The sequence below is a fragment of the Populus alba genome, chromosome 1 (genome assembly GCF_005239225.2).
Source record: "Populus alba chromosome 1, ASM523922v2, whole genome shotgun sequence".
NCBI lineage: Eukaryota > Viridiplantae > Streptophyta > Magnoliopsida > Malpighiales > Salicaceae > Populus > Populus alba.
This window is the reverse complement of record NC_133284.1, coordinates 13,556,730-13,627,884: the sequence shown is the minus strand read 5'-3', so window position 1 is coordinate 13,627,884 and position 71,155 is coordinate 13,556,730. Positions and strand designations below refer to the sequence as shown.

The 71,155-nt window shown below is 34.3% G+C and overlaps 6 protein-coding genes across 14 annotated transcripts; 3 read left to right on the top strand and 3 right to left on the bottom strand.

The window, feature by feature from the left end:
• Positions 1–3,390: 3,390 nt before the first annotated feature.
• Positions 3,391–5,786, top strand: LOC118039184 (uncharacterized). Its single transcript, XM_035045802.1, has 2 exons — positions 3,391–3,402; positions 5,274–5,786. Exons 1-2 carry the CDS (start codon positions 3,391–3,393, stop codon positions 5,784–5,786), a joined length of 525 nt encoding a protein of 174 aa, XP_034901693.1.
• A 1,978-nt stretch (positions 5,787–7,764) lies between these two features.
• On the bottom strand, positions 7,765–20,631 carry LOC118039041 (regulator of nonsense transcripts 1 homolog). 4 transcript variants are annotated; one of them, XM_035045605.2, is made up of 30 exons: positions 19,811–20,631; positions 18,644–18,895; positions 18,401–18,571; positions 18,246–18,296; positions 18,054–18,146; positions 17,699–17,794; positions 17,498–17,548; positions 17,288–17,406; positions 16,818–16,926; positions 15,813–15,935; positions 15,660–15,731; positions 14,282–14,353; positions 14,106–14,172; positions 13,515–13,657; positions 13,334–13,405; positions 13,132–13,260; positions 12,753–12,908; positions 12,349–12,462; positions 12,167–12,265; positions 12,005–12,082; positions 11,065–11,199; positions 10,791–10,865; positions 10,512–10,629; positions 9,940–10,310; positions 9,783–9,845; positions 9,609–9,680; positions 9,084–9,215; positions 8,812–8,997; positions 8,695–8,711; positions 7,765–8,615 (listed from the first exon to the last, which is right to left on the bottom strand). In XM_035045605.2, exons 1-30 carry the CDS (start codon positions 20,336–20,338, stop codon positions 8,585–8,587), a joined length of 3,795 nt encoding a protein of 1,264 aa, XP_034901496.1. In that variant the 5' UTR covers positions 20,339–20,631; the 3' UTR covers positions 7,765–8,584. The 4 variants fall into 4 exon arrangements, with proteins under 4 accessions (XP_034901496.1, XP_034901498.1, XP_034901497.1 ...); XM_035045607.2 differs by having other exon boundaries at positions 8,878–8,997; positions 19,811–20,630; XM_035045606.2 differs by lacking the exon at positions 8,695–8,711 and having other exon boundaries at positions 8,878–8,997; positions 19,811–20,630.
• A 20,186-nt stretch (positions 20,632–40,817) lies between these two features.
• Positions 40,818–43,433, bottom strand: LOC118039052 (CAX-interacting protein 4). 2 transcript variants are annotated; one of them, XM_035045620.2, is made up of 3 exons: positions 43,274–43,433; positions 42,085–43,076; positions 40,818–41,087 (listed from the first exon to the last, which is right to left on the bottom strand). In XM_035045620.2, the coding sequence occupies exon 2, from the start codon at positions 43,054–43,056 to the stop codon at positions 42,094–42,096; it is 963 nt and encodes a 320-aa protein (XP_034901511.1). In that variant the 5' UTR covers positions 43,057–43,076; positions 43,274–43,433; the 3' UTR covers positions 40,818–41,087; positions 42,085–42,093. The 2 variants fall into 2 exon arrangements, with proteins under 2 accessions (XP_034901511.1, XP_034901512.1); XM_035045621.2 differs by having other exon boundaries at positions 40,818–41,022.
• A 2,208-nt stretch (positions 43,434–45,641) lies between these two features.
• Positions 45,642–49,743, bottom strand: LOC118039088 (ras-related protein RABH1b). Of its 3 annotated transcripts, XM_073408124.1 has the most exons (7): positions 49,398–49,743; positions 48,843–48,913; positions 48,086–48,174; positions 47,668–47,779; positions 47,262–47,352; positions 46,329–46,414; positions 45,991–46,130 (listed from the first exon to the last, which is right to left on the bottom strand). In XM_073408124.1, the coding sequence occupies exons 1-6, from the start codon at positions 49,512–49,514 to the stop codon at positions 46,331–46,333; spliced, it is 564 nt and encodes a 187-aa protein (XP_073264225.1). In that variant the 5' UTR covers positions 49,515–49,743; the 3' UTR covers positions 45,991–46,130; positions 46,329–46,330. The 3 variants fall into 3 exon arrangements, with proteins under 3 accessions (XP_034901572.1, XP_073264225.1, XP_073264221.1); XM_035045681.2 differs by lacking the exon at positions 46,329–46,414 and having other exon boundaries at positions 45,642–46,130; positions 49,398–49,738; XM_073408120.1 differs by lacking the exon at positions 45,991–46,130 and having other exon boundaries at positions 46,245–46,414; positions 49,398–49,742.
• Positions 49,744–52,728: 2,985 nt separating this feature from the next.
• LOC118039049 (nuclear intron maturase 2, mitochondrial) lies at positions 52,729–57,229 on the top strand. 3 transcript variants are annotated; one of them, XR_004685873.2, is made up of 3 exons: positions 52,729–55,320; positions 55,493–56,043; positions 56,143–57,229. XR_004685873.2 is itself a non-coding variant. In XM_035045617.2 (2 exons), the coding sequence occupies exon 1, from the start codon at positions 53,112–53,114 to the stop codon at positions 55,317–55,319; it is 2,208 nt and encodes a 735-aa protein (XP_034901508.1). In that variant the 5' UTR covers positions 52,729–53,111; the 3' UTR covers position 55,320; positions 56,143–57,222. The 3 variants fall into 3 exon arrangements, 1 of the variants encoding a protein (XP_034901508.1); XR_012168976.1 differs by having other exon boundaries at positions 52,729–56,043; positions 56,143–57,228; XM_035045617.2 differs by lacking the exon at positions 55,493–56,043 and having other exon boundaries at positions 56,143–57,222.
• Positions 57,230–62,148: 4,919 nt separating this feature from the next.
• On the top strand, positions 62,149–65,476 carry LOC118039132 (probable LRR receptor-like serine/threonine-protein kinase At1g14390). The gene is made up of 7 exons (XM_035045743.2): positions 62,149–63,796; positions 63,900–64,033; positions 64,140–64,383; positions 64,473–64,666; positions 64,766–64,815; positions 64,905–65,016; positions 65,143–65,476. The coding sequence occupies exons 1-7, from the start codon at positions 62,542–62,544 to the stop codon at positions 65,389–65,391; spliced, it is 2,238 nt and encodes a 745-aa protein (XP_034901634.1). The 5' UTR covers positions 62,149–62,541; the 3' UTR covers positions 65,392–65,476.
• Positions 65,477–71,155: the final 5,679 nt, after the last annotated feature.

The following is a 71,155-nucleotide window of genomic DNA, read 5'->3' as shown; positions in this document are numbered from 1 at the left end:
ATCGATGAATCTCAATAGTAAATCCCACATATTCAATGATTGAATTTTCTCTTGAGATAAATATCATAAAAGAACCTTTTTGATAAAATAAGTATTATTCATTTAAAAAAAAACACAAAAGATATTACTAGAAAATTAAAAAAAAATATATCAATAAAATATTTTGTTGGCCTATAATGAAAATTTAATTGATAATGAAAAATATTGATGGAATAGAAAATCCAACAAGATATTTTTAGATATTAATATTCAAGATATTTTTAAAGGTAGTACTATGTTGCTTATGTCATTGATATTTTTCATTATCAATGGAGTTTTAGCAACAAATTTCATTAGTAATTACATCATTATTTATTTTCTTAATAGACTTTTCCATTGCCTATTTCATTAGTAAGTTGTTGCCCATTCTATAAATTTTACCAAAAAATTTCATAAAGGTACTATATTAAAGGCAATTATGTCAACTTTATTATGAAGATTTTAATTTTTTTTTTTTGTCTTTTATGATTCACAAGCCATAAGATTTAGAAGGGAGAGGAAAAGGAAATTCATAATTGCACCTAGTTAAGCCCAATACATTATATTTTCTTGTAGGACTTGTATTCTCATATTTTGCATCTCAATAAAATAATTGTTCAAAACCTTTTTGGACAATCTCATCAAAGTCATGTGATATATAGCTTAGGTCAAAATGTGATGTATATACAATTAAAACAGTGTGGTTTATCCTCAATTCTCAAGTCAATGTAATAAGTAAACAATAACCTTGTTCATATCGGGTTCATCACTTGTATCAACCTCCAACCACATTTAAGGATGATAAAGAGAATAGATGGAAGTGTCTTCTATAAATTTCACAATCATGTTGTAGTTATATGTCTTCTATAAAACAAAACAAAAAGTTAAATATAAATTCAATTAGATTTTATATTGTTGATGTAAATAAACAATCTTAAACTAATGATAACTATTAAAACACTTGCAACGAACACTTATGCTCCTTTTGATCGAAATCTCTCTTTTTTATGAGTTTAGTTTTATAAATTCATTGGAGTTACTTCTCGTCCAAGCTATTTTTCTTACAAATTAAATAGTTTGTTTAAAGTATCACAAATAAACATATAATTAAACTTCAAGAAAATAAAAAATATATAACAACCAAAACTCTTAGTAGGTGATTTTCATGGTTGATAAACGAAATCGCTCATTCGGTGTGCTTGCTCATCAAACATGAGTTTTTTTATTTTTATTTTGCTAGATCGTGAGCGTTTTATAAGACTTTATGATACCATAAATGTTTTATACAACGCCCAATTACTCTTTGTGACATGCCTCTGTTTATAGTTTTTCCTCTTCTTTTTATCATTCAAGCTGACCTTTTTAATTTTTTATTTGTAGGTATTATACAAAAAATCATACAATCTGAAATAGAAATTAGGTAAGGAAATAAAAGAATACAAGCTTAGAATAATATAACATTAGTTTATTTAAAGTTACCTAGTTGCATTATGGTTTTCATATACTTTCCTAACACGCGTCTTGTTATTGTTGTCCCACCAAGATTTTTTCTTAATTGATTTCATACATTAATTAGTTTTTAAAATTTAAAAATCTAGTTACTTAAGTTAGAGATTATTTATCTACTATTAAAGATTCTTCACCACACATCTATCATATATATCCATTCAGGATGGTTATAAATATAACTTCATTGAAATAATGATTCTTCAAATGATCACTTCATCAAGAGGTGATAAAATGAGTAACTTTAATATCGATAAACATTAAAATCAATTTAAGTAAGCTATTTTCATGTAATTGTAAAACTTAAAATAATTTTTAATACAAATAAATAAAACATTATGTGACAAAATAATTACCATAAATTATCATCTTTCAATCATAAATAGATCACCTTTTAATTATGCTATATGATTTTACCTAAAATAGGCTCTATCAAATAAGAAGTGTTTGTTTTGTTATTCCTTAGCTATTGAACATTGGTCTATAACTTTTACATTAGATGCCTCTTCATAATCATAACCTTGATTCATGTAACCATCATTACTAACACTACTTGATGAAACAAAAAGCTTTTATTGGACTTGGACTTGTTATTTAAAAGAAAAACAATGAACACAATTCAAAATAATCATCATTATCATTATGTCATCATAACTTTTCTACATTTCACCATCAACATGTAATAATTACCACCTCATTGCCCACCGCTACCAGTCATTGTCACTATCAGCCACCATCACCATTAGTCATCATCATAACCACTTCAATATTATCATTACATAACAATCACTATCACTACCACCGATATTATTACTATCATAACTATCATTATAAATTTTTCATCATCATTAACTACCATCATCACTACTCTCTCTATCATAAACATCATAAATCTTCATACCATATCATCATCAAATAAATAATAGCACCAATTAATACCCTAATTGTTATTAATTATGCATCATTTCATCGGTTCAAACTTTTTCAACCTAAATTAATACCTTTAATTAATATAAATCAAACACATAATCAATTTTCCCCAAATTTCCAACTTAATTGACACAAAATAATTGGTTCCCGTTAAATTACTTATGATTTTTTTCAATTCTAACACACCAAAATTACAAAATCATACTCAATTTCATTAAAAGTGATAAATTAAATATATATACTCCAAATCCCTAACAAACCCAAAAATACAAATCATACATTAATGCAATAAAATTATCATTATAAAACAACCAAAACACTTACATATACAAACAATTATAAAAACTACAAACAAACTTCAATAAATTAACTTTAAACATAAATGAGTGAGTTTGCTTACTTGATGGAGGGAAGCTTAACAATAAATGAAACCAAAGGTGGGAATCTGACATTACTGAATAAAGGTTGGTCAACATCAATGAGTTAGGTAGCTGGATTTATAAGGGGGTGATGGAATTAATGAAATAAGAGTGAGAGAGAGAGAAAGATAAAGTTGTTGTGATTTTAATTAAATAGAAAAATAAAAGGGGGGACTATCAAGTTTTAATTCCTTCTAAAATCACTGATGAAATTTCAATTGGCAATTTAACATGTTAGAAGTACTAACAAAATTGCCAACATGATTTTTATCTAATTTTTTTATTTCATCATAAAAAAATTCCATGAAAACAAAAATTGTTTGTGATTTTCATCAATAAACAACAATAAAATAATTTTTGTTAGTGTTCCAGTTACTTTTTTTTTTCTAATATTCTAATAGTTTCACTCATGAAAATAATCATAGAGAAATATATGATTCACCATTAAAGACTGCGCGTTTTTGCATATTAGGAATTGTTCATATAGACACCAATCTGTTTTTTTTTTTTTTAGGACATGGCTTTTCAGGTAAGCTTTTAATTGATAATTTAAAGAGTTTGTATGGGCATCATACTGATGAGAATTTAGATGGGTATCCACACTGATAAATATTAAAATGAAGAATTTGGAATTGTGACAATAAATTAGGTGTATCTTGTGCCTTATGTCACATCTAACATAAGATTTGCCAGCATAAAAACAATCAGTGCTTGCTAATTTGGGTTGACCACCATTTCTTTCTTTTATTGTTTCTTTTTTCCCTCACTTTTCTTTGCGGGTTTGATTGGGTTAGGGTAGTTAAGCCTAGTTAGGTCATTTTTCTCTTTCTTTCCTTTTCTCATTTCTTCTTCTATACTTGATTGGGCCTTTCTAGGACTCAAATGAGTTGCTTTTAGTTACTAAATTGGGGATTGAGTTAGAAATCAAGGACTAAATCATAAAAAAAATATAAATCATGCTCGACACTTGTAATGGATGCATTAGCATGTGATCATGCTTGTTGTCTTTAAGCTACTTATGAACCTTCTCCCATTGTTTAATTGGTGTTTTTTTTTGTACGACATCAGCTTCATCTCAATGTGAGCAATCTTCTACGCCATCAAGTCGGTTGAAAGTCATTGGTGTAGCTTTGAACAAACTATTTTTTCTTTTTTTTTTCCCCTCTCGTTTTCTATGTTTGCTTTCCTTCATTTTTCATTTCTTGCCCAATCAGATCATTTCGCCCAACCAGCTATTAGTTGGTTTTTTTTGTCCAATTGAGTCATTTGGCCCAACCAACTACCCAATTATTATTTTTTGCTTTTTATCCTCCTCTCTTCCTTCGTTCTTTCTTTTCTTCAGACATGGTTGGCCCTTCTCCCTTTCATTTTCAACCCTCCTCTCCTTTTCTTTTCTCTTCTCCTCTCTTTTTTTCTTTTGTAGGGCCGGGTGGGCTTTTCTTTCCTTTGCCTCCCTTTTTCTTCTCTCCTTATTAAGTAAATTTTTTAGCCTTTAATTTTTTTTCTTTCTTTTTTCAAGTCATGCAGATTTGCAAAACTATAAAAGGTTTTTACGGTGATTGGTGCTTTTCAGCAGTGAATTAGTAATTTTTTTTTTTTGATGATTTTGTACCAAAACTTGATGCAGCATGCTATCTTTTAAGCATATAAACTAAGCAGTTAATTTTGTAAGAAAACAAATTACTATTACAAAATTTCAATTTATCTGGGCATCTTATAAGAATTTAGCACAGATACTATTCCCAGCTCTTCTTCGAGCACCCACTTTATTTTCTTTAAAGCTCAAAAGATGCCAACGCAAGGTAGCAATACCTTGTCGTGCGTGAAAACAAACGAAGGGGGAGAAATGTTGTTAGTCTGTTGCAACACTGCTTTGATGCGGAGCACTTTCTTCGTTATTTTCGCACACTTAATTTTATTGTATTACTTTTTTATTGTTATTTTTTTTAATTTATAAGGATTTTAGTAGAGAAATACACAATTTTATTTTTAAATTTAACTCTTGGATAGGTTAAGATTTGACCTCATCATTTATTCATTCTATTAATTCTTTTTTCTATGTAGATTGAGACTCTTAATAATTTAAATAGGAGAATTTTTTTATATTTAAAAGCAGCTACCTGGATGTCGCGCCATCTGGAAAGCAAGGAAAAAAAAAAGCGGGCAAGTTGAGAAATAAATTAAAAAATAAAATGAAAGGTTTGTCTCTAAAAACTGACAGTTTGTCAAAGCTTTCAAAGACTGTTAACCACGGCTGTCAGAGAGATAGACATCGCCGGTCAAACACTTAAAATCCACGAACTCGGAGACGTGTGTGACTCTTTAACGGGTCGTGCATTCACCGGGTCATGGATTTGGGACTCAGCCTTGCTACTCTCTCGGTGGCTCGCGACTTCTCAGTTTGATTTGCGAGACAAGTCCGTCATCGAGCTCGGCGCGGGAGCCGGACTGCCAGGCTTGACAGCGGCACTACTTGGCGCCAGTCGAGTAGTGCTAACGGACATCGCGCCGCTGCTCCCTGGCTTAGTAAAGAACGTTGAAGCGAACGAGTTGGAACACCGAGTCGAGGTGAGGGAACTCGTTTGGGGATCGGAGGAGTCGCTGAGTCGAATAGGAGAGTTGAGGCGATTCGACGTCGTGCTGCTGAGTGATGTGTTTTTTGACCTGGAGGAGGTGGCGGCGCTTGGGCGGACGTTGAAGAAGGTGTCTGGGAACAAGACCAGGGTTTTGGCGGCGAGCGAGGTGAGGTATTGGACAGGTGAGTGCTTGAATGAGTTGGTGAGTCAGGGTTTCAAAGTTGTAGAGGTGCCGATTGAAGAGGATGGTGGTGACGGTGGAAGGGATATCTTTGCAGTGTACAACATAATCCCGCCGGATGAAGAGGATTGCCAAAAGAACATGTCGGGCTCGTAAAAAGGTTATGGTTATTATGTGTTTTTGAATCAAAACCGGTCAGTTAAAAATGCTCATGCTTATGTTTTGCAATCCAAATAAATCTAAAATATAAAGCAAATTTCACCTTCCATATATATGTGTGTGTGTGTGTGTGTGTGTGTGTGTTTCATGTATATATGATCGCAACATCCTGTTTTTGCATTGTAAGCGTTCCAAGGTTATACTTACTTGAAGATGGCTTTTTTTACTTTTATGGCTTCTTGTTAGCCCTTCTAATTATCTTTTCTAATACATTTTGAATGTCTTATTTGTTGTATGCTAGTATTTAAGAAACAAATATTTACGTTTTACAGCTTATTTTATTTTTGACTGTCACAAAGCTCACATCAAATATCCATCAAAACATCCTCTCGGATGTATGAACTATGGTTGGTTGCCAATGTATTTAGGGTAGTTTGCCATTTAACACACTCCAGTGAAAATATTGGGAAAATAATTAAAAAAGTATTTGAAAAGTAATATTGTTTCAATACAGTTACAATTATAAATATTGATTTTGTAATAGTGATTGTTTATTCAAGAAATCAAAAATTAAAATTAATTAACATATATGTACATAAGTCAATATAAAACTTTATAAAGATTTGATGTTCAAAATATGATATTCAAGATCTAACGGTTGAGAAATAAAAAGGAAAATAAACTGACATGATATGAGAGAAATTAAAGAAGAAAAAAGAGGGGAAAAAAGATTGATCATAGAAAATATACCGAGGCTTTCTTGTTTACAAATCCAATTTTGTTAGAAAAATTTTGATGAAATAATTCTAATCACATCATAAAAAAACTACTAAATAAAATCTTAATTAGGTAATAGTTTTGTTTTGGGTTGACTAAACCCTAAAATATCTTAATCTTAAGGTAAGTTTAGAAATATTTTTATCTGGAGTAATTTTTCAAAAATCTCTTAGTTGAAATTGTTTAGGAAGTGATTTATTGAATAATCTTTTCATAAGATAAGCATTAATTATTATTAATCTATACAAAATTATGGCAATTCACAAATATAAGGACATCTCTAATGGAAAAAGCAAATGAAAAGCCAATAATAATAATAATAATTAAAAAAAAAACTGATTACCTTGATTTTGCAGCTCCAAAGAAATAGTGAATTGAAGAGCCCAAATGGTACATATATATATATATATATATATAGAAAACTAATCATTTAAATTCATAAAAACCTTGTTTTAATACTTACAAATTAATGCTATCAGTTTGTATATCTTTTTTATTTTTTATACTTTCCTTTTTTTTTTTTTATCTAAAATAAGGGTGATGCTATTTCCACTTCATAGTTTATTAATCCCACTCTTTAATAGATAAATCAAAATACTTCTTAATCACCAAATTTACTTTCTTTGCAAAAGTTTTTGGTCATGCTATAATTCTTTTTTTATTAAATATTTTTTTGCTCTTCCAAACATTATCTACCAATAATATATTATTTCAATTTTATATATTTCTTTTCTATCTGAATTGATTTTGAAGTCTAATGATTCATAAATATTTTTTTGATAAAATCTGATATATATCAAACTTAGATATTTAATAGTTATACTAAAGATGAGAGAGGGTAGTTTAGTAGTATATTAATAAATATGGATCGAAATAAACTATTTATCTGGCTAGAATTTAGTTTTAAGCTTTGTTCCTGCTGTGGTAACTTTCTTTTATTAAATAGAAGAGGCTACAGGCTCATAATCCTCTACAAAAACGTCACTTGGGGTAAAAAGCATGGAGACGACAATTTGTCAGAGCACAATGGTTTCCACAGCTTCCCTCTCGATGAACCTTGAAACCAGGTCCATTAGTGAAGTATTTAGCAAATTGTTTGCAACTGGATTGGCTATTTTTCTGGTTTTATCATTGCAGAAAACACCATTGTTTTCCCATTCATACGGTGAAAACTAACATGACCACCAATAAAAGCAAATTACAAGCAGAAACCATCGCCTCTATTCATTAGATATTTTACTCATAGTCTCCAAAGAGTACAGATCTGTGACCTTGCAGAAACCCTATGGGACCAAGAACTTAAAGCAAAACCCATTTGATGAAAAAACCAATCCCACACTTGAAACATACCAAGCTAAGTGCAAGAAATCACTGGCTGGCTGCACAGTATGAATTCCTAGGATATCATCGTCTAACCATCTAGCTGCTGATTATAAGAGTATAATTACATGTCAGGAAGAGCTGAAAGGGTCAGGCAACTTTCCCCATCGCTGTGAAAAAATCTTCAGTGGTAACTGCTTTCGTATAATTAATAGGGGTCTCCCCTGTAGGTCAAGTATTATATATACCCCTCATCGAGACGTCCACACCCTTCCAGCAAAGCATGCCATGTAATGCTCCTTCGGAACAACTTCACCTTCTCAAAACACTCTACTTTAAGCAGGCAATTGGGTTTATCCTTTACTTTCTCAGCCTCGGATGTGCAGCCCACATCTGCTCACACACCCCATAGCAGAGCTATGGCCCCCTATCTTTTATTCTTATCATCCAAGGTATTCTTTGGCTAATGAAGTATACCAAAACTGACCTCAAGAGGACGACAAACTCTTCTGCACTCTTGGCAGAGATATATTAGGGCACACGTGACGGCACAAACCAAGTTGCTGAATTCAAAGATCATAACCCATCATAGCCACACACACAAAAAAACGTTACCATGCACTCTCAACCGTTGTAATGGATTTTCTGGTTTTGGGTGCCCTGACCCTGCTGAGACTGCTGCTGTGGAGCCTGTAAGTTCACCGGCTGAGTGTTGTAGTGAGCAAAGGGCTGAGAGTAAAGAGAATTCATCAAGCCCTGCATATAATTTGACCAAACTATGTTTTATATACTGGGAAGAACCACTAACCGACTTCCAAACAAAAACTGCAAAATTATGCAACAAAAAAAGAAGAGGCAAAATTAAGAGTGCTGCAAGCATTTGATAAACATGCAAAAACATATACATGATGCCAAATTTTTCTACATGCAGTTTTGGTTGTTTTGCCTCTTGCACTTCTTTATCTCTAGAGCTTTGGGTATCAGAAAAAACCTGAGATTGAAGTTGGTTCGGATTGGTTATGCCAAAGTGGCTCTGCGATGCATCATCTTGTGAGGGATCATTAAAGCCAACCTGAGTGAATAGCCCTTGTGATCCATGAGCCATGTAATCCTGCAAACAGAAGTTCATCAGGGCTCAGATAAACAGCAGTCTATCCGTGATTAAGAAAAAATACATGGTGTTTTCAAAAGGCAAACCTGAGACATGAAATCATTTCCAGAACCAAAACGAGAAAATCCAGCTTGAGAATTCTGATTCAAGAAGTTGCCTGGAAACCCACCTTGGGCTCCTTGTGTAACATAATCCACAGCATATCCACTTTGAGATGCCTGCAGAGCATTTTGCATTACAAAAAAATCCTAAGACAGAAGTGCATTCTCTACTACCACTGCAAAAGGAAAGACCATATTTGGTTGAAGCAAGACTTCAAACACAGAAGTTAAATAACAAATTACTCTTCTCATTTTGCCTCATTTGCTGCCAAGCAATGCCTACCACTATATACTCAAGAAATTTTGCCAACCCCTGATTATCATGTATAAATTGAAAGAAAACCTAGACCAGAGTATGAAAAGCATTCGGAAATACAAAAAAATGAATATTCCACCAAAGAAAAAATCTAACCTCACACTCTTCGTCCATTTGCACCATATATGGAAAAAAGAAAAAAAAAATACTATTGGACATATAACATGATCTCTACTCTAGCAGGGCTTATATACCTGAGTGGAGAAATCAGCAACATTGTAAGGAACATGCGATCCCTGGCTTTTGAAGTCATCACCCAAGAACTCCTGATTGATAGCCCTCAGAAAAGAAATTAGAGGGGGGAAAAAAGGAGAGGCAAACCAAGTCAATAAAACATAATTTTTAAGGATGACGAGCCGGGAAAATACCTGGGACATACCCCCCATGGAAAATCCATCACGAAATGTTTGGCTCGATCCCTGAACTGGAATCTATTTATGCAACAAACATGTTCAGGACACAAGAATACTATGATAGCAATAAAATCATATAGATGAATCAAATTGTTAAGAAAAAATTGCTTACATTATTAATGTATCCAGGCTGAGATAATGCACTACCCACAGATGGCTGGCTATTTGGATTATCCAGGGAAGAAAAATTGAAAGATCCAATATTCCCAATGCCTTGCTGAGTGCCTTGCTGGTGAGGGAGATGACTTCCAATAGGTGCACCAGCATTGCCACGCCCAGCACCAAAACCTCGACTTCCTGGCTGAGGGACTTGAGGAACAGCTCCAATTGGCCCATGCACAGCTCCACGAGTTGGAATAGCATATGGTTGAGAAGGTGGATCACCATGAAATGGTGGAATGGGGACCCGAGGCATTGGAAACCCAGCAGGATGAGCACCAGGCTTGTGGGTACCATTGGGTGGGGCGGGTGGCATATAAGATCCTATATTTGGGACAACACAATCTGACAAGTCAACATAAGGACAGCAGAGTAGCTAAGCAGAGGAACTTGATTGAATAATGAGTGTGCTTCAGTCCTGTTCTACTTTTGAGTATGCATATCCTTAGGGATTCGTTGAACTTAAATGCCATCGCTGTGTAAAAATTCTAGGATTTCTAACTAGACAGGTGAAATGTAGCATACCCCTGGCACGGGAGTTTCTTCTATCAGCATTTGGGCTAGATGAGGCAACAGACCCAAAATTATCATTAGGGACAATTCCAGGTCCACCACCAAAGAAAAGCCTCCTATCGTTATAAATCTGTATGAAAACATAGCCAGCCACAATCAGTTCATATTTATTCCTGACAAGTACTTCATGATACAATGGAAAGACTCAAAAAACAACACAAAAATGGAAACTTGGACAAATTTATCCTTAGTCAATGATGCTGCCCTTTCCTAGAAAGTTGAACCCCGTACCTTTTTGGGCTTTTGAAATTGAACCATGCTCTGCTTCAAGTTATTCAAAGGTCCTTCAACCAAGCACTCATGTTCCTGGTGAAACAATTGTAGCAACCAGAAAGAGTAAAAACGTTTCAGTAATAAACCAAATTGTTATTAGCAAGCGACAAAGGATATGTAAAACTGAAATTCATCTTTCGATCTCCGCACCATACCATCGCTAACATTAGCAAAAAGTTGTGCAAATGAGAGTTTCAAAAAAAGCATAACACAACAGGTAGAGAAGACATACCTTGTAGTGAGTTAATAAGCTATTCCACAAAGGCTGCTTACTTAGAACTTTAGGGTTTCCCAAGATGACAATACCATATCGAGCACGGGTTAGAGCTACATTCAATCTCCGAGGATCATTAAGAAATCCAATGCCCTAGAGAAAGGGACAGCGGTCAAGCACGTGATCATAAAAGAAAACCTTTTTATCTACCACAAGAGACACCTTTGATGGTGAACAAAATCAGAATGGGCTGGAAATTAAGTCTAAAAACTACACCAGTATCTGTCCGCATTTGATACAGTTGAAATGGGGGAAAGAAAAAATATATAGTACAATAACCTGACACTTCCCTACACAAAAGGATATTTCACATATGTTATCAAGCAAGTTCTGACGACCACTCAAAGATATATGGTACCAAACCCATCAAACAAGTGCTTCCACGTGAGCATCTTGTTAGAACTAGGACCCTACCTTCTAGCATACATGTGATGGGGAAGAGGAAGAAGGCAACTTCGTGATGAGCACCACATAATGAAAAGGTTAAATGCTGAATGATAGGATCACACCAAAATTCTCCCTTCTACGACCACAATTTGATATAGTCCTACGACTGGACAAACCCAAATTCTCTTCTAATACCACAATTTGATAGTGTCATGTGACCAGACAATGCCTTTTTTTATTCATGTGATTACCAACAATGGATTTGACAATGGTCTCCATTACATGTCCACATGCATAAATGAGGATTGAAGCCATGATAAGATGATACAGCATGCACAAAAGAGTGCAATAAATAAATGAGCACACAACCCAAAAGGCTTGAAAAAATAGAAAACAAGATCAAGATTCAAAGCTCGGGCTCTGAGTTGAACAGCTACATTCAGCTTACCCCTTAAAATTAACCACATAAGTTTTGTGATCTATAGAATTTGGAAGGGTATAGAGAACCAACCTGATGTTCGTTGCTCCTAACACAAGACAGAATAATGTAGTCCTTTTCCCTTCCTTGAAATGAATCAACACTTGCAACCTGCAAAAAAATGCTAAATCATGTAGCAATTGCAAGTAAATATTGAACAGCATCTAGACCCATAAAAAAGAAGCTATGAATTACCTCAATTTCCTTGTATAGTTGCTGTCTGAGGGCACCGTTTCTTGACATATAATTCACAATATATGCTCTCTGTCCTTCGTAAGGTGTTATAACTCCAATCTGTAAAATGTTGTACAAATTCAAAATATTGTATCGCAAAAAAGAAATGCACCTATGAAAACAAGAAGAGAAGATACACATGCCTGGCTAGGGACTACACCGCTCCTCAAAAACGTAGTTACAATTTTTTCAACATTTGCAGCCTCGGTACGATTTAGATAGGATGTCCCACTGGCACTTATCTCTTCTTGTCCCATCTAAAGAACAGCTATTGAGTTACAAAACATAGCCTTGAAAAAATATAACAGGATATAGACAAAAGGAGACCAGGGATTTGTAGTGCATTAAAAGCACTTGCTGGAAAATTCTTTTAAGTTAGCATATTAAAATAAATATATTGTCATAATTTCTTTCTGATACTATTCAGGTGGGAATATCACACAATTCCTATAGACTGTATCAGCCCAAAAAAATGCACTAGCTAAGTAATTATCCTTTTTGTTTAAAGTAATTGTAATATAATATAACCAATATGCAAATATCATACCTGTACATAAAAGAACATTGGACGATTTGGCACAGGCCAAGGGAAATCAATGCCTGATGACTGTCTCTCATTGACAGTCACACCATTTTGCAGAGTGCCTTCATAAAAGCTGTTGGATGGAAATTCAGAAAGAGATGGGTGCATGCGATATTGAACCTGAAGTATGAAAGAAGAAAACATAAGTACCAGCTTAGCAGCATCCTATGAAAGAAATTACATCAGCCTTGATACAAAGAAAGATGAAATTTAGTGCAAAGTAACTAAATTATAATTGATAACAAGCAGTTCCTAACAACCATTTCATTCCAAGCAGGATAAATGTGCTAACCATAAATACATGAGCAGACCACACACAGAGAGATAACTGAAATAACATTACCTGCAATCTAATTGGTTTCACACCAAGTAAAACAAGGCGCTCAAAGAGAGACTGGGCTAACCCAGCACGAGCAGCTTTCTTGCACATAATGACAGGTCCAAGCTGGCAATGGTCACCAACAAAAACGACCTAGCAGATAACTACTCATCAGAAACTGAAGCACATGATAGTAAAATGGGCATGTCAAAATATTCTTGAATACCTGCTTCGCCCCAAGTACCAAAGGGATGAGACACTCTGGTTCAGTCGCCTGAGTTGACTCATCAATAAGTACCTAAAATAAGGTAAAGAGTGTAAGCTTCCAATAGTTCAGCAACAAAAGATTGAGGGCAAAAACAAACGATAAGAAGACAAAACAGAAGAAAAATAAGATGCATTTCTACCTGGCGAAACCTAAAATTTGCCAACCGAGGATCTCCAGCACCAACACAAGTGCAACAGATGACATCAGCACTTTGAGAAATTTCCCTTTCTGTTGCTCGTTTCAGAGCTTTGTATTTTTTCTCATCACTACTGGACAGCTCTCCTATTGATATAGGAACAGACAAGAGGGTAAAGAAAGAAAGAATGAGAACAGTATTAGGATAAACTCTGAAGTCCACTGTAAAACTGTATATCAAGACTGGTACATCCAACCAGAACAAAACAAAATCTACAGCACCAGGTACAAAAGAAATTATGTTGTCAGGGAAGAGTTATTTGTACAATTTCCAGTAGCACCAGCCTCAAATCCAGAAGCCAAATATAGTTTCTCCTACGACTAGCAAGAATACAATAAACTTCTAAAGATTGAGTGACAAATCAACAAGGTCCCAAATCATATAATCCCACATGCTTTGAATGCATATGAAAGTGTAGGGTGTGCAACTCTATGCAGAAGTTGAGGTAATCAAATTCACAAATGAGCATCTCATTTGCGGCTTGTAATTAATAACGAAGAATTCCATTTTAAATAATTAAGAGGAAGGTCACACCTTGTTCATCTTTCAACTGTTGCAACTTGTGAAGTTCACTTTTCTCTGAAGTGTCTAGATGTCTAACCTGTACCAGTCACTAGTAATTAGAATCTATAACAGGAAAGCTAAAATTGAGAAGTGCACACATGAAAAGAAAAGGAAAATGAAAGGCAGGACTCTACTAATTGACAAACCTGATAGTGAAGGGTGAGATGCTCAACAGGAGAACTAACAGCTTCCCTTGATTTTGCACATAGCCTAACAACCTTAGTTGAGGAAATACAATCCATGAAAAACAAAATTAAGTCAAAATACATTTACCTGTTAGTTTAAATGACCAGCATTACAAAAGATTTAATTTGAGCACCCAGATAGTATAGCATACTATCAGCAAATAAGTGTTTTATGTTACTCCATAGAAATATGAAAAAATCAGCAAATAATTCCTAGGACTAGTTTTCTTCTTCAAAATATTAATTTGATCCTTCATAAACAAAAGATCATCAGGGAACAAAAAAAGATAATAATAAAAAAAATCAAAATACCAGCAAATATTTTTAGGGACCAGTTTTCCTTTTCAAAAATTTAATTTGAGCCTTCAACAACCATCAGGGAACAAAAGAAAATTCAAGGACAATGCTAGCCATGGACTTATCCACGCTAACAGAGATGAAGAAACAGGCCCAATGGTATAAAAACCTCACTGCCTTTCTAAGATCATAAAATGTAGCCTCAAAAAGAAATATTTCCAAATGTGTAAGTCAGAGAACCACATATCAGACAGCAAGTTGTTGAGATGAAAATGGTATTAAGAGGTTTGAAGAAGGACGTGGGCAAGGCCCCTGGTCTCAATGCATCACTATAACTTTTTCTAGTCCTGCAGGGATAAGACTAAAGATGATCTCATCAGTGAAGGAAACATGGATTCTGCATTCTTGATGTTGATTCCTAAAAAATAGCTCTATCGAAGTTAGGGACTTCACACCTTTCAACCTAAGCACCAGATTGCGGATATTTTCACCTAGCAACCAGGTTTAGTCCAACAGGACATATGCAAAGTATTAAAATACTATTTCTTAATGTGCAACTATTTGGAGGGGCAGATGTTATTGAATAGAGTGCAGATTTGCTGACCCAATTATTAAATTTTGGGAGGGCACAGAAAGCAAAATCTTTTTGAAGGTGCTATGTTGCTCTCCATTGGATTTTACCATTAAAGGTCACTTCTTCTCAAAGCAGCCAAGGTGGGGTAGGATAATTTTCCTTACCATCTCTCGCTTGTTGCTACTGGTATCTAGAAGAGTGTCTTTGACTAGTAGTTGCCAAGATTGGAAAGCCTTTCTAGTTTGATCTCAATATCTGTACTTTCGGAGGGCGGTTTATTCTCTTTCTTGAGAATCTTCTTTTGTCCATATTAACAAAACATTTTTATTACAAATACAACTCCAAAATTTCAAACTTAAGCTCAACAAATGTGAGCGTAAATGACACGAATCAATTTATACATGACAACAGAATGGCAGGAAAAAAATGATACAAAATTAGTAATTAGGCAGGGCTTTGTGATCTCACCTTTAAGCCGGTGGCACTTATCTTCTCAGCTAGCTGATCCACAGCTACATTACTTGGGGCACACACCAAAACCTAAAGGAGTCGAAGTAGCTTAAGACATGCATGCAGTCAAGTATCTGAATGAGCTGATAGTGAGCATTTTAAAGAACTTGCCTGTCCTTGTCCCTGTTTAGCCATATGATATACAATGGCGGCAGAAGTGACAGTTTTTCCTGTTCCAGGTGGACCTTGAATCAAACTTATAGGCTTCTGGAGGACATTCTTCACAGCAAGAACCTATTAAGTGGAGAAAAATTAGGATGACTTACAGCAACACACAGTTAAATAAGGAATTCCATTAAAATGGTTAAAAAAATCACAAGTTAATAGGAGTGAAGACAACAATTTGCATTCCGATATGGAAGCACAAATATTCCGAAAAATCTCAGCTATGTTAAGATCAAAACATTGCAACAAGGAATTCATCATAAGCCACATAATTATCCCACATGAAAGCATCAGGGAAGTTATTGATTAGTTCACAACAAATCAATCCATGAAAGAACATGGACAAGCATCAGACCATTGAATATGATGCAGTTCATGGCAATGACCCTTTTTTGTTCTGGTTACAAATAAAGACATCTTCAGTGCAAGAATAATTGGTGGATCCACATAATTATCCCACATGAAAGCATCAGGGAAGTTATTGATTAGTTCACAACAAATCAATCCATGAAAGAACATGGACAAGCATCAGACCATCGAATATGATGCAGTTCATGGCAATGACCCTTTTTTGTTCTGGTCACAAATAAAGACATCTTCAGTGCAAGAATAATTGGTGGATAGAAAGTAAAGGAAAGATCCCCCCCCCATCAAGATAACAGAAATAAGAAGCAACAAAATATCAAAACCATGTCAAAATGGCACTCAAGTGCATAAATCAATATATATCCAACAATCCATGAGATGTCCCCCAAAAGTGTTAGCTTATGTTCTCTGCATTCAAGAACCTACTGACTTGTCATTACAACATCATGAAACCAGAGATTTTCAAGTGGTGGCATCATCTCAAGAATCATTAGTCTGAACAGAAAGATCCTAGTTTGAGACAAGATGCATTAACATTCAACTAGTTTAAACTTGGAAATTCAATGGGTAGTCAAGACAGCATACTTGTGATGCATTCAGCTCTGGGAGACCAGGTGCACCAAAACGGCGAGGCAATGCACTGCGAACTGTTTGATTCTCAACCTCATGGCCCAACAAGTGATGGTATATATACCTGAAGAAGGAAACTGGCATTATAAAGACGTTCAAAAATGGCAATCCATGTTCAATACACAAGAACTCTACACTGACAGTACCAAGACAACGGGAAAACAGGGATATATACCAGCTCAGTATTAATATACAAATACACAGTGGTAGCACATTACAAGCAAATGATAACTACCCACTAATAGTAACATTAGTTTGTATAAGATGATAAGATGTTACTAGCATGCCTAATCTTAGCCTTACGTCAAATAGAGAGAAATAAAAACAAAATGAGACAAACCAAAACATGATTCACATCCAGTTCTCATTGTCTTGTGTCACAGTAAATAAAAAAAGCGCAAACAAAATTGAATCAGCCAACCTACCCACTGACACTGGTTTCATCCACTGCAAAAGTTTTCATTGCTCCCTGCATCCGGTCAAAGCTTGTACTCTTCCAAACAAAATCAACACTAAAACCATGGTTCATATCAACAGGAACTCCCTGCATACAAATAACAACACTAAGCATTAGTGTCAACATAACTTAAAGAAAATCAGAAGTGAGAAATCAAGCACGTTAGTATCAGAACTACCTGACTAGCACGAAGCTCAAGTGCAACCTCCTCTTGTGCAGTTAGCTTGATCTGAAATAATAGAGAAGTAGCTTAATACCAACATTAGAAGCATTTAGTCATGTGTTGTCTTCCTTCGAGAATGTAAATCACCTATTAATACTGGAATAAATTGAAAATAATTAAAACTTCAAGCATTGATATCAGAAGAGAGCTGCATACCACGTGCCCAACTGATTGCCATGCTGGATGAGCTGCATCTCCAGAATAGCGCAGTCGCAACTCATCACCAGGTACAAGGCGCAACTCATTGTCCTCCTATAAAATCAGCAGTTCAACTTCCTTGAAATGAGAATACAGATAGAAGCACGCAAACAACAAAATCAAGCAGCACAAGGCAGAAAAAGAAAAGACAGTAATAAACTAAACTAAGACCCATGTTTCTAAACAAGCAGGAAACTAATACACTACACTAAGCCCAACGTTTCTAAACAACTAGGAGAAATAGAAGGGAGAAGATGTCGCAATTGGCAAAAAAATGTAAAAAATGAGAGAGCAAAAGCAAAAGAGTAAGCACCTTGGGAAATACAAAATATGCAACACGCTTCTTGTTAAGGCCAATATCCCATCGAATAGTGACATTATCCTTGCTTTGAGACTCTTTCATCATCTACAGGAAAATAGCATTATAAGAAGCTGCTTAATCTTTTGAAGTGTTGGAGACGGATTTTAAGGTGAGACAATAAAACCTAAAAGAGGAGGTGCATACTTTATCATAGTCAGCTTCAAGCTTAATAAGTGGAGCAAATACATTTTGATACTGCAAAAAAAGAAATTGTCAACTCATCTGCAGAGAGCCATAATTAAATTGTTGTATTTCATGTTACATATTGAACCTAATTTAACAACTATTAAATCAGGCACCTGATATGCATCTTCATACTTCAATGCTACAGGCTGAGGTTCATCATCAACACCAGGCTTCTCAAGATCTTCAAGGGTGGCATCAGGATTTGTTTTCCAAAGTTCTTCTACTTTATTTATTTGTTGAGCACTAATTTGGCGTGCCCTCAACTGCTCCTGTTCAGATGGGATCTGCAAAATACAACATATAACGATGTTTTAGAAATAACAGAACCCTTTACTGATGAATAGGAAACTACCAACCTTCACGAGCCACTGTAGAAAACACCTATCATCAATTAGGGGGCACCACTGGCTCAGGTCCCAGTTCATGTCCTTCAGTGCATTAACATTCAAGCAAGGTTCCCTACAGAGGAGGACAACAACACTTTCTGTCTTGGCTGATATAAATCCAAGAAGAAACACATTTCGGCAACCACAGTTGTAGCACTCAAGTATTGTTTCTCCCAGAGGGCTGTCTTTATGGAGACAGACCTCTTTATGCTTTGCTCGAACCTAAAAGAAGTTCCAATAAAATAAACTCAATTGAAAAGCAATGTTAAAAATTGCCTCCATACTAAATTCAACTAAGAAGCTGACAGGAAATAGAGAATGGCAAATTTAACTGTTCAGATTCAATTTTGCAGACAGTGAAAATACATAGCATGGGGGCATGGGGTGACAAATACATTCTGAAGTACAGCACTGAAATGCTTTAGGACATTTGCAAAATTAGAATCCCCAAGTGTAATGGTCATCATGATCTAGAAACCAAAACCAAAACCAATGCCACATTACTAGCTTCCTTGAGACTTCTTCTAAAATATATTCAGTTTAAGTTTAAATCTCCAATCATGATTCAGGGTAATTAACATTCAGCTGCAGTTGTCAAATAAAATAACATTTTTGTGTCATACCATTGACCTTTCGCATATTTTTAAGTCTAAATACTAAGTGAGATTACCTAATTACTTGACCCCTTGTAAGGAAAAACCAAAGCAACCTGAAACTCTTCAATCCTAGCATCTTGCATTTCCATTCTTCACATATTTCCATATAATGGATTTTCTTTAACAGCTCAACATTTATTAAAAACTAATCAATTCAATTTCAATTAAATTCAAAAAAGAGCAAAACCCAATGCGATTCAGCACTTCCCTACATGGCCAAAATCCCCCCTCCCCCATAAAAAAAAAGTTCAAATAAATTGCCCTAATTCAAAACAAAATACCGCACAAAACTAAATGGAGCCAAATTTAAAGTTTAACTCACTCTGAGAACTCATATTTTCATTCTTAGCATCCTTTATATTCAAGAATAACATGTTCTACAAGCTACAGCCTAATCAGAAGTCACTCCAATTTCAATCCCAAGAATAAAAAATAGAACCACACGAAAATCAAACAAAAGAAACGCACAAACCACACTCACCAGATGATTAACAATATGCGAACCAGAGGTATTCCCTCTCGAATTACAAAACCATTTTCTACAGGACGGCACATTACACCTCACTACACACGCAGGATTCGAAACCCCACAGTACCTACATGCGTGCTCCGTAAAATCCCCTTTCCCAAAATCATACCCATCATCATCTCCCGTCTCTTCAAAATTCAACCCTCCCATACTCGCTACTAACCCCTCCACCACCCCCTGGGTCCCACTATTCGCTCCTCCACGCGCAGCAGATTTTGACGCAGCAGGAGACGCAGCAGGAGAATCAGAGTGGTGATCGGAATTGGAAGCGGCGGCACGGTGGTCGGATGAGGTAGGGTCTACAGAGGAGGATGTGGCGGCAAGCGAGTCGGAAGGAGTGGGCCAGTTCACCGGAGAGCGGAATTCGGGGTAGTCAAAATCGGATTCGCCTTGTGTGTTGAATTCAAGGAAGGTGTAGGCGTCTGTTGCTGTGTCTGGCTGCGACGCCGTTTCGTATAGGCTGTTGTCTTGGGCATCCATTGGGATTACCAGGGATTTTGATCCGATTAGGCTTTTTTTTGTTAGGGTTTGGAGAGCGAAATGCGAAATGGGGATGAATGGGAGAGGAGAGTATTTATTCGGGTGTTTCAGGGAGGAGGAGAAAGTGAAAAGAGGCACTACACGCGCTGGTTTAATTGGGATGAGAAGTGTGGGATCTTAGGGTAAAGGGCACTTTGAGATGGGAGATTTGGGGAATGGATGGGCATGTGAGATGAGTGAGATGGACTTTGGATACGGCAATACGTTTGCCGTAATGAGCCGGAGCGCGTGGGACTTTTACAGCAAAGGGGCTCATTACAGTGATGTTGTGGAGAAGTTAGACAGGTTTTTTTTTTTCTTCGAGAATTTTGATTTTCTTTTATTCAAATTAATTTTTTTATATTTTAAAATTATTTTAATATATTAAAATCAAGTAAAAAATTATTGTAAAAAATAATTGATATTACAATATTAACCATTACCTTAATATTATCAAGGAGTAACATATAATCGTTAATCATAGCCTTTTTAATATTATGGTAGTTGTTTCTTTTTAAAATATTTTTTTAAAAAAAATATATTAAAATAATTTTTAAATTTTTTTTCAAATTTATTAAAAGAAAAAGGGACAAAAACTGTCAAATAATAAAGTTAAAAAAGAAGAAATTAAAAAAAAAACTAATTTTATAAATTATTTCAAATAAAATAAATAATAATTAAAAAAAAATGAGACCAAATTTGAAAAATTAAAAATTAAAAAAAAATAAAATTAAAAAAACTAATTCCATAAATTATTTTAGATAAAATAAGTAGAAATCAAAAGAAAAGAGACCAAATCATAAATATAAAAAAAATAACAATCAAAAGAACAAGTACCAAAATAAATAAAAAAATTAAAATCTAAAGGATTTAATTGAAAAATAAATAAATAATTAATTAAAAATAAAATATATAACACTAAAAAACAATTAAATTTGATATAATTAGTAAAAAACATGATATTTTTTTAATTTTTTATAATTTTTAGAAAATGTATTTTATCTAAAATAAAATAAAAAATATTTTCATGAAAATTATATCAAAATTTTCTTTAACTATAAATTTTTTTTTATTGAGAAATAATTTTAATAATAAATAAATAATGAAAAGTTTGAAAAGTAATTTTAAAAAAATGAATTTTCAAGAAATAAATGAGGTCCTAGTAGTCCGTTTATAGGTTATAGCTATTTTTCTATTCATTTTCAGTTTTTTTTTACCTTTTCATTGCAATAAAAAAAACTCAAAAATATGTTTGTTAACCAACAAATAAAGAGAAATATTTTTGAAAAATTAAAGATTACAACTACTTTTTATTAAAAAATCAAAAAATAAACTATACTAATACTTTAAAATTTTAATTTATGATAGTTTAATTATAAGATAATGATTTTTTTAATTGAAAGTTAATATGAAAAAATTATACTTTTTAACTAAAAATTAGATATTTATATTAAATTTATAATAAAAATAAATTGATGACACTAAAAAAAATATGAAATATATATAAAAAAAAAAAAAAAAAAAAAAACAAGTAATGTTTTTGCATTGCTAAAAATGTCTGTATATAAAATATTAAAAAATTGCATTGTTCATTTTTTGTCATATGAAAAAACAGTGAAAACTTGTAAAAAAATGTAAAAAATTATAAAATATGTTTTTCAAACTCGGAATATTTTCAGTTTTTTGGATGAAGAAAAATTATATTTGATTAGAATATTCTAGTTTTCCTTTCTTGGCTTCAATTTTTCAAAATATTAGAGTATTACTCTATTTCCAAGCAACCCATAAAAATTTCCTGCTCTTTTAGACTCGTTAACATTTGCATCATTTACTGTTAACCTAAAAATATATTTTTTATTATTATTTCAAACAAATAAACAGTACTTGGTTGGCTCAAATGGCAATAGAAATGTGATATAATATAAGACATGGATATTAAATTTGGTATGGCATAGTGTATTAACCTGACATGTAGCTCAATTAGATAGGTTTTGAGTTTATTTTCTAAAAGTTATCCAGTTTAAGTCCCACAAATCTCAAGATTACTGGAGGCTTATAAAGTTGTTAATTTTAAGCTCGTGGGATTAGACAAAGTGCGCACAAGCTAACCCGAACAGCCACTTTAATCTAAAAAAAAATAAAGAGCCTAGTCTAGACTGAGTTTTTTTTAATAGTTTCAAATATTTACTTGATTAAACTTGGTTGGCCAAATAGTCAACTAGTAGAACTCAAGAGAGAGATCTCTTAGGTTAATTCCAATGATTTTTATCTAAAATGATATCGTTTTGAAATTGTTTTGGTAATCTATAAGTTGATTTGAATACCAAGTAACCCTGGTACGCCTTATCATATCTGACAACTATGAAACAAATCAACAATAATTAGTCCAACTAAAGCCTTTCATTTTAGAAAAGCAACTAGATTATTAGCTCGCACTACGCTATCAATCATATCATTTTTTTCTTGATTGTTGATAACGTGTTTTTTACTAGAAAAAATGTTAAATCGTAAAAGGATTGACCTGGCATAACCCAGTCAACTTGACAGGTCTAAAAAATATAGTTTCACTAAAAAAAATTCAAGATGAAATTTTAAAAAAAAATATTGAGATGGAAACATATTTGATCGACCCATGTCAACCTAGGATAACTTGTCAAATCTGTAACTTAAATCATAAGACCGGGATAACCCTACAGAAAGCAAATCGGAACAAATCATGAAACTTAATTAACAATCAACACAATAATGAAGAATGAAAACTAATACACACACACACATACAATTAAAAACAAAAAACAAAAAAACAAACAATTCGAGACAATTTAGGTTAACATGCTAAACTGTCAATCTGAATCATGCAATTGAGATAACCCTGTAAAAAAAAAATTAAAAAAAAAATGAGGCATAGTTCCTAATTAACCCAATATTGAATGATGAAATTAAAAAATATATCAATTTAAAAAAAAAACAAAAAAAAGACTCAAGTTAGCCTATCAAACCTGTAACTTATTTAATGAAACCACAATAACCTCATAAAAAACAAATAAAAATATATATTTGATTCCAAATCAACCAAACATTGAGGGATGAGATTGAGAAAAAAAAAAACTTTAACTAGAAAAATAGGAGAAAAAAGTCAACCTACCAAACTTGTGTCCTAGGTCATGAAATTAAGATAAATAAACTCAATGTTAAAAGATGAAATTAGAAAAAAAAAAATACTAAACCTAAAAAAATAAGCATTGTTAAAGTGAATTGTGCTTTGTCGAGAACATTGAGTCCCCACACTGGTCATAAGATCGAGATAAGTAAGTCTAATATTAAATAATAATTTTTTTTAAAAAAAAAATCTTAAGAAAAAAAAAACACATAGCATCGTTCAAGTGCTTTGCGAGGCGAGGAGCAATGAATTCCCCTCCTCAACTAGTTTGTGTGAATATTTTTTTAAAAAAAAAGCTTTATTTAATTCCAAAGCATTAATTACTCTATTATTACTCGTATCCCTAACTTTTTTTGATTTTATCAATTATGCATAAAGTATAATAAATATAAGACAATATCACTCTCTGGTTCATCTATTGTTAATGATAGTTAAATATTATAACCATTTTATTCATCATAGTTAGATGTTTTTATTAGAAATATCAAAATAAACTACAGTTTGTCCATGGTTATAAAAGTCAATCTAAGGTCTAGGTCGTATGTTATAAGGTTTACCTAATTCAACCTAACATTTTGTTTTTTTTTTTTTAAAAGCTAGAAGCAGCGTTATTTTTGTAAAAAAACATATTTTTTCACAAACTCGGCTTATACCAAGCCTCGAGACAGCGAGTCATCGTATTAACCTGCCAGACAAGGCTAGGTCTTACAACTAGGAATCTAGAAAAACCTTTTTTTTTTTTGTCTTTTTTATTTTAATTTATCAATTATGCATCAAGTTTAATGAATATAAGACAATATCACTCCCTAATTTATCCATTGTTAATGATAGTTAAATATTATATCCACTTTATAAATGCTTGTTAAATGTTTTTTTTTAATCATTAAAATAAAACTTCAATCTACCATTAGTTACAACAACTTATCAAAGGCTCGGGTCGTGGGCTAGCAGATTGACATAGTTTAACCTAATCTTTTTACTTTTTTGACAAAAAAAAAAGCCAAAAAACAACATTGTTTTGATAAAAAAAATAGATTTTTTCACTAACCCGGCTTGCAATTAGACAACAAGTTATTGTATTAACCCACTAGGCCAGGTCATTAACGAATAATTTATCTCTCAAATCATTATGGTTGTTTTTTACAAGTTAGTGAATTATAGGGGACAAAAGAAAAACTGACCATGATTTGATGCTAAGATTATATTTTAAGGTATATCTAAGTTTAAGTTTATTTTGATATGGTAAATTGAAAGCATTTTATCATTAATAGTGGATAGATTCAATATGATGTTATACAGTCATGTTTGAAATAAAATTAAAAGTTTTGTTATTTAATTTATACTAGGTGATAGTTTGAAGCTAGATTAAGGTTTCTCCGCACTATAAAAGAATATAAAAAGGTGAAGGAAAACACTATATACCTATACAAAAAAAAAAAAAAAACATTGTGATTTGAAATATTGTTTTTTTTTTTTGTATTTAAAGTACTTTCTACTCTAGTCATTCATTTATTTATTTTTTCAATATTATCATTTAACATTATCGTAATTAAAAATTAAACCTGACAACCTTTTTGGATTAGTTTGCTATGAGGTTTTTGTGGTGTCAAAAAAATAGCCTAAGATTAAGTTAATGCTTTGTTTAGCAAGGTAGAATCCATTGTCCTATTAAAACAAATTGAAATTGTGGGGAACAAATTTGATTCTAAAACAAAAAAGCAGCTTTGTTTTCTTTTTTCAGGATTCATGAAGTGTGGATTTTAAAATTTTAGGCACTCAAAGTTCCTTTATTCTTTATCATTGTTTTTAGGTTTTGACATTTTGATCCTATACTTTATTTATTTTATATTTTAATCTCTGAATTTTATAAAGAGAGAAAGTAACAAAAAATCAATGAAGAAGAGAGAAAGTGATTGGTTGTCTATATTCTAGTAATAAAAAAAGCTGTTATTGATCTCAACAAGTTCTATTTAACGGTAGGAGTTTTGTTTATTTGTTGTTTACCCATCCTATTGTTGAAAAAAGTAGATAAAGGCTTGGAGTCTTTTTAATTCAAGTGTCGCACCCCAAAAAAAATCAGCGCGCGGCATCGGCTGGCGATTTAATTCTCTGTTGTGTAGTGTTTGAATTCGGTTCGTTGGAGTCGCCACCTAGTAATTCATTGAGGGCTACTAGGAAACCTGATGTACTGGTCTTGTCAGAGATCGTGGGTAAGGGACTGGTTGTGGTTAGGGAAGGTATTAGCGCCCCTAACGCACCCTACCTGAGGCAAGCTGCTTCACGAATTTGATGTGTTAAAGAAGTTTTAATAATTGTCTTTTCATCGGAAATTAGAAATATCACTTACGTATAAGTTAATAAATTCTTAACCGTGATCCGATCAAAATATTAAATTCTTCTTTAATATATTTGCAATTTTATCCTGAAAAAATAAAATAAATAAAATAACAAATTCATAAAACAAACACAAACACACACATACACTTTCACTATTTTTATTTCTTTTCTTTTCTTTTCTTTTCTTTTTGTTTTTTCTTTTCTTTTCTTTTACATCCATAATACAAATACAAATACAAATACAATACTAAAATAAAAAATTACATCAAAACCATTTAAAATTACAAAATAGCCCCTAAAACATCCTAGATTTTCTGGAATCCGCAGGAACAGTGCTCGGGAACAGTGCTCGGGAAGGTTGCTGGGGCAGAAATCAGTGGCGGCGCGTCTTCCCACGCGCCACCGCCACTGTGGCGCGTGGGTTCACGCGCCACCGACAAGGCTGGAAACCAGTGGATCGGGAGCGCCTTCTTCTTCTTTGTCTTCGTCCACCGGCGGTGAGGGTCACCGTCGCCTGCAACAAGAACAAAACGCACAACAAGCAGTCGGTTTTATGTTTTTATTTTTGGTTTGCAGATCTGTTTCTGGGTCTTCTTCATCATTCCGGGTCTGATTCCTTCTCCGCCGATCTGTTCGGGTCTTTTGCTTGCCCAACCTTCTCTGTTTCAGGCACTCGGCGGTGTGACCGAAGGGCTGCTGGTGGAGGCGATCTGTTGGCTACGGGCTGGAAATTTGGGGTTCGGTGGAGGCCGTGGCTGAGGGGGAGGCGGCGGCTCCGAGGGAGAACTGGAGAAGAGATGGTGGTCAGCTCATGGTGGCTGAGAAGGAGGTCAGTCCGAGCTGAGTCCTTGATAGCTGCGGGTCGCTGCCGGTGAAGAAGGAGGAACGACCGAGAGGATGATGAGGGAGCAGCAGCTTGTGTTGAGGGAGACGAACTGCCGCTGAGAGGGAAGAGCTGGAGAAGGGGCTGTCTTGTGTGGCTGTTGGTGAGGGAGAAAGGAAAAAAATCAAACCGGGGGGCTTGGGGGGGGCTGTTTGGCCGGTCTTCAAAAATGCAAAAAGGTGGGGGCGGCTGTGTTTTGGCTTCAGGAGAAGCAGACTCGGGGAAAACAAAATTCAAACGAGCTTCAGGGAGGATCGGTTGTTCGGGTGGCTGAAGAGAGAAAAAAAAAAAAGGTGGGGGGCGGCTGGTAGTTTTTTTTCGGGTTAGGGAGGAGAAAAGATTTAGATTTTAGGGTTTTTTCTTCTCCCCCTTTAATTGCAAAATGGCCCCCCCTTGAATGTGAGTTGAAGACTAGTATTTATAGGCAAAAATGTTGCTAGGTTTTTCAACTTGGTCCCTCAACTTCTTTCTTTTTGTAAATTTTGATTTTTCTTATTTTTTTGTATTTTTTGAAACGAGCAATATCAACGTCGACTCAAATGCGGAAAATCAATGATTTAAAAATGATGCGTGAAAAGTCGAACACGTTTGAAAATCTTTTAACAATTTAAATTCTTTTTTTAGACGACGTTAAAAATGCTAAAATGATGAAAATATATTAAAAAAACATATTTTTTGGATTTTCATTGTTTTTCTCTATTTTTGGATTTTTTGAAAATATATCAAAAACATGGGTCAAAAATTGGGTAGCAACAGATGCCCCCTCTTTACAATGCTTACGAAGCAAAACTCCTCAAAATTTTGCATAGTAAGCTTTGTAAAGAAAACAAAAGGAAAATGATTGCATTATCTTGGGCGACCTGCCCACACACTCACACTGATATGTTTTCACGGGCGACCTGCCCACACATACTCACTCAAGTCTATTTTCACGGGCGACCGACCCACACGCTCCCAATAGTCTATTTTCACGGGCGACCTGCCCACACATTGGGTTTACCTGAGATCCCATCTGGCGACCTCATTCAACTGGAACGAAAATATGTGTAACTCGGTCAACCTGAAATCCCATCTGGCGATTCCCTTTAACCAAAGCTACATGAGATCCCATCTGGCGACCTCATTCTGCTGGAACGAAATGTGTGTAACTCGGTTAACCTGAAATCCCATCTGGCGATTCCCTTTAACCAAAGCTACATGAGATCCCATCTGGCGACCTCATTCAACTGGAACGAAAATATGTGTAACTCGGTCAACCTGAAATCCCATCTGGCGATTCCCTTTAACCAAAGCTACATGAGATCCCATCTGGCGACCTCATTCTGGTCTCATTGTACGGGTGACGAACCCTAGTGCTGGTCTCATTGTACGGGTGACGAACCCTATGTTGGTCTCATTGTACGGGTGACGAACCCTATGTTGGTCTCATTGTACGGGTGACGAACCCTAGTGCTGGTCTCATTGTACGGGTGACGAACCCTATGTTGGTCTCATTGTACGGGTGACGAACCCTAGAAAAATGCTGGTCTCATTGTACGGGTGACGAACCCTATGTTGGTCTCATTGTACGGGTGACGAACCCTAGAAAAATGCTGGTCTCATTGTACGGGTGACGAACCCTGGAAAAAATGTGAAGTGCGGTCTCATTGTAATGGGTGACCTACCCAAAAATGGAAAAAATGTGAAGAAGTGTGGTCTCATTGTAATGGGTGACCTACCCACGTGGAAAGAATATGAAAAGGTGGTCTCGTTGTGATGGGCGACCTACCCAAATAGAAAGAATGTGATGTGCGGTCTCATTATAATGGGTGACCTACCCAAATGGAAAAAATATGATGAAGTGTGGTCTCATTGTAATGGGTGACCTACCCAGATGGAAAAAATATGATGAAGTGCGGTCTCATTGTCATGGGTGACCTACCCGAAAATGGAAAAAATATGAAGTGGGGTCTCATTGTAATGGGTGACCTACCCAGATGGAAAAAAAAATATGATGAACGGTCTCGTTGTGATGGGCGACCTACCCAAATAGAAAGAATATGAAGTGCGGTCTCATTGTAATGGGTGACCTACCCAAAAATAGAAAAAATATGAAATGTGGTCTCATTGTAATGGGTGACCAACCCAGATGGAAAAAAATATGATGAACGGTCTCGTTGTGATGGGCGACCTACCCAAATAGAAAGAATATGAAGTGTGGTCTCATTGTAATGGGTGACCTACCCAAGAAAAATGTTGGCGAGGGCTCAAAGGCGCACTCGAAATGAGGTAGGGTTAGAAAAACACGCTACCTGAGAAGTGAGGGCTCAACGACGCACTCGAAATGAGGTAGGGTTAGAAAAACGCACTACCCGAGATGATAGCTCAAAGGCGCTCACAAAAAGAGGTGAGAGCTCAAAGGCGCACTCAAAATGAGGTAGGGTTAGAAAACACACTACCCAAAAGATGATGATGAAACACCGACCTGACAATGTTAAAAGCAATGCATTATGATCAGTATGCATGTATACTTACCTGAGAAAAATATAGGTCCCCCCCTCCTTGATGCTCCATCGTCATAGGGTTCCCTTGTTTGCATCCCAAAGCTTTCTTTGTTCTTCCGAGGCATTGACTCATTCATGTACTGGCCATCCACTCAACTGTAAACGCAGTGCCCATCCCGGGCTGTCTTTGACAATTACTGCTTGCATTGTTCATCAAGCTTGACCCTGCCCCCAAGTGTGGTACTGTTTGATTCATTATGAAGGATTTTTTCTCTTGGCTTCTTCTGAGAATTATCCTCTGATTGATTGTGTGCATCATGCCAATACCCATCAAGATTGTTAATCAATCATGAACTTGCCTCTAGTTGAAACAGTACTCTTCAAGTACATGTTATCACCAGCCTTCTTGGAACTCATTCAGTCATCCAGTCATGCATCTCTTAGCTTGCAGTACAAAGGCTTATGGTTGTATGCTCAGTGCTCTTCTCATAGATTCCTTTCAACTCTTCTAATCAGATTGTGAAAAGTAATGTCTCAGCCTCATCAATGATGCTGCTTTTTATCCCCCATACTCATGCGGTGAAGCGCTCGTCTGGCTTCAGAACAAGTTGTCCCACAATCAGTCTTCGAGGTGGGTGCCTTTCCGACATTCATTCAGTGCAGTTGTGTGATAACATCTGTCTATAACCATGTTTCAAAGAATGACAATATGAGATTGTCCTTTAAGTGCGGCATTGTTCCACAATTAGTCTTGGTGGTGTGCATCTTTTCACCATTCAATTCATCTGTGTATCTTCATCGATTGCTAGCCATGTTTCAAAAGATGATGATATGAAAGTGTCCTTCAAATACATCCTTGTTTCTCCATTGCCGACAGGGTTCACTGGAGCATGGGCCATTTTTGAATGACATTACCCCCAGGATGATCTGAATATGCTCGTTCATTGATTATCTGTCTTTGAACATCATTTTTTTCCGTTCACTGATTCATCATTTAATCATTGCCTCATAGCTGATATGAGCACCGCTTGTTTTTCCTTTTCAAGGTCTACTGTATTGCCCCCCAGCTGCTCAAACTTTTCAAGGAGTATCGAGGAATGTTGATGTCATTGTTGTCGAGGATTTTGCAAACTCAATTGATGTTCTTGCTTGAAAATCTTTCTTGTTCTGGAATCAAATCTCACATTTCAACGATCATGTCTATTCAAGTCTAATTGTTGAAATGAAATCAGAGAGATGTCTTTTTTTGGAAATCTTTTGAAAATCAAGCTTTTTGATCAAAGACCCAACACACGTTATTCGAAATACACAGTCCTTTGATTGTCTTGTATTTTGAAAACAGAAATCGACCCGTTGTAGGATTAAAATGGCTTTTTCCATGGTTCTTTGTATCAATTTGAATCCTTGATATTGGGTATATCATTTGATGGTCTGTGATGAGGTGACATTTTTATGAATTTCAAAAACAAGATGCTCAGGCTTTATTAAGAAAAGTTGTTTCTTTTCTTAGCATTTATTTTATCAGCATGCATAATAACTAGTAGCTTAATTTATGAAGTCACGACTCTTATAGAAAAACTCTTCAAGTTTTGAGAGCGCCATTTATCGGTTCAAATTTCTTGCTTGATTAAAAAGGGCTTTTAAAAGCACGTAATGCAGGCTATGGTTCATGGTTATGAAAGAAAGGCATTTCACAGGCTCAAATGGTGTTTGAGGGTTTCAGAGACCTAGGATCAACATCAATTATCCATCAACTCGTTTTCTATTGTTGTCTTTGTAGAGAAAACGACATAGAACCTTGTTAACCTCAAAGATCAGACTTCTATTAACATAAGTCATAATGCAAATCCACCTTTCCTTGATGAATAACCAACCTTAATCACCTGATAACATCAGAGACTTTATAATGGACACCAAAAGTCACGTTTACACCTTAGTTTTTTTTTTCTGGTATTGACTTTTGTTGTGCCTTTCCTTGATTGAAATTTCTTTTGCTCTTCATAGACTTGATAGGCGTTCTCCTTCCTTTATCTTTGACTTGTATTTAAGTGAGGGCAACTTCAACTTCTTCTTCTTCTTTTTTTTTTTTTCATCATAGCCTTCCTTAAAAATTTCTCATATGCCCCTAGTCTATGTGTTTTCTTTTAGCTCTCTCTCTCAATCATTGGACCTTTGTTCTAAGCCTTCCCCTTTATCCATTAATTATATCAATGTCTCCAAAATATCTCTCATTTGCCCCCAGTATGGGGTGTGATCCTAGTCAGGGTTTCTTTTTTTGAAAGAAAATATTTTACCAGGCTCAAAATGGGACTGCAAGGGATATAATCTTTAGAAAGTGAAGGGATATCAAAGATGGCCTTTTCTCATTTCAAGCAAGGTTGGTTAAAACCGATAAATTTTGACCTCATCTAGTGTAATGATTGGGACTTGTAAGAATCATGATTCACGAGTCCATAACTACCGAATCCACTACATGTCATTATGCATACTGTTAAAACTTAGCTATATGATGTGTGGTTCAGTTTCAGGGGGTATGAGTTCAAAATTGTTTGGTCACCTCATGTTATTTTCAAGTATCGAGTCATTTCTGTAATCAAAACACTTTTAATCTTTCGACTTGATTAACCTTTATTGCATGTTGGAGTTTGATCAAAACATTTTGTCAAAATAAAATGTTAAACATCTGTTGATTTCAAAACAACAAAAAGACAAAAGCAAGGCATGTTTCGTTGAAGGATGAGATGTGATATCAAAACAAAAATGCAAAATCCATAACAAAAATGCTTGACAATTTAACTCCTTCTTGGATCAGCTTCTCTGGCAATATCTATGTTTTGCCGAGCAATTCCAATCACTTGTCATTCTGAAAATGATTGATGACATTATCTTTCGCAAATTAAGCTCGACTCTTGAAACTCTTGCATCTGTTTACTAAAATGGTCGAGGACCCCACCATGACATCACATCTCTTATCTGGATTATACCACCTAGAAATTGGTGGTTGCATGGGATTTGTCGGAGTCAAGCAAAAATTCTAGAATCTGGCAGGTGTTGGCCGACAAACATAAGTGGCAGAGGAATGTCAATCTTGGCAAAGACACTTGAGCAATTGATGCTTGAGCGAGACTTGACTAGGCAAAGTAACTGAGGTTTCTCAATCGAGAGTCATCTTCTGATGCACCTCTCATCATTGTTCTGGAATCCATGGCAGATCCTTCAATCTTTCCTCTCTTCATAGCTTGTTCAATTCTTCGGCAAATCCTCACAACATCATTTCAATGTTGTTGTGGTTGGTTGAGGATTATTAGAAAACTTTCAAATAGCTTGGTAATCTTGGCAGCGCCTAGAAACTCGTAGTATCGCCGCTACCGACGTGTGGAATCACACATTGTCTCTATTGGACGAGCACCTGGTGAATCTAAAACTCCTTTGTCCCCTCTTCAATTTCTCACTGACAGTGCAGCAAACAAACACCTATAGAGGAAGTCCTGTTCTGTTGAAGTTTCAGTCTTCTTCATGTTTTTCATTCTAGGCATGTCTCTTCTCTCTACTCTTGCATTTTAATACTGACACTGTTGGAGGAAAATCATAGCTGATCTGAAACTACTGTATTCCTTCTTGGATTTCCCATTTGCGGATCTACAAACAAATTCCTGCCGAAAGAGCTCTGCTACGTTGAAGTTTGAAATCTGCTCGTATTTTTCAGACCAGGTGTGGATCTTCAATGTACTAAGATGTCTCCGTGCTGAAACTGATGAGGGAAATATTTGTAGCATATGCAACTTATAAATTCCCTCTTGCATTCCCAATTTGCAGAGCCATAAATGGATTTTTATGGAGGGAGCTCTGCCACATTGAAGTTCAGTGTTTAATCATGATTTTTCAGACCATCTTGTGCTGTTGAACTGGAGTTGAGCTCATAATTGGGGTGGCTTCAAAACAGATTAATGCACCATGTACAGGAGACCGATAGTTGTTTGGTTCCATTAGATGATGTGGAGGCGATGAACATTTAACAATGCAACTGGATAAGAACCAGAGTTGTCATCAGTTGATGACTGAAGGCGTTGTTGCTTTTGTTCATGACGAAAAAAAGGAGAGATACAACTTCAATTAGATGTGAACAAGCAGTGTTCCCACAGAAGACTGTACAGATATTCTCTTTCCATTTGATGCTCAACACTTGTTTGAGCAGATCTGATTCTAGCTACTTCACATTTAATGCTCTCAACCTTAATCTGATAATGAGCCTCTATCTGACACCTTTCTTCACCTCCGTCATTTTTCTCCAATCACGTGTAGCACAACTTGTGTGGGGGACCTACCTTTCAGCCCGGTACATGCATAATAAATGTATGAACATGTAATCTATATGATGAACTCACCCTTCGAGAGGTGACAATATGGTCGTAACTCTTGTATGATGGACAAGAATCGTGATTTTTGACCAAACTCTACAATGAAAATTTTCGGAGCAACGGCCAATGTGTCACCCACAAGTCTTGAATTCAAGATGCTTCAAGAAGGGTTTGCCCTTATGCAAAAAACGGTAGCACATACAACCTAAGGACAGGTTCTATTCATTATGTGAACATGGGTAGGTTTTCTATCTGGTCTCAAAAGGGTCTCATATCTGCCCAGTGACGTTCTTCGTAAAGACAGTATGGGGGCGTTGCAAGGAATGGTTAAGGCACATATACCCACCATTACCAAGCAGGCACTCAGATATGAGTTGGGTGTTTCACGCATCTGAACCCTGACCAATAGTCTTAGGGCAGATCGCTAGTTCCCCACCTAACCTAGAAGCTTGTGTGTGCTTTTAAAAATAAATACAGGTGATGCATGAGACAATTCTATAAAATGCATGGAAATAAATATTAACAAAAAGATAAAAATGCAAAAACTTAAACACATCAAATACACAAAGCTTAGTCCAATAATCGAAAAAAATACCTTCCCCAGTGGAGTCGCCATTCTGTCGCACCCCAAAAAAAAATCAGCGCGCGGCATCGGCTGGCGATTTAATTCTCTGTTGTGTAGTGTTTGAATTCGGTTCGTTGGAGTCGCCACCTAGTAATTCATTGAGGGCTACTAGGAAACCTGATGTACTGGTCTTGTCAGAGATCGTGGGTAAGGGACTGGTTGTGGTTAGGGAAGGTATTAGCGCCCCTAACGCACCCTACCTGAGGCAAGCTGCTTCACGAATTTGATGTGTTAAAGAAGTTTTAATAATTGTCTTTTCATCGGAAATTAGAAATATCACTTACGTATAAGTTAATAAATTCTTAACCGTGATCCGATCAAAATATTAAATTCTTCTTTAATATATTTGCAATTTTATCCTGAAAAAATAAAATAAATAAAATAACAAATTCATAAAACAAACACAAACACACACATACACTTTCACTATTTTTATTTCTTTTCTTTTCTTTTCTTTTCTTTTCTTTTTGTTTTTCTTTTCTTTTCTTTTACATCCATAATACAAATACAAATACAAATACAATACTAAAATAAAAAATTACATCAAAACCATTTAAAATTACAAAATAGCCCCTAAAACATCCTAGATTTTCTGGAATCCGCAGGAACAGTGCTCGGGAACAGTGCTCGGGAAGGTTGCTGGGGCAGAAATCAGTGGCGGCGCGTCTTCCCACGCGCCACCGCCACTGTGGCGCGTGGGTTCACGCGCCACCGACAAGGCTGGAAACCAGTGGATCGGGAGCGCCTTCTTCTTCTTTGTCTTCGTCCACCGGCGGTGAGGGTCACCGTCGCCTGCAACAAGAACAAAACGCACAACAAGCAGTCGGTTTTATGTTTTTATTTTTGGTTTGCAGATCTGTTTCTGGGTCTTCTTCATCATTCCGGGTCTGATTCCTTCTCCGCCGATCTGTTCGGGTCTTTTGCTTGCCCAACCTTCTCTGTTTCAGGCACTCGGCGGTGTGACCGAAGGGCTGCTGGTGGAGGCGATCTGTTGGCTACGGGCTGGAAATTTGGGGTTCGGTGGAGGCCGTGGCTGAGGGGGAGGCGGCGGCTCCGAGGGAGAACTGGAGAAGAGATGGTGGTCAGCTCATGGTGGCTGAGAAGGAGGTCAGTCCGAGCTGAGTCCTTGATAGCTGCGGGTCGCTGCCGGTGAAGAAGGAGGAACGACCGAGAGGATGATGAGGGAGCAGCAGCTTGTGTTGAGGGAGACGAACTGCCGCTGAGAGGGAAGAGCTGGAGAAGGGGCTGTCTTGTGTGGCTGTTGGTGAGGGAGAAAGGAAAAAAATCAAACCGGGGGGCTTGGGGGGGGCTGTTTGGCCGGTCTTCAAAAATGCAAAAAAGGTGGGGGCGGCTGTGTTTTGGCTTCAGGAGAAGCAGACTCGGGGAAAACAAATTCAAACGAGCTTCAGGGAGGATCGGTTGTTCGGGTGGCTGAAGAGAAAAAAAAAAAAAAGGTGGGGGGCGGCTGGTAGTTTTTTTTCGGGTTAGGGAGGAGAAAAGATTTAGATTTTAGGGTTTTTTCTTCTCCCCCTTTAATTGCAAAATGGCCCCCCCTTGAATGTGAGTTGAAGACTAGTATTTATAGGCAAAAATGTTGCTAGGTTTTTCAACTTGGTCCCTCAACTTCTTTCTTTTTGTAAATTTTGATTTTTCTTATTTTTTTGTATTTTTTGAAACGAGCAATATCAACGTCGACTCAAATGCGGAAAATCAATGATTTAAAAATGATGCGTGAAAAGTCGAACACGTTTGAAAATCTTTTAACAATTTAAATTCTTTTTTTAGACGACGTTAAAAATGCTAAAATGATGAAAATATATTAAAAAAACATATTTTTTGGATTTTCATTGTTTTTCTCTATTTTTGGATTTTTTGAAAATATATCAAAAACATGGGTCAAAAATTGGGTAGCAACATCAAGATGATTTTTTTATTTTTGTGTTTTTTACATATTAATTTTTTTAGTTTAAATATGGGTTTATTGAGGTTTATGGGTTCTTTCTTAGGTGTTTTTATATAAAAAAAAATGGTGAAAATAGCTTTGATGAATCCAAAAGGTAGAGAGTTGACTTCTAACCGCGGAGGCGGTCACAATATTATCAATAGATGACATATGGTTTATCCATTTAAAACAAAAGGGAAAAAATATTGGTCAGACACGTAGGTTTGACTTTAAAGCCCATGCGTCTAGCTTTCTTTTTAATGGCTTTAGGAATAGACTAGGCATATTAGCCCACCCAGGCCTAGTAGCCTTGCTTTTTTTTTTTTTTCCTTCATGTTTTTTTATATATTTCTTTTCCTCAAGTTTTAACTAAAATTCATTAAAACATATTTGGGGTGTTATTTTTTTAATACCATTTTTTTTACAGGATTATAACATTGTTTTTATTATATCATTACGAACTCTTTTCATACACCCTTCTTGACCTTTTTTTTCTTAAATTTTATTTTGATGACTTTCCTGTGTATGTCTATTTTTATCATTGTATAATTAAATAAAAATTTGAATTCCAATCAAGTTCACAACCTTGATTGAGCGTTTAATGAGTTGACTAAGTTATTTCAAATATCGTCATCTTAATATTAAAAAAAAGAAGTTAAAACAACATCATCTTGGTATTTTTTAAAAGTCAAACTGAGTTTTGACTAGATTGGCCAATATGTTTTTCAACTATTAAGTTGATTATATCATATCAAGAAATAATAATTAATTTTATTTGAAACCTAGTCCAAGCAAGGCTAGGTCAAGGGATATTGATGTCAACATGACTAGGCTAGGTTGCTTTAATAGCATTTGCAAAAAATTTAGAATTCTAATACTTAATATGATTATGATCATGATAAGATGTTGTTTATAAAACAAATATTATGGTATAAAATTGTCAAAAAATCAATCAATCATGTTAATAAGATAAAATTGCTTTAATTAGATAAATACCTTTTCTTATCATTACTTCAAATTACCCAAATTCTTTTTGACATTTGTTCTGACTACTCTTGACTTTTTTTTTTAAAAAAAAAAAACATAGAACAAAATAGTTATATTTTTATAAAGAAAAGACATATTAATAAGAAAATGAGAAATTACACTAGCAAAATATTTTGTTTCATTTAAATTTCAATTATTACTATTCTTACAAAAAAAAATTATTGTCATATAATTAAATATATATTTTTTTGAAAGGTTCAGTGTAACGTAAAGGTAAATATTTTAATCTGTTTTTATCTTCAACTTCTTATCCTAGTCTTTAGTTAGCATTACCAATTCTTTTTAATATTTATTTGTGCAAATATTTCTCAATTTATGTTATTAAACACATGCATCAATTTCTTATTCCACAATTAATTCTATTATGCTAGAAAATGTGTTGACAACATGTATATATAATTTTACATTAAATATACTTTTAATTTGATGAGCAGTGAAGTGTTGGTTATCTAACTTAATCTAACAAATACACTAAAAAAATTAGGGTTGTTATTTTTCATATGAACTGTGACTGAATTTTTCTTTTACATTTCAATCATCAAACTTTTTTAATTGCAATTTCATCATCCCAAGCTAGATTAACATGGTTTTTTAATTTGAATCTTCTCGCTCACACAAATATTGAAAAATAAGATTTACTTGTAGCTAAAAATAGAAATTAAAAAAATAAAGATTAAATTTAACCAACAAAATAAAGCAAACTCCATTTTTGATATTGACATAGAAAATTTCAATTTATTCCCTATTATTTTCATTATATCTATTATTTAGTCCTTTGTATTTTAGCATTTCACATTTCGGATCAAATTTTTATTTATCTTACATTTCAATCAAGTTGTGAAATGAAAAGGGAAGTCAATGAAAAATGTTGATGAAAGAAAAAGTGTTGGATAATCCTCGTGTTAATAGGTTGAACTATTTTAGAGGAGTTCAATGAAGATACCTTTTAAAATGCCAACAAAAAATAGGCTAGAGTTGTTAATGTTTTGTTATTTGTTTATTTATTTTTAAAGGGATTAAAAACTATATTTATTTTGAAAACATATTTATAAAGGTTTTTAATATGTTTTTTACTTCAAGTAAAAACAATTAAGAAAAATAGTTTTAATGGTCCTAAGTCTCAAAATCTATTTTCTTGTGCCAACAAATATTGTAGAGGAAAGAAAGTTGTTTTCCATAATCAACAACCTATTGTCTGTGTAAAAAAAAATAGAGCAGATAACATCCGCTCCTTGGAAAGAAAAAATTAAGATTCCAAGCTTAAATGGTTGTTTGGTAATGTGTCTGTGTGTGAGGTTCACTCGTAGCCACGTTAATTAACGTTTGGTAACCAAAAGAAAATTGCTTTTAGTGGGTAGGATCCACATGGCACCGAAGTTTTAGGAGAAGCAGCATTTTGCTTCTTCTCATCTGGAAATTAACATTAACAGTGGAGCATGGCTCCATTATTCGTGAACAACTTTTTTAAAAAAAAAAAAAAATTCAAAAAACCAGTGTGTTACACTGTTCACATGAAAAGTTTAGGTTTTTTTTTTTTGAAAAAACAGTGCAATTAATTGATTTCATTCGTACTATTCACGTGAACGTGAACAATATTTTTTTTTTGTTTGTTAAAAAAATAGTTTAAGATGAATTAAATTTACTCGTACTGTAATCTCAATTTTATTCCTGATAATATTTTACCTAATTTTATTACATGCTCAAAAAATCATGAAAACTATAGTTCTTGTTGAATGAATTTTGTACGTAATGAAATTGTAATTTTTTTTTTAAAAAAATTGAGTTTTACTTGAAAAACTAGTATTTAATATTATTTAATAACACTACATAAATTAGAAGGAATTTGATTCATTTTTTATTTTTGATCGCAATAAAATAACATTTGTGGAATTTGATCGCAATTCCAATTATGTTCTTGCCGAGTCCGATCTAGTTAAAAAAAATTCAGTTTTTATTTTTATTTTAACTGTGTTTTATTTAAAAAATCAGAAGGATATCACTTGATGACATAACAAAAAATTCAGTTTTTGTTGTTGTGTGCTTAAGAAACCATGAAAAAATATAGTCATTGTTGGATAGATTTCATATGTGATGACATTACAATAGTTTAATTGAATAATAAAAAATATTTGATATCAATATTATTTATTTCATGATGTAATAATAGTAGTTAAATCTACAATATTTAAATTAAAAATATTTTTAAATTATTTTATAATCTTAATTTGAAAAGCATTTTTTTAACCAAACACATTAAACTATCTTTTGTTCAACCTCAATTTAAACCACAGTTTTAACCAAACATATATTTTTCCAAACTAACTTCAATGAAAAATATTTTTTATAAAATATTTTTTTTTAAAACCACAACTACAGCAACAATCACAATACAAAACATATCTTAAGTGTGCGTGCCTAGATCCAGGCCCGTACGTTGTCGAAATCTTAATCTTTTTACCTTATCATTTTAATTTCTAAATAACTTCTCCCAAAGCTTATCTTATTCTTGTGCTTAAGTTGCTACAGTATATGATTTTGTTCTCGCACGTCACCTGTTTTCTTTCTTATTTTCTTTTTCTGTGCAACAGCTATATTGGGTTTTATCCAATTTTTATTGCTATATGTTTTTGGTGCATTGCAAAGGGGGCAATAAAGCTAGTAATTATGTGCCGCGGTTGTTTACTTGTTGTTTTTGTGTTTGCGCACAAAAAACATAAAAAAAATATTTAATAAAACCAAATTATATTTTTTTTATTATAAGACCCATTAAAAAATTAAATTTAAAATACAATTTAGTAGTTTTTTACATGTTTTTATAACTAAATTTCATAAAACTTTATTTATTTTTATATTTCAAAAGTACTTTTAAAAAATTTTATTTTATTTTTATTTCAAATTAATATCTTTTTATATATTTTTTCATATTATTTTGATACGTTAATATCAAAAATAATTTTTAAAAAATAAATAAAAATTATTTTTATACAATTTCCAGTAAAAAATATTTTAAAAAACAACCGCAACCACACAACTACCCAACATATATATATATATATATATATATATATATATATATATATATATTTTACAACACATAATTTCATTCATAATTTTTACCAAACACATATCTAAATCCAACAAATTATACTTACCCACAATTTTTTAAAATTTATTTTTTTCAAATTACAATCATAAAAGCCACCTAAAAAACATCCAAACTCTAAAAGTGGAGAACAACAGCCAACAAGTAGATCACTGTCTATTCTTAGAATAAAATGAATCTTCCAAGGTTTGTTTTGGGACTGGGTTACAAAACCCTTAAAGTTTTGAAATTTTCAATTTATCTCAAAGTTTTAAGCATCCCCTTCAAGGAGAGGGGTAGCTCATTATAGCTGGCTGCATAATTGCGTAATATAAAAAATTAATTTGTTTTTTATTTAAATTATTTTTTTTAATATTTTTAAATTATTTTAATGTATAGATATCAAAAATAAATTTTAAAAAATAATATAAATTATTTTAATAAATTTCTAAAAAAAAAAAAAAAAAACAATAGCAAGGAAAATCATGCAATTGGTTTTCTGCGTGCTTAATGTGCATCAAGCTAAACTGAAAATGGTGCTTTTAAGGGAACAACACAGCATGCCTAGAATACAAGTTTTAAAACATTCATATTTTTTTTAAAACATCTGGAATAGATAAATATTCGCAAACTCGGATAACAAAGACAACAAATAAACAGCGCTCCAGTCCGTCCACTGCAGCTGACTTATACCTAGAATCTTGTAGACAATCACCATCTCCATGGTACTGCAAAACGGAATTTTTTTTACCATAAGCGATTGAGTAAATCCTTTTCCAAAGCAGTCTTCATCCTGAAATTTAATATAGTCTGCTCGTGAAAAATAGTATCTTAAATCATGCAACCAAATAGATGAATGAATAGATTCAAAGTTTTAAATTTTTACATGGGAAAAGCAGACATTCAGTAAAGATTGATTAAAATGTTTTGAGTCTCTGATTCGCTTGGCTCCCCTCTATTTTTTTTTCCAGCCCAACTTGTCCAAAATTGGATTAAAAGCTATCTTTCCACCCTTATCCTTCATGTTTTGCCGTTAAAACCCCATCTAAACAGGCTGTTATATTCCAAGAGAAGGGCTTTCAATTCCTCGGGATAAGAAAACACTCATTGGAATTGTTTTGGTAGCCAAAAGTCATCTGAAAATGCAGGGCTGATAAGTGACTATAGACTTTACTGGAATACACGGAAAAGATTACCGAATAATAACTTTAGGAGATGCTGGAGTGGGCAGAAACTTTGATTGAAATGAAAGGGCTAAGCAATAACACAAGGAGGTAACATGGTGATGCCCCCCTCTGTCTCTCCCACCAAATTAGATGCACTACACTTTTCATTGATGAGACGGCAGTATCCATAACATATTGATTTACAGCCTAATAAGAAAATTTCAACTCCTCATTTCCATCCACTTAAGCTCAACTCAACTCGCTGATTACATTTGTATGCTACCTATTAAAACTTGCCAAAGCCAAAGCACCTCAAATTTCTGACACTATCAGTTCGATTGCTCAGAAACTCGTGCCAAGAGGAACCTAATAGTATTATGCTATCCAGCCACGAGTAAAAAGCAAGCGCTCAAGTACGTGCCCAAACCACCTTATTAAACAATTTATGAGATAAGAAATATGCGTTGACAGATACAATGCAGAGAAGGGACAGCGAAGCATAAAAGACACAACGAGTGTTTACGCTTTTCCAAGGATATTGCCCGCAGGTTCAAATCGAAAAGGTATAAACGAAATAGACAAGGATTAGAGTGTTTGACTTGAACTTAAAGAATGAGAGGTTACCTTTCGTAATCACTCATCATCTTCATGATGGCGTTTCCTGATCTTCTTCTCAGAACGCTTTGTATCTCTTCCCACCCGAGGATCATCAGAGCCAGAGGCATCAGGATCAGACAAAGATGATGCCTTCCTGCTCTTCTGCTTGTGCCTTCGACCAGAATGCTCATGCTCATCTGAGTCAGAATCATCAGAATGCCGATGACTTCTCCTTCTCCTCTTTTCCTTCCTACTCTTCCTCTTACGGCGTTGCCGATCATCCTCTTCATCTGATGACTCGTTCTTCTTCCTCCTTTTCTCCTTCCTACTCTTCCTCCTATCCTCATCCCCGTCCTCTGAATCGCTACTTCCCCTCTTCTTACTCCTCCTTTTCTTCGACCTTCCTCTCTTCTTCCTCCCAGAATCTGAACCATCGTCATCAGAGTCCTCCTTCTTCCTAGATGACTTCCCCAGAGTACTACTCTTCTTCTTACCATACCTCGCAGCAATAATCTTCTCAATCTCCGAATCCACCTCAGAATCCGAAGTCTCACTCTCATCCTCATCATCCTCGCTCTCCTCACCCTGAACCACTCGTTTCCCATTCCCTTTTATCTTCTCCAACCCAGACAAAACCGCAGCCTGAACTGCTTCCGCATCCTTCTCTTTATCACCATCCTTGACACTCACAAAATTCCTACATTGAAAGGCAAGGTGGCCTACACGACCACATCTTTTACAAGCACCACGAGCCTCATCAGCATTGGATGAGGTAATACGGGCAAGCGCCAGGAGACCCTGAAAGCTGGCATAAGCATTCTCACCTTCAGGCTCAGCGGTGGAGGACTTCTCCTGGGATGATTTTTTGGAGTCATCCTTGTTAGGTGCATAGGGGTCATACCCAATTGCACTCTGCCATATACCGTGAGTCTGCAGGGCTGCACTACTGTGCACCCTGTTGTTCGCCGGCATGCGAACTCTTCCTGCTGTCGCCGGCATCTTGAAAAATAGAAATTGATCTGCAATAAACGAATTGAATAAATAAAAACTAATGAAAATTTTCGAAATTCCAATTGAAAACCTAAAATAGGGCTTGTGATTTAAAAAAATAAAACTGTTAATTAACCAATTCCCAAAAATCTAACTAAATCTACGTATTCAAACCCTAAAATATGCAATCTACTCAATCACGAGGAAGGAGGTGTTGATCGCTTACCAGATTAAAAGTTGGAGAGAAGCGTTGACCGCCACAGGCGAAGGGGTGTGACGCGTCGGTTGGCTATCAGAGAGAGAGAGAGGGATGGGGTTGGGGGAGCTTGCAGGAATTTGAGAATGGAGAGAGAGAGAGAGAGCAATTTTAAAAGAGGTCCCTTTCTAGTTCTGAGTCCAAAGCGGCGCGTTTCATGGTTTCTGGATAACGCTGTCTAATGAATTGTTTAAGACTATTATTGTATTGTTTTTTTATTTAAAAAAAACAATGCTATAATGCCTAAATAATATTTTTTAAAATTAAAAATATACAAAAAAAATTTATAAAAATTATTTAAAAATGATAAAATAAGCAAGATAAAAAATCATAGAAGAAAGATATTAATTGAAATATAAATTAAAAAAATATTAAAAAAAAAGAGAAAATTAATATTAAACAATGAAATCATAAAAGAAAATAAGCTAGAAAGGAAGATGTTGACCCCTTTAATTTCTCAAATTTGTAACCCAAGTCATTAAACCAGAAAAACCATAAAAAAATCACAAATAAAAAAATCACAAAACTCAATTCACAGTAAATCAAACACTTAAGGATGAAGTCGGGAAAAAAAAATTACACAAAAGGATTTAAAATTAAAAATTGTGATTAAAAAAAATGATGGTGAAAATCAAAATAAAAAAATAAATGAGAGGGAAATAATATTTTTTTTAGAGTGTTAAATTGAAAAGAAAAACTAATTTAACAAAAGAATAAGGACTAAATTGAAAAAAATAATACACCATAAACTTTGATTGAACGATAAAATTAAAAATTAATAAAAATTTAATAAAATAGCTAGTAAAAAAAAATTACAATTCAAAAGAAAAAAGATTGGATTGGAAAAAATAAGATATAACAAATTATAATTAAATGACTAAATTGAAAATAAATAAAACTTTTATAAAAGTACCATGAAAAAAATATATAAATCAAAATAATAAAAACTAAAATAAAAACATCAAAAACAAAAATTTAAGTTCTTTCCAAAGAGTTCTGTCAATCATGCTACAAACTTTAATGGACTAAAAATAATTAGCACGCGACTAAGTAAGAGTATGTTGAAAAGTGTGGTAATAGTTATTTTTTAAAATGATTTTTATTTTAAATATATTAAAATAATATATTTTTTTATTTTTTAAAATTTATTTTTGATATAAATGATACGAAAACATTAAAAATATATTAATTTATTACAAAGTAAAAAATAAAACTTTTTAATGTTTTTCAAAAACTTTTCCAAAACATAATATCAAACACTGACCGTCATCTACTTTTCGAGCACCAGAACTTTTGAGTTTTGACCTCCATGCCTTGGCTTGCGGATTGTTTGGAACTATAGACTTTAGTTTTCAACGGTCACCAACCACTTTGGTGGTGATCTCTTTTCACAATGCCAATACATCACCCATCGATGTCTATCAAAACGAAATTTCCGACTACTTGCTTTGATTATAGGCAGCTCGATCGAGCTAGCAATTATCCTCGAACTTGCCAGCTTTTAGCGACCTAGCCTTTCCTTACACACGGTCATTTGAGTGATTCTATCAGGATGACAAAATTATGCTGTACTGTTATATTTGCGGCAGTTTTGCATGCCCCAACAGCACTACAAATACACCCATGAATGCTCTGAACGACCACAAACATGTCGCCTATGGCCAGTTTAAAGTGGCAAAAGGTGATGGCGCTTTGAAACCGTACTTATGCTAGAGGTCCTGAAGAATCGGGACTGTTGCATGGCGGCCGAATCTTCTTTTAAAAGCTAAAACATTAGCTTGATCATATAGTGCAAGGCCAGGTTCGTTCCAGACAACTTCAATGACTATCATAATTTTATCCTGGTTAAAATTAACTAACATTAAAAAATATATATATTTAAAATATAAATTGATATTTCATTCAGTTCTAATTTCTATAGATGAATATGTATTTACAACCAAAGTTTGTTCTTTTAATAATTTTCTGATTTTATTAAATTTTATTTGATAGTTTTTTGTTTTTTTTTGCTTTAACCTAGATAACGTCCAACCCCCCTTCAAATTGCATATAATATAGCATAAAAATTTAACTTTGAATCTTTTTTGTAGGATTGACCCCTTGATTTTGTGTATTGTATTTGAAGTTTGGGTAATTAATTTGTGCACCGCAACATCACAAAAGCAAGCAAGCTAGGTTCGTTCCTGACAACTTCAATGACGATCATAATTTTAACCTGGTCAAAGAGCATACATAATTAAAATCACAATTGAGACTTTTGGGAGGGGGGAGTGCCGTTGATATCCGCCACAGACCCATCAGGCCATCAAGTTGTTGAACTCAGAGGAGGAAGAAATCATAACTACAATATGCATGTGTTGCACGGAGAATATTATTAGGTCGTTTGACATAACAAAGAAAGAAAAGTCCATTGAAAACTGTAATTCCACTGCATATCCCACAACCTATGACCCTATAACCAACCTAAGAAATACAAGAATATCCCAACCACGAATCTTTCTAGTCCTAGTTCTCAACCAATCAAGTTTTACCAAAGAGTTCCCCAGGCACAGAGGAAAAGCTTCCCAAATGGGATGGCAAATAGAAAAGGAAAAGGACAGAAATATGCCAGTCATTTACATATTAGTGAAATATTGTTCCAACAGGGACAATCGTACCAATGGTTAAGAGTTTCAAGGTATCAACAAGCACATGCCCCTGCCTGAGGCTGTGTCTGGGATGAAGCTCCACCGGAAGATTTTAGGTTCACATCAACCATGTCCTCTTGCTTTGTTGAAGAAAGTGCCTCCATTCCTGGTAAGGCTGCAGCAATTTTTCGGAACAATGGCTGCACAAAATTTCATCGATGAAGTAAGAGACAATACCAAAAGTAAATAAATATGTAAACTAATATGTGCTGAATAAAAAAACAGCAGTCACGTCGAAGGAGCATTGGATCCAATTTGGGGGGGGGAGGTGAGGGCTGTGGAGTCCAGATGTAGCTCAAATAAGCATTAAATGCATATTATTGGGCAACGATGGACACCTTCAAGAGATGGCTAACTGAAAGATGGGAAGCCCATCCATCAGAAATCCTTCCTTCTCTTTGATATCCCAGACATGTAAGGATCCCTACCATTAGACAAGGTAGACATCAGGACTATGTCCGGTTGAGACTTCAGGACAGAGGGAAAAAGTTATTTAAATATGTAATTAGAATGGAAGAGCATGATCTTGTAAGAGCTTAAGCAAATCAATAAACAGTATTGGAGCATATAGGACCGTTGAGTTCAGATGTAGCTCAAATAACCATTAAATGCATATTATTGGGCAATGATGGACACCTTCAAGAGATGGCTAACTGAAAGATGGGAAGCCCATCAATCAGATTTCCTTCCTTCTCTTAAATATCCCAGACATGTAAAGATCCCTTCCATTAGACAAGGCAGACATTGGGACCATGTCCGGTTGAGACTTCAGAACAGAGGGAAAAAGTTACTTAAATATGTAATTAGAATCAACAAGCATGATCTTGTAACTTAAGCAAATCCAAAGCCAGGTTTGGAGCATGGTTCTTTTATTCAAAAGAGAATGATTAATTGGCCAACAAAATAATTTCTATGCAAGCCTACTTTCTAATAGGTTCACTGAAGCAAAACAAGGCAGAGATGAGACATAGAACCCATTGCACAACTTCGTGAGGAATTAAAAATGTCATGATCACAAAGATAATGGAAAAAAAAATACCATGCTCGTAATCTACCCTCAATAGATTGAAAAGGAAAAGGCATGCGATGGACCTGCATCTGATTTTTCATTTGGCTCCGAACTTTCTTTCTTTTTACCCTCTTCTTGGAGAGCATTAGCCATTAACTCATAGAAGATATTAGGCAGAATGATTGTGTTCATTTTAGGCTCATGAAAAACTCAACATCACCAGGAGGTAGTATAGAGGGAGAGCATGAGCTATAGAACAAACCTTGATATTAAAACCAGCTTTTGCGCTAGTTTCGATAAACATGACGTTAAGGTCACGAGCTTTAGCTTCTCCTTCTTCTATAGAAACTTGCCTGCCAAATCATCCACAGAGCAAAATGTTAGTGGACATGAGGCAAGAAAAATCGAAGACTTAATTGATCAAACTGCAGAAAGGGAAAACATCAAATAATTCAGATCTGTCAGTATTTGTTCCGACCACAAATTTACAAGCCAACATGAGTGGCTAAGATCAAACAGATCATGGCAGACCAGTAGAAAGTAATTTCAGAAACAGTGCTTTTACTTGTGTGTGTGAGAGATTGTGACCCAGAGTAGACAGAAAGCATCATAAACAAGCCACACTGATCATGGCAATACTTAACAGTCTAGTGCCAATAAACATTCACCTCTTCTCCACAAGGTCAGTTTTGTTCCCAACAAGGACAATGATGACATCGCTGCCCCTCTCAGTGCGAACCTCTTCAATCCATTTTGAAGTGTTCAGGAAAGATTGCCGACCTAAAACATGGACTATCAAGTTAGGAAACATCCATGAAACATCAATGCCTTATTCCTGACAAATAGTTTGGAAGTTAGTTTAATGTGTATAAGAGGGGGGGAAAAGCCAATGAGACTGAATTACAATAAAAGCACATAAACGAACAAGTTTATGACTTCACAAAACCAACATGCCAATCAGGGAATTAGCAACGAGACAGGTGAATTTACTTGATCTCTTGAAGTACAAATTTACTTAAGATGGATAGATGACAAAGCAGTAAGGAAACAATCACGATGATGATATTGCTTTAAAAAACTGCATACTTGCAACATCAAATACAATGACAGCAACTGAGGAATCTCTAATGTAACTTGGAATGAGGCTTCTGAATCTCTCCTGTCCAGCTGTATCCCTGCAAGCATAGAGATTAGCAGAGAGTCAACCATCCACAAAGGAGAAATTGTCATGAGAAATAGTAAAACACGCAAACATTAAAAAAATCAGGATAAATAATACATGCACGTGTTTACATAACTATATATACAAAAAAGTAGGTACGTGTGCATATGTCAAGTGGCTTATGCACAAATATTGCAATCATATTCATGAAAATAGTGACAGTAATATGGACCCTGACATCTACCAATGTGCACGTCTCCATTTCTAGCACTTTTAATAATACCTATCCTTCACAAGGCAGTGCCGTGTCAACTCTTGATTTATCTTGCTTCAATGAATTGCCATTCATTCTACTCAATACAAAGCTTATGCCATATAAAATTTATGCATGTATTCAAATGTAAAATTGATCCTCGATGACCACAGCATTATTTTTTGTCTGTTTCACATCATATAAGTTCCATCACCTTGGAGCGCAATATTGCATTGTCACATATGTCATGGTACTGGTATCTATATGCAAATAACCATTCATTATTAATCCTTTGCATGGTGAACTGAATATATACAACCCCGCTAGTGAATCAAGAGTTCAGTGCAGGATTCATGTCCAAGGATTATGCATATTGTTTTTCTCAGAACAAGAACAAAATTGCACTTTGTTAAGGTGATGGATCTAACCACAACTGCAAACGAATAGTTCTGTCTTCAAGATACATGGTTTTTGATAGAAAATCAATGCCAATGGTAGCCTGTTCATCAGTTCAAGATACATGTAAGTTAGATCAGCAGCACAGGCTAAATACTTTTGAATCATGAAGAAACAAACTATAGGTAACTACAACATCGGCCACCTCATCTGAATGACTTCCAAGAAAAAGAAAAACGAGGCAAGAATTTAAAAAAAAAAAAAAAAGATTATGCATCAACAAGAACAAAGAATAATTACGATTTTCTAACGACGAAACACCACATTCTATATATATATATATATATATATAAAAGAACCCCAAAAATAATCAAATTTCCTTGACTGTAAAAAGAAAGATCTCGCAAAAAAATTATCATGTTCATTTATACGATAGTGCGATCTTTCAAAGAATAAGTAACTTCAAAACCCAAACAAAGGGTATGTGAAAACAACAATACAAATCAGCGCACAAAAAAATAAACAGATTTAGAACAAGATGAATCTTGAGTCCGAGGCAAAACAAATAATAATGATCTAGGTTTTACCTGGTAGGTGTTATCGAATTTATCATACATGAAGCGAGTGATGATGCTGGTTTTACCGACTGATTGGTCTCCCAAGAAGACCAGCTTGTACTTTGCAAGAGCTGAGACTGGAGCCATTTTTTTCTATTATTTTTTCAGAGATCCGTCAGATGGTCGATTAACCAAATCGGTGAGAAATGGAGATTTATAGGTGTCAGTATTTGCTTTTAAATTGTACAGTGTTTGTGCTTGGTGATTGAGCTGTGCAAACAGCTAAGAAATTCTTATGAAGAGAAGACTGATTATCGGTATTTGACGTCTTGTTAACGGGTCGGGTTGAAGTTTTGATTGTTTCGGTTCTTATGGGGTCTTAACAACATATTTATTAAACTCGGTAACGTTACAATGACTTGCTGATAAGATGCCTTACCCGTCTTACGTTTTATGTCAAATCATTTTGGATATTGAAATAACTGAATCCGAGTGATTTATTTTGGAGGTTTTAATTCATGACTCAGTTAGCCGGGCTAAACCTATATAAGCCTTGACTAGATTATTATTAAGGATTTTTTTTTTTAGTTTTTGTCTAAAATAATATTATTTTAGGATTGATCTAAATTGACCACATGACAACTTTATCCAGATCCAAGTTTTAACTTTTAAGGATCAAGTCTAAACTGGATCTAATAATAATTAAAATAAAATTATATAAGGTAGTGAATTCACTGTATACTTAGACACATTTCAATGTGGACAAGAATAAAAAACTTATGTATATATCCTTTTCAAAGAAACTATTAACCTAGTTATTGGGAGCAGTAATGTAATTTCTTAGGAACCAATTAGTTATTGTTATATTAATTAAGGACAACAATGTTTTTTATTTATTATTTGCACAATATAATAACTAGAATACCTTCAAAATCAAAATAAATCTAACTTAAGTTTAAGGGTTGATTCATCCTTTTGTTTTATTACCCTCATAATTATGATTTTTTAAACTTGGAACTAAGAGTTGATTTTATTTTTTCTCATGGTTTTTTTAGTGATATTCAAGTCAAGTTAGAGATGATTTTGTATTTTATAAGATTAAAAAAGTTGTGATTTGTGCAATAGTTTAAGGTGGAGGAAATTGGCCATATGCAGTGGTGTTATAAAGCTCATGGCGACCCCCTTTCTAATAAGATGACATGTGATGGTTTGTATGGCAATTTGGTTTTGAAAATCTTTTTTTTTTCTTTTCTTCTCTCTCTTTTCCATTATAAACAAGTTGCCCAATCAAAAAACCTTTAACTTTATTTTATTACCCCTGGGATCATGATTTTTAAAACTTGGAATTAAAACTTGGAACTAATGGTCGTTTCATCTTTTTTCTTTCTTTTTTCTTTTGTGATAATCTGGTTAAGTTGAAGATAATTTTGTATTTTATAATATTAGAAAATAAGGTAACTATCAACCATTAGAGATTATTATCTCAAATTCCCTAAACTAGGTCATATGGTATACCATTCTCTCCATGCAAGTTGGCATGTTCAAGGGGTATCAAAACACCTATGAAACTTTAGACAAGGTTAATCAATTCATTCACTTCATACATTCCTTTTTTTTAATTTATGGCATTTTCACCTATAATTGTTTTTAGTTATTTCACGTAAAACACACATTTTTTATGACTTGATTCCATGTATATCTTAATCAATGTACCTGAAATTAATTTAACAATAGGTGTAAATAAAACCACATAAAAAGACATACAAAACAACAAGCCAACTCCAATAATATATCATAGTCTTAATTCATTATTTCAAGCAATTCTATAGTCCTATTGAACCATCTTGCTAGGTGATATATTTTGGTCATCAAATAAATTTATACCACTAATATATTATTAGACACTAGTTTTATTATTGGGTAACTAGTTGTATTGTCCATTACCGGATAACTAGTTTCGCCATTCATTACGGGTTAATTATTTTCATTGTTCATTACCGTCCATTATTGATTAACTATTTCCATAATTCATTGCCGGACACTAGTCCTATTATAGGTTAACTAGTATCACTATATATTGTCAGGCAATAATTTTGTTACAAGATAACTAACATGTATTACAATTAAAATATTAACATACAATATTTTAAGAATTTACAATTACTTGACTAAATAAACCATTAAATAAAAGTATCAAACACCAACCTCATTAGAAAAGTTCCTTACCTCTTATTTCAAGAATCTGGAAGAATATAAGCAATAAAATCAAGCTTTAAATCTCCTTCCAACTACCTTTAATCCTTTAATCTAAATCAATGGTAATTTTTTATGATTGTTTTTGGGTAAAATCTCCTCTCTTTATCTCCCTATGGTGGCCGGCCAACTTGGCTTTCTGCCAAGTTTGTATTTATACGTGCTATATTTTTTTTATTCACACTTTGACCCCTATTGTTTCTTGTATTTTTATTTTATCTCATTAGACACTTTCTTTCTAATAACTTAATGCTACATTATCTCTTTATTTCGTTCAATTTCACCCATCTTCTTTTAAACTTGATTTTTCTTTGATTTTAATCCATTCATAATCTAATTGAATTTTCAAAAACTTTTTGCCAAAGGAGATTTTTAATCGAGTTTTACATCAATGTTATTCTATTTTTCTTATTTATATTTTATTTTATTGTTTTACATTTAGACCAAAATTTTTATATTTTACTAGCCTGGAAAATTCTAACAGAGGGTTTACACTCTCTCCCAATTTTTAATAGCTCTCTCATCTCAAAGTTTAGACATCAAGATATAAAATAAATGAAGTTGTCATGAAAAATGAAACAAAAAAAAAGGATGAAAAAGGAGAATCTTAAAATCACAGGGACCAAACTATAATTTTCTATCCAAAGTGATAGAAGGGAAACTTTTTTTTTGGCTATTTCAATATTAATCCATGTTGTTTCAATTTTCTAAAATCAATAAATCAAATCCTATTTTACAAAATTAAGGGGCTATTGAACGTCGTTGCATTTTTTACACCGCAAACATTACATGCGAATTGAAAAAAGTCATCTGTGTTAAAATCATGCAAACATAATATAAATTCATGAAAATTGAAATTGCAATTTGTAATGTAATGTAATTGTAATAATTATTCACTTTTTTTTTTAAAACTGTGATGGTATTTCCTAGCCAGTTTATTAGCATGAAAATGAAGTTTCTTCCTGATGGGCTCCGCCTGAGAGTATAATTACCCCAATGGGCCCAGCATATGATGGGTCGATCAGTTATAGTTACTCTTTCACACTGATCCAACCAACTCTGAAGGACGTGTGCGAAGCCCTTAACCAAAATGGAAGCAGAAAGTTTCCACTTTTCAGGGTTTTAGCCAGGGTTTGGGTTTACTTCTCAAATTCTCTCTTCACTGTCTCCTCTGCCTTAAACACCCAGACCCAGTTCCCTAAAACTAATCGAGTGGCTTCATCTCATGATCAAGGCGTATCCAAGCTTTACATCATAACAAGGGGTTGGTTGCTTCAATTTTCTGTAAGAACTCAAAACTCGATAGTTTTTTTAACTCTTTTTTCTCACTTTCTGATAATTTAGCTTCGAGTAGCATAGCCAGACAGCTCATTTTGGATTCGGTTTTACTCATTTTCTCTCATAGTTGTCGTTCACCTTTGTTGTATTAATGCTGATTATAAACCCAGAAATCACATAAAAAAGGGTGGTTCTTGATTTCACCATCTCCAAATGCATCGTCGTCTTGCAATATTCACCCACAAGATTTTCATTAATACCAATTCTATCCCAACCACAACAGCCACCGGCATTACCTTTTTGTACACTCAATCCAATCGCTTAAACCCCAGGACTAATGGGTTGGCTTTCTTTCGTTTACTATCGTTCACTCCGGTGCACAGGCGTGCACCGGACCCTGATGACCCATCCAACCTGATGAAGGAAGATGGTGTCTCAGTTTGCTCTCAAATGTGGATAGAGAATTTTCGAGAACCGGATAGAATTTTGAGCAATTTGACAGCTTATCTTCGCCGGTTTGAATTATGGGTACTGGCTTATCAGAAAGTGTGTGCTGATGACATGGGAGCTTATATGCCCCGCAGCGCCATACAAAGGTCTGCATTGGAGGACTTGTTAGCACTTAAAAATGCGGTTCTTGATAATAGGTTTAAGTGGGGTGCCAGGTTGGATTTTTTTATAAAGTCCCCGAAGGATAAGACTGAGTATCAGTCTTTGTCGAAGAGGAAGATTAAGGCAATTTTGACAACTACACAACCGGCGGCATTTCAGGATAAGATAGTTCAGGAGGTGTTGTTTATGATTTTGGAGCCGATATATGAAGCACGGTTTTCTCAGAAGTCATTTGCTTTTAGACCTGGTAGAAATGCACATACGGTGTTGAAGGTGATTAGGAGGAATTTTGCAGGGTATTTGTGGTATATGCGAGGGGATTTGAGCACAGTTTTGGATGGAATGAAAGTGGGGTTAGTGATAAGTGCTTTGATGAGGGATGTGAGGGATAAGAAAGTGATTGATTTGATAAAGACAGCATTGACTACTCCTGTGATCACTAGTCGTGTGGAAGAGCCAAAAAAGAAGACGAAGAGGAAGTATCAGAAAAAGAGGGTTTTGGCAGAGGATGAGCCGAAGCCAGATCCATACTGGCTAGACACTTTTTTTGGGTTTGCACCTGAGGAGGCAGAGAAGGTTCCTTCATGGGGGCACTGTGGGATTCTCAGTCCTCTTTTGGCTAATATCTGCTTAGATGAATTGGACCGTTGGATGGAGGGTAAGATTAAGGAGTTCTATCGTCCTTCAAAGAGTGATGTCATATGGAATAGTCCAGAAGGGGAAGCAGAACAGGGGAATACATCTTGGCCAGAATTTGTGCCAACAAGTGGCCCAGACAAAACTAGGAAGATGGATTATGTTAGACATGGGGGTCACATTTTGATTGGTATGCGAGGACCTAGAGCAGATGCAGCTACATTGAGGAAGCAATTGATTGAGTTTGTTGATCAGAAATACATGCTTAAGCTTGACAATGAGAACCTCCCGATCGAGCACATAACTAAAGGTATAATGTTCCTTGATCATGTGTTGTGCCGAAGAGTTGTGTATCCAACTCTACGGTACACTGCCACTGGTGGGAAGATCATTAGTGAAAAAGGTGTGGGCACCCTTTTGTCAGTCACAGCGAGCTTGAAACAATGCATTAAGCAATTTAGGAAGTTGAACTTTCTGAAAGGGGACAGAGATCCAGACCCACAGCCTTGTTTCCGGATGTTCCATGCTACTCAAGCTCACACCAATGCACAAATGAACAAATTTTTGTCAACAATGGTTGAGTGGTATAGATATGCTGACAATCGGAAGAAAATTGTGAACTTCTGTTCTTACATTATAAGGGGTTCACTTGCAAAGCTTTATGCTGCAAAATACAAGTTGCGTTCACGTGCAAAGGTGTATAAGATTGGTTCTCGGAATTTGAGTCGTCCTTTGAAGGAGAAGAAAGGGTCTTCACCTGATTATCACAATTTACTAAGAATGGGCCTCGCGGAGTCAATTGATGGGCTTCAGTATACCAGGATGTCTCATGTACCCGAGACTGATTACACCCCATTTCCAAGTAATTGGATACCTGATCATGAGAAGGCATTGCTTGAATATATAAGGCTTGATGATCCAAAAACTCTTGAGGATCAACGATTTACCATGAGAGAGCAAGGTCTGGTTTCACCGCAGGACTACATTTCGATGCTTGTTTGGAACTACAAGCGAAACGCTATTTCGATGGATCAGCTTTCCCTCATAAAAAGTGCTGGAAATAAGGCAGAAAGAGAGCAACGGTTGCTCTTGGGCTCTGATCGTGATAGTTATGATCAGAGAAGCAAAGAAGAGGAAGAACATGAAGAAGAGTTTGATGTGGCAGAAATATAAGGTAATTGTTGTTTTATTCTGTGCTTGTCAGGCAACATTTTCTGTAATTGGACTGTTACATTTAGGGGAAGCAAAGTGGAATGGTTTCTTCTGCAATGCGCCAAATCGCTTATGATAAGAAAATATGAACTTCTTGTACAAATTTAAATAAACTTAGCCAATTTAAATTGCAGAATACACCATTGAGTTCGCGCTGGCAGCTATTTCATTGATGTTGGTTTTGCGTTTTGCTTTGGGCCTATCTATTTGCTTTGTTGTGGTTCATTAAGATGAGGTTGGGAGATCTTTGAATGACTAAGCAGGAGCCCATTTTGCACATATTATCTATCCCGCATTCCTTATTGCAGAGTTGTCGTAAAAATTCCTTTACAACTGTTTTTTTGAATGGTAGGGTATGCCAATGGCTTCAATCCTACTTAGCTTTCTTTGCCTTTCTTCTATGCCTTCACCCCTCCGAGATTTGTGTATTTCATCCTATTAACGGCTGACCAATTTCATGGGGGATATGTTGAAGTTTGGCCCACAATTTCTAATATCTTAGAATTGTATATTGAGTTTCACTATTTCAGTTGCTCTTCTTGTTTATCATGCACATATGGTCCTATTTTTAATCTGTGCAAATGTTGAGACCCACATAATTTGGTGACTTCATAAAAGCTCTCATTGGGTTCAAGATCCTGCAACACCATGGCCAATAGTTACATGCCTCCAAGGATGACCGTGGGTGAGAATTTATAATTTGTTTTGTTATAAATTTAGGATTCTAGATTCTGACATTAAATGTAAGTTATCTGGTTCTGATTCTGATCTTGTATTAACTCAGGGGGCTGTGGTGTTGCATTTGGGAATTTCCTAGTGATAGGACCGCAATTACTTGGGATAGCTCTTTGATGATGCTCGGTTGAGTTTTCATCTGTCGAGTCTTCACCTGAGCACCACAATTTGTTAGAAATGGTTCTCGTGGAGTAAATTGACAGGCTTCAGTATACCAGGATGTTTCTTGTGTCCAAGACTGATTGCACCTTATTTCCATGTAATTGGATACCTGATCAGGAGAAGGCATCACATTAATATACAAGATTGAAGATCCAAAAACTCTGGAGGATTAACGATGTTCCTCTGTTGCATTGGAGAACACGGGCTGATTTCACCTCAATTAATTCTACATTGTGATGCTGGTTTGAAATTCTGATGGACCAGCTTTTCCTCTTTAAAATGCAATCCTGACGGATCAGCTTTCCCTCATTAAGTGGTGGTAATAACGAAGAAAAGAGCACCAGTTTCTGTTGGGCTGTGGTCATGATATTAGAAAACCGAAGTAGCAGAGGAAGCAAAGAAGGGTCTCCCGTTGCAGAAATGTAAGGCAACTTCTGATTTTTCTGTGGTTACCAGGTAAGATTTTCTGTAATCGGGTTCATACTGTTTAGAGATAGCAAAGTAGAATGGCTTTTCCTCCATGGAACAAAGCTAAATCAGCTACGATTAATGAACATGAAGATTCTTATATAAATATATTTAATCAACTTCGAAGTTAGAAGAGTCCACTGACTGCATCTTGATGATGTGTTCGAGAGATCTTTGGATGATTCTATGCAAGATCTAATCCTGAACTTGTTATCTATCCCGCACTTGATATTTCAGGCTGTCGAGCTAGGCATGCTAATGGCTTCAATCCTTGTTTGCAGTCGGTTTTTGCTCTTCTATTGTTTTTTTCGTCACTGCCTGCTTCCTTGTTTACTCTCCGTTTTCTCTGTAAGCCTTCAACACCCTCACACCCCATCTCTCTCTCTCTCTCTCTCTCTCAATTTGTGTGCTTCTTTATTATGGTTTGACCAATTTCATTTTTGTATTTCTTGAGTCCAGTTGAGCTTAATACATGCACGCAACAAGGGCTGTCCTAAAAGTAGAGGAGGATAAAAGAAAACATATTTTCTTATAAATACCAGTTTGTTCTTAACACAAAGATTCTAATTAATTCCAGTAAAAGTAAGATATTACAAGTAAATTACACCCTTTTTTTTGCTGCAAATATTAAGAATATATTATAAGTAATTTAATTAAATTACAATGTGGGCTGTATTTGAAATTGAAAACTGAATTTTATTCCCATTCAAGTGATCAACCGACCATGACTCAAGAAATCACTCATATGTGGCTTGTGTCGATAAGGATATCTCGATGAATTGATAGAAAACAGGGGGAATGTTAAGAAAAAAAAATTGCTATCTAGTTTTTATAGAAACTAAAAAATTCTAATTGATTTTTAGAGGTTTTAGGTAAAAGATTGACTAAATAATAGAGAAGATATTAATCATATCCTATACATTTTATTTAAAATAAGTTGTTTCTTATTTTTTTTTAATGTTAAAAAATATATATTATATTTACATATTAAAAGTTTGTCTAAACTAGTATATACGTGTTTATTATCAAAGGTAAAAAAACTCTTAAATCTATGATAATCATTTGAAACTTTAGCTTAAAAAATAGGATGTAATCCTCACATTTAAAATACAAGCAAAAATTAATAATGATTAATTAGGCTTTTGCCTTTTCTATTTTGATCATTTATAAAATGGCCCGAAGATGTTTACTCACTTTGATAGGCTTTTATGAAGTGATGTTAACCCAACCTAGATTTACTTCCTGTGATTAGGAGAAATTCACCCCCCAAACCGAAAAAATCCTGAAGAAATATTTATATATATTAAAGTTTTGTTTGCTTGCTAGAAAGTAGTTTTTTTTTAGAAAATGAATTTTGAAAAAATGAATTTTGAGAAAATATTTTCCGATATTTGGTAGTGTAATGGAAAATAAATTAAAAAACACTTTCTAATATTTGTTATGTCATGAAAAATAAGTTGGAAAATAATTTATTAATATTTTATTTTTCTCAAATTTATTAAAATAACAAATTTTTTTTTTTACAAAATAAAAGGTTGAATGGGAATAAAATTGAAAAAAATATAATTTTATAAATTATATCAAATAAAATAAATAATAATCAAAATAATAGAGATTAAATCTAAAAAATAAAATAAAAATTAAAAGATGAAAAAATTAAAATAATAATAATTAACATTTCATAAATTATTTCAAATAAAATAATTAACAATAAAAAGAATGGGGATCAAATTTGATAGATAAAAAAATTTAATTAAAAAATAATAAGAGAAAATCAAATAACAATTATAAAAATGAGGACCAAAGTTAATACAAAAATTAAATTCTAAGGGATGAAATTGAAAAACAAATATTCAAAACAAAAAATATATAGCAATCAAAAGTTTGAGGACCAAATTTGATATAATCAGCAAATAATATGACATTTCTAAATCTTTTATAACTTTTGAAAAATGTTTTTCATTGATCAACTTTTCTAATAATAAACAAACACAAGAAAGTTTTAAAAATAATTTTTTAAAAACTATTTTTCAAGAAACAAACACAACCTAAAAAATTTTAAACAATAATATTTATAAATAAAGGTTAAAAGAATAGTTACATGATTATTTTTTTTGGTATAAAATCAAATGTTATAATCTAGGAGATGACTTGGAGAAGGATAATAATTTATTGGTAAGATGAAGAAGTGGATCAAAAATATATTGTCAGGGCACCCTTAGGTTCGAGGATATTAATTTAACTATCTAGTTTAATAATAAAAATTTAGGATTAAAGAATTTAGTTTTTTTATGATTTTAAGTTTGAGCCCCGAAGTTGTTAATATGATGAACATTGAAAATTTACATTGTTATTAATTTTATGACCCGTGAAATTAGTTGAGGTATGCACAAACTAGCCGAACACTCATATTAATAATAATAATAATAATAATATATATTTTAAAAATAAAGTCTGTCTTCAATATTTTTCAAAGGGATAAGACTTTTTAAAGATATAATGATTCTCGAGCTTATTTTTAGATAAAAAAAACAATGATATAAACCCCGTACTAGAAAATTGTTGTCTAAAAAATTGGTTGTCATAATAAATTTTTTAAAAAAAAACGTTCGGAAACAACACGCATCATTGTTGGCCGCCGCCACCTCGAAGATTCACACGAGATTATTGTATATACACCCAAAACAATCACACTAAGAAAAGCGAAAATTACTTTTTATATGAAAATAATTCTAATATTTATTTAATAAAATAAAAGGGAAATAATTGAGAATCTTTATCTTGCACAAAATTTCACAACGAACAAACATACACTTCCACTCATAAAATCTCAATACTGGACCAAACAATTACACATTGAATAATCTCGCTGTCACCTGTTCTCCCAACCTCATTATGAGATATTGATCCCAACGTTATCAAATCTAAAAATTAAATCTTCAGCGGTTTCGTATCCTTAGAGTTGTTAAGCAATGGGTTGGATCCCAATATTTCAAATATCCATGTAAAAGATAAAGGGGTAATAACTATTTTACCCTTACTGGTCGTTGGAAGAGGATGAGGTTGTGTCGGCGTGTGCGTCTCAAGCGCTGGCATGTCTGGTAGTGCTGGGGAACGCCGATGCGTATCTCATGCGCCGACGCTGAACCTGCACAAAAAAAAAAAAAAGAGGCTGAAAACGATTTGATTTTTGGGTGGAAAAGGCTATAATTTATGGTTTATTTTGAGGGGGGTTTAGTTGTTTGTGCTAGTGTGGCTGTTGGTGTTGTCTCTGGTTAACTGGTTTAGTGGTGTGGTTGAGTGGATATCAACTTAGCGGTTGTGAGTGGCTCGAGCCAGTTGTCGTTTCCTACTGTTGCCGGTTGGTGTGGTGTTTCCTTCAGGCTATGTTGGCGGCTGCTATCTTGGTGGTTTAAGGTTGTGGTTGAGTGGTTTAATGGCTGATTCTGATGAGTTGGAGGGTTAGGTTGACGACTATTGTAGTTGGTTTAGGTGCCAGTGTGGTGGCTTTTGATTCAGGTTGGCGGTGCAAGAACTGTTAGTGATTTTTTTATTTTATTTTTTGCATTGGTTTGATGTTGGAAAATGAGAATAAAAATGGGTTATTTCAACTTGCTCAGACGCATCCTGTAGCTGATGCTCCTTGTACGTGAATTTTGGCTCTTCATAATCCATGAAAACGGTGTACCAAAAACATTTCTGGTGGAAGACGCCGGTGGCATTATGTATTCATTTTTGTCCAAATTTGAGACAAAGTCATCGAGAAAAGATGCTAATTGGCCCATTTGCAGGCTAAAAATGTTAATGTTAGTTAGAATCAAGTGAGGAGCAGTTTAGAATAAACAGGGGAACCCGCACAGCACACAGATTAGATCATTGCCTTTATGTAAAAAATTTATGTTGATTGTTTCTTAGCAAAGAAAAATAAAATAAAATTAGAAGGGATTAATCGGATGTGATTGGGTTGACTTGTCAAATTTAAAGATAATTCAAAGAACCAATAAAAATATAATTTGATTAAAATAATATTTTTTTTTAAATATATATATTAAAAAGATAATATATTAGATCGATTTAAATTAATTTGTGTTAATTTATTAAATCTGTTATCTAAATTATGAGATCTAGATAATCATATAGATGTAATAATATTAACAATTCTTTATTTTAGAGAGAATGAATGTAATAATATTTTTTAGCTAACTAACTAAAATGAGTTTTTTAGCCATTTTAACTAAAATTACCTATTAAGCTTTATCCAAATGGTTTGATATTCCATCGTGTCTCACTCTTCACCAAATGCCATCATAAACTTATTTCTACCATCTTTTCCTTTTCTTTTACGTCACTTCTGGACTTGCATAATAAACCTTGCTTCTAAAATGAGAATGTTCTCATGAGCTTATTCAGTTTTTTTTTTTAAAAAAATTAAATTATATATTTTTATTTTTTTAAATTGTTTTCATTAATAAAAAAAATAAAATTTAAAAAAATAAAAAAATATTTTTTCAATGTATTTAAAAAAAACTTTAAAAAACAATTATTTTCACAATAATAATAACCTAAAAAAAAACACTATCAAGAAAGCAAATGCACTCCAAGGACATTCAACGGACAAGTTTACCGTTTACATTATTCAAATCTCTATTTTTTCCCCTGCCCATTAATTGCTGTTAAAAGACATCCTTTTCTACGGATTCTAGGCACACCATGTGCATTTCAACTGCCTATCACATTACAATTCACTTTCATATATCCAGCGCTTCAGTAGTTGTAAAGTCAAAATAAAAATAAAAATAAAAATAAAAATAAAAAAACCTAGCCACCATGCTTCCTTCGCCAATCTCCACGTCCATTAATTTTTAACCAATACCTTGACAGTTTGCTTGCTTTACGTTGCATATACACGAAATCATTTCACGGGCTATTTGTTTTATCTTAGAATACAATTAATTCGTAGGAGTTTTCTTTCGGACGATGATTTATGAGGGCCTCAGTTCATCCCACGCGTGCAAGGCACATCTTACAACCACTCTGTCACGTGCCCGTGTAAGGAGCTGCGTGCTTCGAATTAGCTTAATTGCCTTGTCTTCTTCTCCATTTGAATCCAGGAATGCTTTAACCGTTGTGTCCCAAAGCTTACGTGTCTGTACATGATTCCAGAAAGAGTGGCCAAAATCCAAAATAATATTTAATTGCTAAAAGAGGGTGGAAACGACAGCGTCCTCCTGTAAATTAAAAGGGAAGAATAGATTAGGTAGAACTAGCTATGCCGTTACATGACAAGTAGTTCATGATTAGGGACACCGTTGCTTCTGCTTTCCACTCAGATTCAAATTAAAACAAATCAAACAATAATGCTCACCGACACCCAAACCCCGAGGTCATGTACGTAAATTTAAAACCATGAGATTTTTGTGTGGTACGTCGTTTGCATACATTCATTGCTGACACTGACATTTTGATATTTGAGGTATTTAATTATTTATTGATCATGCAAAAAGAAGAAGAAGAGAGAGTTGAGGTCTCACGAAGGCCTCGTGGCATGGTGCGTGAATGCAGGCGCTCGGTACTCGCGGGTCTACGATAATAAACAATAAACGTGGCAAACTAAAATGGCTTGAATTGAATTCAGAGTCAGAGTGATGCACGGTGTTGAGAGCTCGTTTGCAGGAGTAAATACAATAAAAAATGCTACTCTCGAATCATGGGAGGGTGAGTTTTTAAGCTAAGCTAGCAACTGATCCAGTACAGAAGCCATGGAATCTCGAGGTTAAGGTTTCGAATTTCCACTTCAAACTTCCAAGAAACGGAGAAAATGCGGATCTCCAGTTTCTCTTGCTCGTTCACAGCTCTATTCACTCTGATTGTCATGCAAGTCTCGATTGCAAGAGGACAACTAGCTCCAAGTGAAACAGGAATTCTTTTCCAGGTTCAGCAACTCCTTGAATATCCTCAGGTTCTTCAAGGATGGAATAACTGGACCAACTTTTGCTATCTCCCTCCCTCACCTTCTCTCAAAGTTGTTTGCTCAGATAGTCATGTAACTGAATTAACTGTCGTTGGAAACAAAAGCAGCTCCTCTGCATCTCCCAACAGCCCAAAACAAAATACCTTGTCTGGCAACTTCTCCATAGATGCTTTCTTCACCACCCTAACAAAGCTTTCAAATTTGAAGGTGTTGTCACTTGTGTCCTTGGGATTGTGGGGTCCCTTGCCTACCAAGATTAACAGGTTTTGGTCTCTTCAAGCACTTAATGTCAGCTATAATTTCATTTATGGCCAGATTCCTCAAGATATTCTGTCGTTAAAGAATCTCACCAGTCTTGTTTTGGCTCACAATTTGCTGAACGGAACAGTCCCAGATCTCAGAAGCTTAGTTCTACTTCAAGAGCTAAATTTGGGTGGCAATCATCTTGGACCAACCTTTCCTTCGCTAGGTAACGATCTTGTTACCATCATCCTGAAGAACAACTCCTTGAGATCTGTTATTCCTTCAGAAATCAAGAAATTCAATCAGCTTCAGCAGCTGGACATCTCTTCCAACAAACTCATCGGACCAATCCCACCTGCTCTGTTCTCTCTTCCTTCACTTCAGTCTCTTGATTTAGCCCAGAATCAATTAAGCGGGGCTCTTCCAACAAATATATCTTGCAGTGTTAAGCTTCAATTTGTGGACATCTCTCACAACATTTTGATTGGAAAACTACCTTCCTGCATTGCAACCAACACTTCAACTCGGACAGTCATTAGCTCATGGAATTGCCTGTCTGGCGGTAAAAATGCAAGTTACCAGCACCCTTACTCATTCTGCAATAAAGAAGCATTGGCTGTGAAGCCCCCATCTAAAAGTAAGGAGCACAAGTCCTCCACTATCAAACTTGGAATAGTTCTTGGTATTGTTGGAGGTGTTCTTGGGATTGCAGGTGTTCTTGGATTCCTGATTTGTGTGATCAATAGAAGATCAAAAGCAACAACAGATGATGATCATGTATATAGCATATTTGATGGATCTGTTACCAGTAAAAGGTCTGTTGCCAGTAAAAAGTCTGTTCGCAGAGCCGTTGATTCAAGTAAGTCCGCCTAGCTACCATTTGATTTTCTCTCCTCTTTGCGTTTTCATGTGAAGTTAGTTTATTGGATTTTCAAATTTACGCACGATATGAATTTCCACAGGGCGTGTGCCTCAGACGATGAGGTCGGCGGCAATAGGGCTTCCGCCTTATCGCGCCTTCACATTGGAGGAAATGGAAGATGCAACAAACAACTTTGATCCATTGAATTTTATTGGAGAAGGATCCCAGGGACAAGTAAGATTCAAAACTTTTCAATGGGCTTACATCATGTCATAGCTACTAGAGCTCATCAATAACAAAGTTCTTTGAACTAAATGCTATTCTGTACTGTAATCTACAGCTCTATAAAGGTTGGCTCATAGATGGTTCAGAAGTCATGGTGAAATGTGTGAAACTAAAGCAGAAGAATTTGCCTCAAAGCATGATTCAGCAGATTGAGGTACTGTCAAAGCTGAGGCATCTGCATTTGGTCAGCATTCTCGGACACACCATCGTCACATATCAGGATCATTCGAGCACAGCTGGCACAGTATTTATTGTCCTTGAACACGTCTCCAACGGATCTCTAAGAGATTACCTAGCTGGTAAAATAGTAAACATCACTTAATTTTTTTTTTTTGAATCATTGCTGTCTTTCTGAAGCCTAAAGTAACTGAGATTCTTGATACGACAGATGAGAGAAAAAGGGAGATTCTGAGATGGCCGCAAAGAATGGCGATTATCATTGGCGTTGCGAGGGGAATCCAGTTCTTGCACACTGGAGTTGCTCCTGGCATTTTTGGGAACAACGTAAAGATTGAGAATGTTTTGTTGGATGATACTCTTACTGCGAAATTAAGTGACTACAAGATTCCCCTGCCATCAAAGGTGAGGGCAGAAGGATTGAGGTTTGAGATTCTTCATATTTTGAAGCACTTTGGATTCACACTTCTGAGTTTATTTTGCTTCGTTTTTTGAACTTTGCAGGTAGGCTCGGAGAGTCCTCTCAATGGAAAAGATGCGTCCAATATCAACAGGCAAGTCTTCCACCTGTTTTCATTTTTTCACACCTTCATACTACTGAATAATCAAGGTCATCTTGCCTGAGTCCTCTTCCTACATGCAGTACTGAAAATGCAGAAAAAGAAGATGTCTATCAACTGGGCGTCATTTTACTTCAAGTCATTACGGGTAAGCTTGTCACATCCAACCGTGCATTGGACGAGTTAAGGATACAGGTAAATACATGTGCAATATAAATCTGGTAACATTATTTTGGAGCTGCCATTATGCGGTGCTGATCATGGGGTTATTACTGCTTAAATCTTTTTTTTTTTTTTCTTTTTTCTGGGTTCAATTTACAGGTCGAAAAAGGCTTGGCAGAAGCGCCATCGAAGTTACAAGCCTTGGTCGATCCATCTACACGGGGTACTTTTGCATATGAATCCCTAAAAACTGCAGCTGAAATGGCCATTAATTGCCTAAAAAAAGAATCAAGAACTCGGCCATCAATAGAAGATGTACTTTGGAATTTGCAGTATTCCATTCAAATTCAAGAAGGATGGACGAGTACCAGTGGAAACCTTGGCGGTCCCCACTCGTCTTCTTATTAAATTTCTGGACTCGTTTCTCTGTAATTGACTGCGTTTCTCTGTAATTGATTATCATAAGAAATCATATATGGATTTTTTTCCATCATTTGTTCTTTTTGCCCCCCCTTTTTTTGGCAATTGTTTAGCATTTCCCCCCTATTAGAATATGAAAATAAACTGTCAAAATCAATTCACGATACTGTAGATTTGAGATGTAATATTTAACACATTGTTCGAAAGGTGGATCCAGAAATCGGCTGACTTGGAACAAATTCAGTTGACTTGGAAAAAATTCGATTAAAAAACCAAATTAAACTACAAATCCGATAAATCAAGGCTTGATCCTATTAAAACCCGACTTTTTTTTAATTAGTTACCTGTAATTGAAATTGGTGCCTTCCTCACAATCAACTCGCCAAGGTGTGTTGAGGAATACAACCGATGTATAGACACATGCTAGAACAAGAAATACTAACATGCTAGAACAAAGGATAAAAACTGTGTTTAGAAATGAACTAGACACATGACCCCGTGATGTCACGGGTCATTTTTTTTTGTATAAAAATATTAAAAAAAACAAAAATTTAAAAATTTTGGGTTTTTTTACAAGGCCATATCCAAGAATCTTGGGTTTGGCTGCAATGCCTGACCTAAAAGTAATATTTATAATATTAATAATAAAATTAAACTTACATGATCCAAGTTTAAATGAGCCTGATTGTAACACCGGATTCAAAAATATTGGATGTGGGTCTGGCTATAAGGTCATGTCATAAAAGTGTGATAATTAAATAGACTAGTTAAAAAAAAACAAAGAAAAAAATTCAACAGGAAGGAAAAAACTAATGAAGAAAAAGAAAAAAAATGAATTAATTGGGTTAACCCTTTAAACCGGGTTATCCCGTAAAACCTGGAATTCACGTCATGAAAGTTTGATAACTAAATAGAAAAAAAATGACGGGTTTACCTAGAATTAACTGGGTTAACCCATCAAACCAAGTTAACCCGTCAAGCCCAGGATACGTGTCATGAAAGTATGAAAATATGATAATTAAATAGAAAGAAAATTAACTTTAACAAACTAAACTAAATGAAAAAAATAACTCGTTAAATCGGGTCAACCCATCAAACCCGAGATCCGTATCCATGAAAATCTGATAACTAAATAAAAAATTTTTAACATTAACAAACAAAAAAAAAATCATTAAAAAAATTAAAAAGAAAAAAAAATCTAATATTGTAGTAATCCATAGTGTTTTTTTTTTTTTAAAAAAAAGCTACAAAGCTAAGTTTTCAACCAGATCAATATAAAAAAAAAACGACAAAGACTATTTTTTTTTTTTAAAAAAGTCAATTTTGGGTAAAATAAATGAAAAAAAAAAACATGTAAAGAAAAGGAAACAAAAGCGAAAAAAAAAAACACGTGGGGAAAGCTACAGTGTTTTAAAGAAATAAATAAAAAAACTAAATTTTCAAGTAGTTCAATAGTAAAAAAAATTAAATCAACAAAAATAATTCTGAAAAAAAAAAATGTAAAAAATTGACAATTTTGGAAAAAAAAAAAAACAAATAAAAAAAAAAAACATGTGGGGAAAGCTAAAACTAGATTATCTTTTAGCTCAATATTGAAAAAATAAATTTCATAAATATAATTTTTTTAAAAAAATATGTGTGGAAACACTATAGCAAAACAAAAACTATGTAGGGGAAACACTGTAGCAATCCATATTATTTTAAAAAAAAAACTATAAAACTAAATTCTCAACCAACTTAATATAAAAAAAATAAATCTACAAAGACCATTTTGAAAGAAAAAAATCATAAAAAAAAAAAAACAATGTATGAGAATATTATAGCAATCTACAATGTTTTAAAGAAAAAAACTACGTAGTTAAATTTTCAACCAGCTCAATATTTAAAAAAAATTAATAAAGATAATTTTGAAAAAAAAATTTAAAAAAAAAAGAAAAAAAACAAAGACAAAGAAGTCAATTTTGGGTAACAAAAAAGAAAAAAAAACATGTAACAAAAATAAAAAATCAAAAGCAAAAAAAATAAATTTGCTACAATGAAAAAAACTGTTATAGAAAAAAAATTATTACAGTGAATTTCCTACGCGTTTTAGAATTCCTTAATAAAAATATATATTTTTAAAATAATATATTTATAAATAAAAAAATATTTTAAATTAAAACCGTTATCATAATTTAAAAAGACATGAGGGGTCACAAAATACCATAAAATAAACTTAACCAACCAATAAATACCAGTGAAGAAATGCATAGATCGACATACTTTATTAATAGCAAAATAAATATTACGATATGTGAAAAATGATATACTGCATAGCACACAATCATTATATAGGGTCATAAACAGGAGGGACAAGCCATTATATAGGCCAAGATAAAACACGAAAATTATACTTGTTGTCCGGACAAGAATTGTTTCTGATACTTATTGTCATGATAGAACAAGAAATATTAGTTTACTGGCTATTTGATTTTGTTATTAAATCTAATCTAATAATTTAATCTTAAAATTTTTTAATATGATTTCTTAACTAATTAAAATTTAAAATTAAATTATGTTGGAATTGTGATTCAATTAACTTTTCCGGTCCAAAAAAAACCCGGCCGTTTAGTAAAGAAACCTTGAAAATGAAACCTTGGCGGTCCCCACTCGTCTTCTTATTAAATTTCTAGACTCGTTTCTCTGTAATTGATTATCATAAGAAATCATATGTGGATTTTTTTCCATCATTTGTTCTTTTTGCACCCCCTTTTTTATGCAATTGTTTAGCATTTTCCCCCTATTAGAATATGAAAATAAACTGTCAAAATCAATTCACGATACTGTAGATTTGAGATGTAATATTTAACACGTTGTTCGAAAGGTGGATCCAGAAATCGGCTTACTTGGAACAAATTCAGTTGATTAAAAAATTCAGTTGACTTGGAAAAAATTCGATTAAAAAACCAAATTAAACTACAAATCCGATAAATCAAGGCTTGATCCTATTAAAACCGATTTTTTTTTTAATTAGTTACCACTAAATTGAAATTGGTGCCTTCCTCACAATCAACTCGCCAAGGTGTGTTGAGGAATACAGGTACCGATGTATAGACCCATGCTAGAACAAGAAATACTAACATGCTAGAATAAAGGAGGAAGGCTACGTCTAAAAAAGGAGGTTAGATCGTATTTTTTTTAAATTATAATTTTTTTTTTATATTTTTATATTATTTTAATGTGTTGATCTTAAAAATATTTTTTTAAAAAAATAAAATAAATTTATTTTAATATATTTATAAATAAAAAATATTTTATATAAATTCTAGAAAACCCCGAAGTATCGCAAAGATACCGTAAAATGAACTTAACCAACCAATAAATACCAGTGAAGAAATGCATAGATTGACGTACTTTATTAATAGCAAAATAAATATTACGACATCTGAAAAGTGAGATACTACATAGCACACAACCATTATATAGGGCCATAAACAGGAGAGACAACCCATCATATAGGCCAAGATAAAACACCAAAATTATACTTGTTGTCCGCACAAGAATTGTTTCTGATACTTATTGTCATGATAGAATAGGAAATATTAGTTTACTGGCTGGTTTACTATAAATAACTATTTGATTTTGTTATTTAAAGCTAATCTAATAATTTAATCTTAAAATTTTTTAATATAATTTCTTAACTAGTTAAAATTTAAAATTAAATTATGTTAGTGTTATTTTGATGTGATCCGATTAACTCTTTTAGTCCAAAGAAAACCCAGCTGTTTAGTAAAGAAAACTCAAAAATAAAATTGAAAAAAAAAAACCTCATGACCTAATCTAGTTTTAAAATTAAATTGTGTGGAGTCTCCTTTGGTAAGATGCTGCTTCATGAAAGATGTGTGTGAAAATGGACTTTCGAAATTGCATTCCTATTATATAGTATGTACAGATATCTTGATGACTATTTGCCCGTGAAAGCAAAAGGAAGACGCAGAAAAGCTTTATAGGTCAACAAGTTGATTTGGAAAGTTCAAGTTGCTGCTGCAGTCCTTTTTTGCTGCTAGGGTATGGATGAGCTCAAGGTTATTAAAATCGCGATTCAACTCATAAAATCGTACGTTTTTACGAGTTAATATAGGATTTACGTGCTAAATCGTACATAAAACTTGGAAATGAGTAAAATCGGGTAAAATCGTTAAAATCGGGTGAAATCGTATAAAATCGCGATTTCACCGCCGATTGAACGAGTTTGCCCGCAGGAAATTTTAATTCAATGTTGCTTCCACGTGTCGCCCTCCTATTGGCTCTAACAGATCGAAGGCTCTCTTCTCTTCTCTTCACCGAAATCAGTCTTCTCTCTTCTCTTCTCTTCACGTTCTCAGAAATCCCTAAATTGAAAATCCCAAATTTCACATTCCTCAGGGCTCAGTGACTCAGTCCCGCTCTCAGTCTCTCAGTCTCTCTCTCAGCCAACAATCGACGGCGTTCTTTTCACCAGCCCTTGCTCGCCCTTCATCTGCATTATTTTTCCATCATCGACGACGACACGACGTTCTTTTCACCAGTCACTGTGAGAATCACAGTCCACACAAGGTAAGTAACACTGTTTATCTTGTTTCACCGCCTCCTGCACACAACACACAACAACACTGTTTATCTTGTTTCTCCAGTCTTCAAGTGGGTTTTTTTTTGTCCCTGTCCGTTTATTAGTCTGATGTTAATGTTAGTTTGATTGAATTCACAGGCTCCAACTTTGACTGTGCTCACTGCTCAGTGCTCATTGGCCATTGCTCACTGCTCAGAACAGACTCAACAGAGGTAAGCTTCCGTTTCTTTGCTCACTGCAATAATTTCTTACCATTCCGTTTCTTTACAGTTTAATGTGAATTTTAGTGTGCTACTGTGACAATGTTAATATTCTAGTGTGCTACTGTGACTGTCATAGAAAAAATGTAAGATCTCTGGGTTAATATTCTGTTAATATTTTAGTGTGCTACCATTCCGTTTTTTTCTTGTCTTCCTGGATTTGACTAGTAGAGCAATACCTGCACAACATAGTTATAAAGTCCACCAGAAGCACTGTAATGCTAAAATCAATTCTTGAATGCTGGAGTTCAAACTGGTTGGCTGTTTGTCTCAACTTTTTGTAGTTAAAGAGCTCTGAAGGAATGAACTGGGGATGCCAAGATAAATGTCGGCATTAGTCTTTTACTTGAACAATCCTGTGTGTGTGACTGTGAATTTTAGAATGAAATTTGAGAGTTTGCCTGCGAAATTTAGATTGAAATTTAATCGTGTGTGACTGTGTGTGATTCCGTGACTCTGTTTTTTCTTACCCTGGATTTGGATTCATTGTAATTTATTTTAGACTGCTGCTGCTGAGTTGTGAATTGTGATGAATGGGTTTATTGGAATTTAGAATGATGATGCTGCTGTTGAGTTGTGATGAATGGATTTATTGTAATTTATTTTAGAGTAGTGCTGCTGCTGCTGAGTTGTGATGAATGGATTTATTGTAATTTAACCGTGATTTGAGTTGTAAAGGGTTGTAACTTGTAAGTTTCTAACCTGTAATGGATAATAATATAGAAGATGAGTTCTTGGCTGTTATTTTTTTGTAGTGTGTATTAATTTAACATGAATTTTTTTTTAATGTATTTTAAAATTCCTTATGATTTTACGATTTTACGATCCGTTTTTATAATCCGAGTTTGTGTAAGGCTTTTCGTGCCGTGTTAAAATCGCGATTTTAATAACCTTGGCTAGGATA

Excerpts from the sequence above, each read along its gene's own strand:
- LOC118039132 (XM_035045743.2), top strand. The coding sequence starts at position 62,542 with ATGCGGATCTCCAGTTTCTCTTGCTCGTTCACAGCTCTATTCACTCTG. Across the intron at positions 64,034-64,139 it reads GAGAAGGATCCCAGGGACAA|CTCTATAAAGGTTGGCTCAT; the intron begins GTAAGATTCAAA and ends TGTAATCTACAG. Across the intron at positions 64,667-64,765 it reads AGATTCCCCTGCCATCAAAG|GTAGGCTCGGAGAGTCCTCT; the intron begins GTGAGGGCAGAA and ends TGAACTTTGCAG.
- LOC118039052 (XM_035045620.2), bottom strand. The coding sequence starts at position 43,056 with ATGCCGGCGACAGCAGGAAGAGTTCGCATGCCGGCGAACAACAGGGTG.
- LOC118039049 (XM_035045617.2), top strand. The coding sequence starts at position 53,112 with ATGCATCGTCGTCTTGCAATATTCACCCACAAGATTTTCATTAATACC.
- LOC118039041 (XM_035045604.2), bottom strand. The coding sequence starts at position 20,338 with ATGGATGCCCAAGACAACAGCCTATACGAAACGGCGTCGCAGCCAGAC. Across the intron at positions 17,795-18,053 it reads CATATTTTGTATTTCCCAAG|GAGGACAATGAGTTGCGCCT; the intron begins GTGCTTACTCTT and ends CTGATTTTATAG. Across the intron at positions 14,173-14,281 it reads ATCTCACCCTTCACTATCAG|GTTAGACATCTAGACACTTC; the intron begins GTTTGTCAATTA and ends TGACTGGTACAG.
- LOC118039088 (XM_035045681.2), bottom strand. The coding sequence starts at position 49,514 with ATGGCTCCAGTCTCAGCTCTTGCAAAGTACAAGCTGGTCTTCTTGGGA. Across the intron at positions 48,914-49,397 it reads AATTCGATAACACCTACCAG|GCTACCATTGGCATTGATTT; the intron begins GTAAAACCTAGA and ends ACTGATGAACAG. Across the intron at positions 46,131-47,261 it reads AAGCTGGTTTTAATATCAAG|CCATTGTTCCGAAAAATTGC; the intron begins GTTTGTTCTATA and ends AATTTTGTGCAG.